The sequence below is a fragment of the Choloepus didactylus genome, chromosome 7, assembly GCF_015220235.1.
Source record: "Choloepus didactylus isolate mChoDid1 chromosome 7, mChoDid1.pri, whole genome shotgun sequence".
Taxonomy (NCBI): domain Eukaryota; kingdom Metazoa; phylum Chordata; class Mammalia; order Pilosa; family Megalonychidae; genus Choloepus; species Choloepus didactylus.
This window is the reverse complement of record NC_051313.1, coordinates 33,354,169-33,426,257: the sequence shown is the minus strand read 5'-3', so window position 1 is coordinate 33,426,257 and position 72,089 is coordinate 33,354,169. Positions and strand designations below refer to the sequence as shown.

The following is a 72,089-nucleotide window of genomic DNA, read 5'->3' as shown; positions in this document are numbered from 1 at the left end:
CCCCTTCTTGAGATTAATGGAGACGAAACAGAAATAAAATTTTTTTTTTTGCCTCTTCAATCATGAAAAATAATCATTAAACTGAAAGGGAAAAATGAACTTTGCAGTGTTAACTGAAAACTAAAATAGGTGAAAAACTAGTAAGAAAAAACCCCTAGCTCTCTAAAGTTTAGCTTCTCTTGACTAGAAAATTTACATCTCAGAAAGGAGTATTTACATATAAGCACAAAGGGAAATGAACACTAAAAGACTGGAGATGGACAAATGGAGTTGCAGTTTTCAAACAAGAAGCTTGATTGCTGATAAAAATGCAAGGGACTTTTCACAGACACTGAGCAAAATTAATAAACCTATTACCAAAGTACCATCTGTGAGCACTTAGAAAAGGAAAAAGTGACCCAGTAAAGTTAACAAGAATTCATTATGTAGTTATATTCTTTTCTGACAATAATGTTACACCGGTACAGCAAGGAAATTTAATACACAAAGCACATCTGCTGTTTGGAATTCAATCTGAGCAGAAGGGATCGCTTTTTCCTAATACCTTACTGGAACAGGGATGGGGTATCTTTTTCTAATTCTTACAAATGTGCCATGCACACTAGCTGCTGCCCTGAGACAAGGAAACAAAATATGACTAGGTAACATGTGGGTCATGCAGGGCTGAGAATATTCACCAACAGCATGCTAATTCAGTGTCAACCTGCAGTGGGAGTCACCTGAGAATGAGTACTTGAATGACGACGGGGCATACAGGCTGGATTTGTAGAGGACATGAAATTGGGAGGTAGATTTACCCTTTGAAAGTAGCCAATTATACACAGCATGTCAAAAAGCTGAAAGAGGCCTAATTTGACAAATACAATTAAATAGAACCATATGTTAAGTGCTGAAAATCTGCAATGAGTATAGGTTGGGGAGGTATGCTGTAGCAGCAGTTGTGAAAAAGACTATAATACTTCAGGGTTTTAGTAGATTCTACTATAGGAGTAAATAGGGTAATATGGCTACCCCCAAAGCTCCCAGGATATTCTTTGTGAAATGCAGTAGTTACAACAAAGGCATTAAAAATCTTTCTACTCTGTGCTATTTGGATGAAACCTGGAAAGGTAATGCATTCAATTCTTGAGATTGTATTTTGAGAGGAACACTGGAAAAATGAATCACCTTCCAAGAGCTTCCAAAGTGGATGAGGAAAAGTTGACAATGTTAGTATTTACTCAGACAAATTGCAGCACTCTCCCGTGGAATCAAGGCTAGATGCATCATCTAAGACTGCAGCGGTCAGACTGCATATGTGTCCAGACCTACTGTATGAGGGGCCCTCAGTAATCCAGAGGGTGATTTCGAGGACAATTAAGGCAAAACTGAGGTTAAGGGATGAAGCTAACCGTGGGTACTGCCTTTTCTGAAGAATTCTCAACCCTGGTTGCACATTAGGTTTCCCTGGGAGGTGATTCTAAAGTGCTGATGCCTGGCCCCTAATCCGAGAGATTGTGACTTTTATCTGACGGGTGTGCGGCCCCCTGGCAAAAAGTATTTTGTCAAAGCTCCCCATCTGATTCAACTCTTGCAGCTAAGTTGGAGAATCACTGGTCTAGATGACAAATGGTTGGGATGTTGAAGAAATTAAACCAGACGTTTTCACTAAGATCTCTTCCAAATTTGAGAAGATAAATGGATACTAACACTATGGATTACATACTACAGCTAAGCACTTTTACAATTTATCCTCTTTAATAATGGAATTAATACATGTAAATCCCTTAGCACAGTGCCTGGTGGGTTGTAAGCTCTCTATAAACATCATTTATTGTTATTGTAGCCCTGCTATAATGGGTCAGTGGAGATGTTAACCCTATGTTATAGATGAGGAAACCGAAACTGAAGTTGTTAGTTTTCCAAGGCCCCTGGTAGTAAACTATAAAATAAATCAGATTTAAAGCTAGTTCTAAATTCTAGAGGGCCCCGCATTCCCTGCTTTCCTCCACAGGCCACCTCTAAGACATCTGGAAGTTTATATAAATCAGTGGTTTATCTGAGTGACATTTAAAATTTTTGATTTAACAAAATCAGTTTCTCCTGTCCTGTTCATAAGGAATCTCTGTCAAGTGCAATTTTTTTATAAGAGCAGTTTAAGTTTATAGAAAAATCATGCAGAAAGTACAGAATTCCATTTACCCCCATCACACACAGTTTTCTCTATAACATTTTACATTAGTTTGATAGCTTTGTTACAATTGATGAAAAAATATTACTATAATTATACTATTAACTAGAGCCCATAGTTTACATTAGGGTTCCCTCTTTGTATTTTACAGTTCTACGCTCTCCCCCGTCCCCCAGTAACTTAAATACAACCAAAAATTTCCCATTTTATCTACTTTTAAATACACCATTCAACTGTGTTAATTACATTAATAAAGTTGTGCCTCCTTCACCATCATATATTGCCAAACCTTTTCCATCACCCCAAACAGAAACTCTATACCAATTAAGCATTTACTACCCATTCCTTACCCCCAACCTGGCCCTAGTAACCTGAATTCTAGTTTCTGACTCTATGAATGTTTATTCTAATTATTTCCTATCAGTGAGATTATACAGTATTTGTCCTTTTGTGTCTGGTTTATTTCACTCAAAATGAAGTCTTCAGGGTTCATCTATGTTGTAGCATGCATCAGAACTTCATTCCTTTTTACAGCGGAATATCCCATTGTATGTTTGTACCACATTTTGTTTATCCATTCATCTACTGATGGACACTTGGCGTTTCTTCCACCTTGTGGCAATTGTGTTAAATACAATTCCTGAAAAACAGAAGCCGAAAAGTAGACAGCCACCTTGTTTCCTAATGTGGCCTGATGGAAACCCTTTTGTAGGTTTCCTAAATCTCCAAGAGCTGGGGAAATGGATCCACACGTCCCTTCCGAACACAAACACAACACTTGAAGCAAATATGGAGGAAAGCACCTCCCATGGGTAAGTAAGGAGCACATCTGTCACGTCTGTACAGTCTATTTCTGGTAGATTAATTACAGATTAACACCCTAAGCGTTGTTCTTGGACATATCTGGTATCACCCCTGGGCCAGGTTGGGCCGTTTGTGTGCAGTGGCTGGTTAAAGAGAATGGAGAAAACTTCTCCAATGGCTGTGACTGCTGAGGTTACAAACGCTCATAGTAGACCTCCTTGGATGGATGAGGGGCCCTAATTTCTTTCTCTCTCTCTCTCTCTCTCTCTCTCTCTCTCTCTCTCACACACACACACACACACACACACACTCATGCTCATGAAATAAGGTTAATTAAAATTTCCTCTTGCGGGCCACATACTTCGAATGCTCTGTTCCTGACCCCCTTAGTAAGCTCTTATGCTTAAAATCTGTTCAGTCTGCCGTGTCCAGTGCTTTTGAATTTAGCGTATTTCTTTACCACAGTTGAGGCCAGAACTGCTTCTGAATAGGTGAGTCTTTTCCTCCTTCTCTTTGAGAAGAGAGTGAAACCTAAAGCGCGATAAAGGAGAGTACCTATTTCGGAGAAGGAGGAGGGGAGTGGGTACCACACCACGTCCCGTCCCCGGTAGTAAGGTTCTCCAAGTTCTCTCTTTCCTCTCCCCGGGCGGTACCGAGACATCAGCTCCGCCCCTTGGGCCTCCAAAAGTATCTTTCGGTTGGGGGCGATTCCAGAGTTTAAGCCGAAGCGCATGGGTCATTTGAAACTAGAGCTCGCTGGAGCCGAAGAGGCCTGGCAGGGGCGGGGTGCCTGGGGCCGGGACCCCAACTGCAGGGAAGGCCCAGCACAGCTGGGAGCCGCGCGCGAGTCAGGGGAGGGACGGCCGAGAGAAAGCGGGGCGGGCCCGAGGTCGGGGTTCGGCAGGGAGAAGGGGTCCTGGTTCCCCCTCCCCATCGTCGCCTCCGGGGCTCTGGTGACGTTGCGGTTTCCTCCGCCCTCCAGCGGAGCCTCGGCGCCCGCCGCGGCCCGCCCTCCGCCCCTTTCCGCCCCTCTCCCCCACACCCGCCCGCGCCGGCCGGGCTCGCAGTCACGCCGCCCGAGGCTGCAGCTGCGCGTCCTGGGGCGCGGCGCCCAGGGCACCCAGGCGCGGCAGGCGCGCTAAGGGTTCCGTGCCGGGGACCCTGGCGCCCTGGATTGAGGGGGGCGGGGAAGGGGCTCGAGAGCGGAGCCCGCGGCTGGGGCGGCAACGCCGGAGAGGACGGAGGCGCGGCGGGGAGCGGTAAGCGGAGGGGCGCGCGAAGGGCGGGAAGGGGTGCGCACCGGGGCGCATCTTTCTGCCGGAGCCTGGGGCGGGTGGCCGGCCGGGTTGGCCCGGCGCCGGCTGGAGGCGGAGAGCCACGTCCCCCACCCGGCGCCTAGCGCCGTGGCTGCGCGCCCGGGCCGGCTCGGCGGGGCTCCTTGGAGGGCGCACGAAGCGAGAAGCCGCAGGCGTGGGTTTCCACGGCGATGGGGCTGCCTTGGGGGCAGCTTTTCCTCCCCTCCCGCCCCTGAAAGGCCTTCGCAGAGACCGGTGCACGGCAGGAACCGGGAGATCGCTGTCGGGGAAGTGGGGTCCTGGGAAACCTGCGGGGTTCGGCTTCGCCCTGCCCTGTTGGGTGGCACAGCCTCGCACTCCCCGTTTCCCCACTTACCGGGTTAGTGGGCTGGGAGTTTGTGGCTGTGGAAGCCCAGGAAGCACGTCCCGAGCCTCCCCCAGACGCTGGATTCCAGCGCCGCTTGGCTTCATCGACATTGGGAGAAATTGTTGGTAAACCTCACTCCTGGGACGCCGCGCGGGCTGCGATCCCGGAGTGTTGGTGGGGTGGGGATGGGGGACTTGACTCACGGGCTGGGAAGCTCTGTAAGCGATGCCACATGGGCTAAGGCATCAGTCGGGCCGGCATCTGTGCTATGTTTGTGACCCGAGAAGTTTTCGTTTTCATCTCGCGTTTAAGGCAGCAGCCTTCGCTTGTGCCGGCCGGCATTAAGTTTGAAACGGAATCCATTGCTTAAAAACATGAGGTGAACCTCATTTACCTGGCATTCCTTAAGTCAGGAAATGGCACTTTCAGTTTCTAGGGATCTTCGTGTAATACTATCCTTTTTAAGTTTTCGTTAATCATAGTTGAGAAAAAAATCTCGTTAATACTACATTAAATTTGAGAATGGACTTTCTCACCTAGAAATAGTTTCAAAAGAATCCCCCACCTTAATGCTTTATTTTTCAAATTATGACTCAGTGTTTTCAACTTCAGTTTTTAGATTTCTCAATATATGAAAATCTCTACGGAATGAAATGCTGATGTGCAATATTTCATAGTATATTCATACTATATCTAAATGGAATCACAGAAATTTTGGAAACTTGCATAAAAGAAATAAAATACAAGATTGTCTATCTGGTTGTATTGTCTATCATGTGGTAATTTTTTTTTAAGGTCACCATACAGGTATAAGTCCTTTTATGAAGTAAGTAGATAAAACGTGTTCTAGTAAAAATGGAGAAGAGCTTGAATTTGATGACTGTTATCTAGCGACTCCTCTGTGTGGGTTCAGTAAAAAAGTGCAACTCAGTGCTGGTTATTTAGGAGAGACACAGAGGTATATAAGAAACAGCCCTAACTCTCTTGGAGCTGCTAATCTAGAAAGGGAGAAAATACAAATAAAGCACAGCTGAGAGTTTGATCTTGGGAGGTTATTTTTAATCAACTCTTGTTATATGATGTTTAATTTTCAGTTTCTTCAAGTTTTAGTTAATTGAATAAAAACAGTGGCCTACAAAGTACATTTGGACGTTCATGTTAAAAAATATTTATAGTACAGTCATAAAGTAAAAGAAGTTTTCAAAAAACGAGGAAGACCTTTGACAGAGAAGGAAATTTGCCTTGATGGGTAATGGTTCAGTTCCTGGTTCTGCTGGGCACAGGCTGTGTCAAGTTCTTCCTTCTTGGTGGCCTGGTTGTGGGAAACTGAAGTTTGCCACCTGAGGTCAGGACCTACACAGTGACTGACATTTGCCTGTATATTGACCTCAATATTTATAAAATTGGTTCACAAATCAGCCGTTACAGTTCTTTTGAATGAGCTTTGTGGACCATCTAAGCGCAATATCTGGCAGTGCTGCCTTGAGGTGAAATTGTTAACTTCACAGTTGTTGCTCAGCCTTTCCCAATGTCTCATTATCATGACTGGGTTTTTTAATCTTTGAAAAAGTGTTTTTAAAATAATAGGTGAATATGCATTCTGCAATTAAACAATAAAATATTTGCTAATACATTTCTTAATGTTATTTATTTTGTTCTATTTATTTTATTTCTGCTTGCCTTGGATCACATTGTGTTGCATGAAAAAAATTTTTTCTCAATATTATGGTTTCAACAAATGTTTGAGAGGTAAAAAGGAAGACAAGATAAATTTGGGATTTAATATATCAGCAATGTCTGTTTCCAAAGGGACAAAGAAACGGTTAAGAAAAAAAACCTAGCACTTTGTAGTTGTTGCATATATTAAAGAGTATATGACCATTAGCATGTCTGAGTCCTAGATATAGTAAATATTCTTATCCTTTTTCACCAATATCATTCCCTCCTACCCATCGCCATAAAAAAGAGAGAAATATGGTTATTGTCCCAGAATGTGTTTTTAGCAGGCCTTGGAAGAGAATCCATGGTAGAGGAAACTTTATCATGGTGGATACCATTATTCCATTTGCTGAGAAGGGCTTGATCTTTGTCATAGCTTGAAGGGCTGGGTAGAGCGCCTGCTGAGATCCGAGATCAGCAACCCTCCTGAAATAATATGCCCAAGCAGAGGATAGGAAGATTCTTAATACTATAATAAATATCTTAGGATTTTCTTGTTTTGGAATTGCATTATCTTCCATTATTTGTAGTATAAAGCTCTGGGGAAGGAAGGACCATCAAATTACCAGCAGATATTTAGATGACACAGCAAAGTTCTCTGGACCTCAAGTCAGTGCCCAACATGAGAATCAGGCAAGTGTGTAACCACAGAGTACTGAAAGGGGAAATTATTTTCCCTTGAAATTCATATGGTGAATTGGTGGCAGAATGGGAAGTAAAGATTAAAACCCAGACTCCCAAGGAACTGATCCATGCTTCCATTTGATGATAGCATTAATTAGAGATGGGTGAGTTTCAAGAAGTCTTGCCAACTTTAATGCCCAATTCCAATAGAAAATTCCCTATTAAAAATTAAACTTTGCATAAAGTGGATAATGTCTTTAATTGAAATAATCTTTAAAGAAAATCTATATATGTAGTAAATAATATATAAATAAAAATATAGTCCAAGTTCTGGCCCATCTAACTTTATAGTTAGGCATAGAAGAGCATTTTTATTAGGTGATGGTGGAGAATTGCAGAAAAGAATCAAACTAGAAAGAGAAATAGATGGATGGGATAAAGAGGGACAATTGGGATTAATAAAGTTGTCCTACATGTATAGATGCATTTAGACAGCTGAAGGAAAAGAAAAGTACCTGTTAGGTAATACGGCTACGCCAGTATTTGTATTTAGAAATAATCTAGTATCTTTTACCTTTTTTTGAAGTATTCTAATATCACATTTTAGCCAAGTGGAAATGGAGAAAGATGTAGAGCAGGTGTTTTAATTCATTTTAGGGGTGTGGAAATAGAAATACTGGGAAGGTAAGAGACTTGTCTATTCATTTTACAAGTAGTTAGTGGCATACTTTAAATATGAGAGTAACCTAAATTACTGCTTAATTCTACCTTTCTCCTTTACAACTCCAAATTCATATTATTACAGACTCTTAAATTGCATTTTCCTACAGACCTACTTTATTATCCCTTTTACTACTCACTGCTGACCATGCACTGTCAGCTCCCCAGAATGCTTATGTGCTGCACAGGCTTTGGTAACTGGCTATTTGACTCTCCTTTCTGCAGACCCCTTCCTCCTCCACTCCTCTGTATCTCTTCTGTGGCCATGTAAGGATTCCATTGTGAGGCCTCTTCTAACTCCTGCAGAGCCCTAGGCTGATTGCACAGTTCTCATTTGCTGGCTTCAGGTCTTTTACTATTGGGTGGCTTTTCCAACTAGATTTCTTACTTCTGAGGTATCTAGGCAAGCTCGAACCTGTTAAGGGTGTGGATTTCATATCCTCTTTCAGCTGCCCAGAAGAGCACAGACCTGCTGGAGGCAGGGTGTTCACAGAACCTGTTGGAGATCACAAAGAAGAAAAGGGAATGGTTTTAATTTGGAAAAAGAAGAAAAGATTGTTGAGGCCATCTGTTTATTTCCTGAATCGAGTAGTTTGTTCAATCCTTAATTCAGTATAGCACTATGAATTTTAATGTGCATTAAGATTACCATTGGATTTCCTTCTACTTGTTTCAGTATATTGGAATATTCCTTAAACATTATCTTGGTGAGTATTGTCATCAGATGAGCGAGCAGCAATTCATGAAAGAATAGAAATTGCCTCTTTAGTAATATGTAGATGCTATAAACAATACACCTGAAGCATAGCTTGCTTTGGCATTTTACATTTAAGAATTGTTATTACCATTAGGTAAGTGCAGTCCTTTTTAAAAATATTAAAAAGAATATTCACATTCAGTTCTCAATTATGAATAAATGACATGTCCTTTGTGGATTATTTATTTCCATCTGCTTTGTCCTAGACAAGGTCAAAAATAATTTCCAACCAAATACATGTAACTGCATGTCCCCCCCTCATATTTTTTGTATTATTTATAGAATTAATAGTGCCTCTTTTCTCCCCAATTGGTGTGAGAAACAGCAACATACTCGGTAAATTCTGTGTTTAAATTAGCATATGTGCCTTTAATAGAAATGGAATAGGTCCACAAGCAGTTTAAAAAGCAGTCATTTAGGTCTTTCCATTTGAAACATTGATTGCATACATAGATGCAAAGAAGTTGTGATAATTTATTGATTAAAATCAAGGCTTTTGCAAAAATTTTGACATTTTTCTCAGGGGTATAAACTTAGCTACTAAGCAATAAGCATTTAAATGCATGTGGATGCTACACCACAACAGTTGAATCAGCATTTCATAACTCGAAAAAGGAATCTGTCAAGGAAATGGGCTCACCAAGCATGTGGGTTTATAATATTTTTATTGGTGAAGTACTGCTGGAGTCAAATGATTATTGCCAGAAAAATGAGGATACTTGTTAGCAATTTCTGTAGTGGGAGGTGGCAATGGTAGTGTGAAAATTTCAGTGTGAAGTGTAGTAATCTGCAGTTTCTCTGCCCTGATTTATAAATTTCAGATTATACCATGAATCCAGTATAGATTATGCATCTAAAGATGTAACTGACCAGAAATCAACACTTTAGTTCACAACGTAGTACTTTAGATTGGGGTATTGAAAGAGTTACTATGTTTCTAAAGTTATCTTACATCCAGAAAGTTGCTCTAATGAGAAGAAACTCAAGAATCACATTCAGGAGGCTGTTTAACCATGTTCATGCCGAGGTGCTCTCAACACCCCGAAACCCAGGGAGGAGCGGTGCTGAAGCTCAAGAAGTCCCAGCTGCAGGCCAGCTCTGCTCACCTCCACACCTCTGACTGTAGCTTTTCTTTCTGAAGCTGTGCTATTTTTGTTCTTTGAATATATCTGCAGACAGCCTGTAAGTGTTGGATTTCTAGAATTCCACAAATTCTGGTAAAGAACTCTTCTTGGGGCCTTTGCAGTTTAATGATACCATTCCAGGAGGTACGGATGGAGCCAGCTCACCAACCTCGTGGGATAATCAGGCCTGGGCCAGCTGGATTTTGGAATCACCTGCAGTGTTTCTACTTGGGGGGGATGGGCAGGGCTGGCAGCAAGGAAAAAGCAGCCTGAAAGGGAATGTTGAACAGCTGTTTTCCATCTTCCCTGCAGAAAAAGAAGAGGAAATACGCTTAAAGCAAGCATCATGAGAGATTTATGCTAAGTACGAGGATGTTTTTCTGAATATTTTTATCCTTTAGGATGGATTTCTGAAGGAGGCCTTTGAATTCTTCTCTGTTTAGAAAGGTTTAAGTGGGATTGTCTTGAAGGGACATTAGACTTTGACTTCTGGGGTTCTATTCTTAGGACTTCTGCTCTCATCTGGATTTGAAAATCTTAGAAATTAAAAATGATTTAATTATATGGAATGATATGGAATGTGGAAGAAATGTCAGATTTTGTGTTTGAAATACCAGTTTCTACTTAGCATTTTTATTGTGTTAAACGAAAGCATTTATTGACTGGTTAATATTGATCATATAAGATTCCTTCAACCTTTCCTTCAGGTAGACAGTATAATATCTGAAAACTCTCCTCTTCTTTATGTTTTCTGAAATGTTTTCTCCTCAAAACAGGCCACTTTTCTCCACATTTCTTTTTTATTTTAGAAAACTTCAAAAAAATGGTCTTAGCATCTTGTATTCCATTTGAACTTTCATTAATATCTTCTCTGCTTCTCTGCTCTGGTTTCTATAGTGAATCCAGACTGACAGCAGGAGGGAAGGAATCTCAGTGGTCTGAACGTATGAGGCATTTGTCAGTCACGTGGTCAAAATCCAGCCGTTGCCCATGTCAGATGGAATCTGGAAACTGCTCTCATATACCCTACTACTTGCAGTGGCAGTATTTATCATTAAAAATGATAATGGTATTCCTAGAAACAATGTGAACTTTGTTTCATTTTGTTTAGGAAGGTGATTTCAAGCCATTGGTTCTGCTCAGGCAGTACTTAAGATGTAATTATTTTAAAAGCAGATTCATTTTGATGCAAGAAAAGGTGTTGGAAAATGCAATCTCAGCTGACAGTGAGCTTAGTGGATGCCAAGAAAATGGAGCCCAACAAAATCAGTGTCTTTCGCAGTTTGTTTTAAAGAAGTTTCAGATGTTTTTTACAGTTATTTTCTCAAACGACACTGATTCTTGGAAGCACTGAAAAACCTGCAAGATTATCGTGGATAAGAGTGACTGTTGTTGGCCCCTTTTGTTGCAGGGTCATTTTTCTTTGTTCTTGTTCTTTAAGTCATCCATAAGTTAGACCCTGTTGGTACTAATGAGAACCCAGGAGATGTAAGGAGCAAAATAAAAATTGATCTGTTGCTGTTACATAACACTTTAATTTATCCTTTCTTAAAAGATCCATCTTTTTCTCTAAGGAAATCAACCAGTATTATTCAGTTCGGATTCATTCTGTTATCCATGTACTATGTTAGGGTGCTAAGATTTTCACCATTAAAATTTTTAGATGTAATGTGATTTGCATAGAATTATTTCAGATAAAATTAAAATTTGAGTGTTTGCTATGGAAACTTTAGGTCAATTTCATCTCTACATATTAAATTTCTTCATGCAAGTTTTAGATTACATTGGACCACTAACAAAATCTCTTTTTTGGTGAAGGTATGTGTGGCAGTATTTATACTATTAAATTGCCATAAAATGATAAGCCTATGCCTAAAGAAGCTGACTTGAACTTAAGAGCGTAAGAGTGATTATAATACAGATGGTTCTTTGTGTGCCTATACATTTTTTTCTTGTTGAAGCCACTCAAGTTGTTTCAGTGACTGCAAGTTTTAGAAAGGATAAGTCTGGGTTGCTTGGGAGTGAATAGTTTGACATATAACATTTTACAACATACTTTTGAACCTGGAGAGTGAGATAAAAGAACATTATACTTCAAGGATAGAAATACTGAAAGGATTTAGTCATTCAACAAGTGTTTACCAGCTACTTCTGTGTATGAAGAGAATTCTGGGTGGAGAGAAGAAGGGAGGCATGCAAAATAAATAGGACATGGTCTCCAGCCTTGAGGAGCTATCAAATTTGGCTGGAGAAGGATAAGTGAGTTTGAAACTTCATGAGAACGCCGAATGGAGGCAAACGCATGTGATAGGATTTTAGGAAGGGCAAGATCTGGGAGGGTTTCTTGGCTAAAGAATATTCAACTAGGAGGGAAGAATGAATTGGACCGTGGAGGATTTTATGAGGAAGAGGGAGGGAAGAGAATTGCAAACAGGGCTGCTGGCTGAGCAGAGGCACAGGAAGGGGAATGAGCAGAGAAACGAGCGACTGCCAGGTTGAGGAGAACTTGGAAAAACCCTGGAAGTTCACTTATCTCCTTTTAGAACAGTCTCTTTCCTTTCTTCCTTCCCTCGGTATTTTCATTAATTGTTTTCCACAAACATTCTTTGAAGGCCTGTACTGCATGTAAATCAGTTATGCTTGGCACTATAGGAGAGACAAAGAAATCTGAGATCCACCCCACTCCCAGTAGCTTTTTGCCCAATAAGGGAGATCTACCTCAGATCCCTTTTAGATCCAGAGAGGACTGAAATAATAACCGAGAAAGGAAGATAAGATGTACCTTCAAAATGTATGTTGTGTGTGTGTATATATATATACATGTGTATAAATGTATTTTCTATCTGTAACTACTACTAAATGTATAGTAGAGACAGCTAAAGCTATAAGCATTCTTACTGACTCCTTTTTAAGGCCCAATTCAAATACCATCTTCTCTGTTCCCCCCAGCCAGAAGTGTTAACTTGCTTCTGTAAATTTCAGTGTTACTTTGTCATTCATGGAAACTTACTGCCTTTTATTTTAGTAGTTTCTGTAAACATTTTATTTCTTCTACTCTTACAAGATGGTATACACACCTGCATGGCTGGCACCATCCCTGAATTCTCAAAGAATACTGAACAATTCATAGATGGGTTCCTAGGGCGTAGAGGGCCATTTATGTACGGAGTTGTCAGGGAAGACTTCATAAAGAATGTGTTTTTTTGAATGAGAAAGGATGCGAGGTGGGGAGTGGGGCAGGCAGAGAGAAGGAGCCCCATGAGAGAGAGCTCTGAGATTTTCATTATTAAACTGAACCCCAAGTGGAGTAAAGGGCAAATTCAGTTGTGCTCAGTCAAGGACAAGCAGCTCTTTGTGAAGGGAGAAGTTTGTAGGGAGGAAAGAGGATGAGATTGGAAAGGTAGATCAGAACTGGGTTAGAAGGTTAGATTATGTTACAAGGTTGTCTGTCTGTGGGAAATAGACATTCTCGAGTAGGGAGGTGGTGTGATGATGGTGATTTCTTTAATTTGTGAGGAACTTTATGGTTTAAAGATAGTTATTTTGTGGGTAGTATTGGTCAGGCTGCCTGTTTATATCTTGGCTCCTTGACTTTCTCTGTGACCTTGGCAAGTTGCTTAATCAGTGTCTTGCCTCCGTTCCTCGGCTTCCTCATCTATGCAAAGGGGATGATGTTAGTATCTACATCCTGAGGCTATGGGGTGGGTTACTTGAGTTAATCCATGTGAAGCACAATTCCTGGCACTTGACAACTGCCATAAATATTTATTGTTTATAGCAGGCTTTGGAGGAGATAGAATAAGAATTACAATCCCTATTTTAGAAATGTGATAACTGTAGGACTCCAAGTCAGTTCTTTTAAGCATGCCACATTATGGTCATAAGGATATAGGATCATAGAAGAGAGGAGGGATCTCTAAGTTTATTTGGCTCTTCTGTTTCCTGTTTTCCTGGACCTGCACCATTCCCTGGATACTGCAGTGATGGCTGTGTCACAGAGGGCTTTGGGACTTAAGCATGCTCCCCCTCTCCTGAAAGAATCTTCGGCCCTCCTTCTTTCCATCAAGGCACTCTGTGTGACTTATTTCTATTTGAGATTGAAAATAAGGATAAGAAGATAAATTTAGAGACACTGCACTTGCAAAGCATAACTTGTCTTCTCTGTAGGCAAAACTGAAGTACTGATGCTGAAGATTTTATTGAGGAATCAATTGGAGATGAATAAGTGGAAAGGTATGCAGCTGAGAGAAGTTGGGTAATGTGAATTTATAATGGATCAGGCCTGCATTCTACGGCCTGTAGGAGTGGAGACTATGGAGTGTGAGAGTGATCCAGTACTGGGGTACTGGATCAACAAAAGGCCAAAGGGATAAAATTATCTAGAATGTTGGGAAGGATGGGCAGGTAGCACCTAAGGAGGGTAGATTGAGTGTAGTAGGAGAATCGAGTAAGTTTCAAGTATACCATATACCTGAAGGTCTTCGAGAAGGCAGGCAGAGATTAAATCTGGTGAATGTAATGGGCATTGGTAGGGAAGATAGAGAAGGGTCTTATAATATATAAAGGACAGATAGTGATGAATTGGAAATCTGAGAAGAGGCACAGTGGCTTGTGTAGATGACTCCCAGCCTTGGGATACTGTGTTTGGCCACTGTGGTGTGGAGATGGAATTCTGCAGGGTCAAGGAGGAAACGGCACTCACGAGGCAAGGGAGCCCGGAATAACACCAACACTGAGGCCTCCAAGGTTTAGAGCAGGAACTGAGGTAGGACGGACAAACTTGATTGAGGTTCCTGAGTCACTGAGGTAGTTGGAAATACACCAAAAGCAATAGAAGTTATCTGTGAACATTGACAAAACTACACAGACAAATGGTGATTTCAGATGACAGAAAGTGCCAGAAGAGTGATGAACCAAGCGGACTAACCCGGGCCCAGGACTTGAAGAAGAGGCTGGCTCTGTTTGCACTGTTTGCAGAGAATGTGAGGTTAGGGCTCTGTGAGAGAGGACAGCAGGGGATAGGTATCATTGAAAGAGTTAAAGTTACTTCCTGAAATCCTAAATTTGGAAAGATCCTAAGCAACATATTGCCCCCACCCCCCTCTGATTCAGTAGTTAACTGACAGGACATTGTCTAGTCTCTCTGCAGCTGTTTAGGACAAGAAATGAGAAGAAAGGTTGAAACATAACATCAGTACAAAAGGAGGTTTTTCCCATTGTGGGAGAAGAGGAATTCCATTAGGTTTGACCAAAAGAAGTAGCTAAGTAGCATCTGGCTGCCAGCAGCGGTGGGGTGATAATTTGGGTAGAGAGGTATACAGGTGAGAGGTTGGGGAAGTGCAAAGAATGGGCCTAACACTGCCAGAGTGGGATGCTCAAGACAGAATGAAACAGACAATTGAATCTCCAAGACAGGAATAAAGACATTAAGTTAACATTCATGGCCTTGTACATACAATACACACATGCATAAAATATCTGGCCACATTTCAAGCTCTGAGTTAGAGTATTTCTGCAGGAACAGGTTTTTTTACTGTGTGTATCAGTGGCCGTCAGTTCAGAAATTATCCTCCTGCTCCTCATAGTGTGAATTGTTTCCCGACTATTCATAGTTTATAGATAGATCTAGAAATATTCAACATGATAAGTTTCTTAGGCACAGAATAACATGAATGATGTAAGTATAGAAGAAATAATTCACTAGAGAGCATCTTTATTGTTTTGAATTTTCTGTAAGCGGTATAGATTGATATAACTAATGAAGAAAGATTTTTCTAAATTTGCAAATAATAACACTAATGTAGCCCTTACACCAAATCATTAATATTGCTAATAATCCTTGGGAATATGGGTAAAAGTGAAGGCACAAAGGGAATCATTTTAAATGTCAAAACAGGGCAACCTAAATAAAAAACTTTAGTGCTAGAATAGTTATCCTGCAGAAAGAAAGGCCTGGCTGGTCTGTATAATACCATGCAAAATGGACTGAAGTTTTGAGGTGGCATTTCGAAGTCCCATGAATGCCCTCCGTGGAATGTCTGGGAATAGCCGGGGGCACTTGGGGAATGGACTGCCATCAGAGTCAGGTGTGGCGAGGTTGAGAGTGAAAGCAGGTGCTACCAGTGGCTTGGGGAAGCCCCCGTGAGAGCCTTGTGCCTAAAGAAGGGTTGGAGGGCGCTGGGGATCTGAGCAACCTTGTAAGGGTCTGACGCTGTAGCACATTTTACTTTTGAAATGGTTTATCCTGGCACACAAAGGTTTTTATTGCTTTTATTCGTGCAGTTACATTTATGTAGCTATATGAGTATATGTGTCGCTATCTCTGAGAGTTTAAAGGTTTAACCTTGACACATGAGTTAAAATCATCCATTCAGTACATATTTCCTGAGTGTTTGCTTAGTATTGCGGATATAGCAGGAAGCAAAGTCCCTCATCGAGCTTCCATCTTCCATTCTCGAGGCGGGAGCGGGGGAGGCAGGCAAAGAAAGGACATAAATTGTATAATAGATTAGAAGGCGCCGGGTGCCGTGAAGAAAAATAAAACCCAGATCCCTGTGGCCAGCTGGGCGGGAGCCTTCTAGGCAGACGCCACAGCCACTGCGCAGGCACCGGGAGGGCGCCAACCCCCCCGCCCCGCGGTGCGCAGGGAATGCTGGGATGGATGAGAGGCAGGGAGGGTAGGACGCCAAGGCCCGTGCCGGCCCTGCGGGGCCTGTGAGCAGCTAGGGCTCTCCCTGTGGATGCGCTGGGAAGCCACTGGATCTCCCTCTGGATCTCCCTCTGGATGCCTTGGGAAGCCACTGGGGTTTTTAAAACAGAGCATTGACATAATCCGAATTAAGATGGAGCAGTATCACTTGGGCGCCTGTGTTGAGCGTGACCTTGGGGAGTGAAGGGCGGAGGCAGCGAGAACCCACCATCGAGGGGTCCCATCTTCAGAGGCCGCTGCAGTAACTCGGGAAGCCGAGATGAGGCTTAGGCCGTCCTTGGGGGCGAAAGTGGCCGGATTCTGGGTGTCTGTTGAGGGTAGAGCCGGCAGAATTGGCTGATGACTTGGATACGGAGGAAGGGAGAAGGACGGAGGGAGGGAGTTTGGGCCTGAACCATGACGGGGTTGGTGGCCGGTAACTGAGTTGGGGAAGTCAGAGAAGGCAGTGCCTGCATCTTTGGGTTAATTAATATTTATGTATCATTGATTTACAAACCGAGTCTGTGGTATTCTGAGTTTTATTACGATTCATAAGAGGAAATTTGGAAAGTACTTCAGGGATTTCAATGCCAAAGGACTATGATCTGTGAGACAAAAAATGAGAGTAAGAAAAGGACATGTAAAAACGTTCAAGGGTATGAAAGGCATCAAACAAGTAAATTTTATCATTGGTATTTGAAGACTGAGAAAAATGGAGGAATGTTTGCGTATATGTAAGGAATGAAAAAGGGCTTCTTCATGTACAGTGATAAAAGCATCACCAGATTGCTCATCCAATAAATAAAATGTTCATTTTGGTCAAATGAACTGAAATTGTAACTATACTGCCAGCAAAATACCTTCCCATGAAGTTCTGTTAAGCCTTTGGCTTAACATTTATGTATTTCGTTTTTAGATATTATCGAAAGCTTATAAATGATTTGTGGGTCCAGTGCATTCTTCTGTGTCCTTTGGTTTGACAGCAACATTCAGGGACAGAACCTTTTTTCCTAGGTGAAAGTCAAAAAAAAATATGAAAAGTGGAGTAAAGAGAAAGATTTGGTGAAAACTATTAGAAGATTGTATTAAGGTTCTCTGGGAAAACAGAACCAACAGAACATATCTGCAAATATTATGAGATTTTTAAGTATTGTCTTACATGACTCTGGGGATGGGCAAGTTCAAATTCCATGGGGCAGGCCACAAGCTGGAAACTCTGATGAAAGTTTTTGATGAATTCCTCAGGAAAAACTGGGTGGCTGAAGTTGAGATGAAAGTCTCTTTTCTTCCAGGTTTTGTTGGTTTCAGCTTCTTGCTTCCATGACTTTGTTCTCTTTCTCTTTGTCTGAATTTCATACTCTTATAAAGGACTCCAGCAACAGGGTTAAGACCCATCCTGATTGAGCTGGGCCACACCTTAACTGAAGGAGCCTTATCAAAAGGTTCTACTTACAATTGGTCCACACCCACAGGAATGGATTAAATCTAAGAATGTGTTTCTCTGGGGTACATACAGCTTCAAACCACCACGTAAGTATTATTTTCTTTCCTACTGGAACAAAGTATTATGACAAGCCTATCACAATTCTAACATGAAGTTAGATGATTGGTCTTAAAAGAAGAGAAAGGGCATGTCTAATCCTTTCTAGAATCATTATTGTTAGTAAACTTATAGGATCTGCTCCTGGAGGCAATGATGTTATAAAGACAGACCTAAAATAATGCATAGTTTCAAAAGGGATTGGCTAAATTAATAAATGAGTGAACCAGAGTAGGTTACATAGGGATGCTAAATATGTTTGGTGGTCCTATTCGAAAAATCTGTAATTGATGTTATGATTCACCCCACAGAAGCTAGAGGAACAGAGTGGCTGACCTGCGGGTGTGTGTGTGGTACTGTTTGGAGTCAGGAAAATGGTCCAAAGGAAAAATCATAGCCTGAAAGTTGATATTGAATCCTAGAATGAAGCAGTGACATCCTAGTCTTGGTCAGGAATCTGTTTTAAAAATGCAGAGTAAAGAATGTCATCTAGAGGGAAAACACCAACAACATATCTTTGGTGAAAAAACTGGATGTGGAAGACAAAGGATAGGAAGGAATTGGAGATGACTGCCAGATGATCAGCTTGGAAAAATACTGTTTCTATGAACAGTGAGGAGGAGGTTAAGAAAGTTTTGAATGAAAGATGATGTAGTTGTAGATGTATTTAAAGTGTGCCTGGTGTTTATACAAGCTTCTCAATCAGATGAGCACCTTGGGCAGCAAGTTATAAAGAAGGGGTGGGGAGTGGGAAAGCACAGGACATACATCGTCAGAACTGTTTCACGTCCAACTCTGCAACCATATCCTCGTCGTGAGAGGTCCCATGATTGAGGTATTGGAGGCTGCTCACTGGGAGAGAAAGTGAGGCATAGTGATCACAATTTTGACTCATGTCAGACATACCTGGAGTCAGAAACAACCTGACTACTCACTGAATGACACTGGGTAAGTTATTAACCATTCTAAACATCACTTTCCTCATCAGTTTAAGTCAAAACAAAACTACCTTACAAAATGATTGTGAGGATTAAATATGATAGTGAAACAAGTGTGCTTTGCACAGTATAAGTAGTAGGTATCTTTGAAACCAAGAAATTAAGAAGTAAATAATTATGATTACTGAATCATTATGTAGATGCTCTTCTTACTTTAGTATGTTAGAATAGCCTGAAGGAAGTACCTGAAATTGCTCAACTGTAACCCAACTGCCTCCATCTTTGATAATGATTGTATAACTGTATAATCTTTATCTTATGATTGTAAAAATCTCATGACTGGCCCCACTTGTATCCTCATATTCTGTTTTTCAACTTAAGAGTCTTAAGATCACAAAAGATAGCCCCTGGTGTTTATTAATGAAGAATTGAATCAGCCCAGAACTAACCACTCCAATGCCTAAACTACCTTATTAGACAAAGCTGGATCTAACCAAAACTGGCCCACCTGACATGCACAGTAGCTTAAATTCTAACCTATGAATGACCTGTACCTTATTATAATACTAAAAATCATGGCCATCATCATATTAAGGCCACCACTTTCTTACATACATTCTGTGACTAAGCATGTAATCAATCTGTACATGCTCAATGTTCTAGTTTGCTAATGCTGCCAGAATGCAAAACACCAGAAATGGATTGGCTTTGATAAAAGGGGGTTTATTTGGTTACACAGTTACAGTCTTAAGGCCATAAAGTGTCCAAGGTAACACATCAGCAGTCGGGTACCTTCACTGGAGGATGGCCAGTGGTGTCCAGAAAACCTGTGTTAGCTGGGAAGGCACGTGGCTGGCTTCTGCTCCAAAGTTCTGGTTTCAGAATGGCTTTCTCCCAGGACATTCCTCTCTAGGCTGCAGTTCCTCACAAATGTCACTCTTAGTTGCACTTGGAATATTTGTACTCTCTCAGCTTCTCTGGAGCAAGAGTCTGCTTTCAATGGCCGTCTTCAAACTGTCTGTCATCTGCAGCTCCCGTGCTTTCTTCAGTGTCCCTCTTGGCTGTAGCTCCTCTTCAGAATGTCACTCAACAGCTGCATTGAGTTCCCTCTGCTTGTCAGCTCATTTACATGGCTCCAGTGACTCAACTTAGACCCACCCTAATGGGTGGAGCAACACCTCCATGGAAATTATCCAGAGTTATCACCCACAGCTGGGTGGGGCATGGGCCAAAAAAACACTCAAAGAAATCTAATCAACACTGATAACGTCTGCCCATGCAGGATTACATCAAAGATAATGGCGTTTGGGGGACACAATACATTCAAACTGGCACACTCAATAATTAGGTTATCTCTAACTTCATCATCTCGAGCCATTGTACTCATTATCCTAAAACCTACCCATGTTTTGATACTATAAAATGAACAGTTAACTGCAGTTCAGGGAGACGGATTTATAGGCTGATAGGCCGTCTGATCTCCTGCTTCGTGTTTAGCAATAAACTCTCTCTTTGAAACCCTGGTGTCTCAGGAATGGGTCGTTTGAGTGCGTCGGGCAGAGAAACCCCCACTTTTGATCTGTATCATCTAAGAAGGAAGCAAAAGAAGGATTTGCAAGAGAAGTATTAGGAGAAGCAGGAAAATATGGTATTGGTGAAACCGAGTCCCCAGAGTATCAGAGGAGAGAGAAAATGCTGTGTAATATAGGCAGTGCAACCTGGAGAGTAAGCTCCAGGACAGGATCCCTGCGTTCCTACAAGGGGACTCAGAAGGAGACCTTGGGCCTGACTACTTTAATTGATTGATTAGAAGATAAGTCACTTACTTGAAAACCAAGGTGGGGGTGGGGGGTGAGTTGGTGATAGTGAATTAAAAATAGTTTTATCAATGTTGGACACAAAAGAACAAATATTGTATGATCTCATTAATATGAACTAATTATAATATGTAAACTCATAGATATGAAATATAGAATATAGGTTACCAGGATATAGAATGAGGCTAAAGAACGGGGAGTTGTTGCTTAGTATGTGCAGAATGTTTAACTAGGTCAAACTTAGACATTTGGAAATGGATAGAGGGAATGGTAGTACATTATTGTGAGAGAAATTAACAGTACTGAATTGTATGTGAATGTGGTAGAAAGGGGAAGGTCAGAGCCATGTATGTTACCAGAAGGAAAGCTGGAGGTTAAAACATGGGAATGTATAACACAGTGAAACTTGCAGGGACATTGATTGTGATTAACTGTATAAATATTAAAAAGTTCTTTCATGAACTAGAACAAATGTACATCACTATTACAAGGAGTTACTAATAGAGGGGTATATGGTAAAAATGTACCTATTGCAAACTATAGACTATAGTTATCAGTAATATCTTAATCATCTTTCATCAGCAGTAACAAATGTACCCCACCAATACTGTGGGCCAGTAATGGGGAGGGAGAATAAAGAAATATGGGAGGATTTGTGTTTTCTTTTTTCTTTTTATTTCTTTTCTGGAGTAATGAAAATGTTCTGTAATTGATCATAGTGATGTATGTACAACTATGTGATGATACTGTAAGCCATAGATTGTATACTTCAGATGGTTTGTATGGTTTGTGAATATATCTTAATAAAGTTACATCAAAGAAAAAAATAGTTTTAGCCACAAATTCAAGGAGTTAATGTATGTTGGCATTTGTGGGAAATGGAAAAAAGTATTTTGATCAGATGATAGCTTTTTAAAAATTATATTTAAATTCAGAAATAATTTTTTTCATTGTTTAAATTTTCTCAGGACTGATGTTTCCGTATTTGGAATATTTTTCTGACTGTGTAGCATATATGTATATCAGTGTGCTGTTTCAATAAGTTTTATCTATGTATACAAACTTCAAGGTTCTGAGGAAGAAATAGTATTAAATTTAAAGACTTCTTTTCCCCTGAGATGAGTTCACTTACTTGGAGTATGTAGATTGAAAATTATAAATGTGCAGTGAAGCAGGAAGAAGGAGAAAGCTCTTGGCATCAGATACTTCATATTTGTTAAAATAGTTGATATTTTTAGGCTCTTGGGGTATCCAAACTTACGAATAAATAGCATGTTGTACCTATTTTAAAAATAACTTTTCTATGAGTGATAGTTTTGTGAGTGCATCCTCCTGGTGTCCTGGGGCACTTCCTCCAAGTTGGGCTGACTTTGCAGTTCTCATTGAGAAGATAACTGCAAGCATTCATCAAGCACTGTCTAAATCCTAGGAAGTGTACTGGCTAATTTAATCTCAGCACCCCTATGAGGAAGGTACTATTATTTTTTACAATTTTACAGAGGAAACAGGGACATAGCTAAGGATGTGGTGGCACTGATCGTCAACCCAGGAAGTCTGGCTCCAGCTTGGCTCTCAACCTCTAACACTGTTCTGACATGAAGAATGATAACCAGATTTTTTTTTTTTTGAACACCAACTTTAAAGCGCTATGTGTTTTATCTCATTTAATGTCCCAGCTAGCCCAAATACTATGTTTATCTTCCTTTTAAATGAGGAAATAGGTTTAGGTAATTGGCTTGTCCAGAGTCTTACAGTGCTGAAACAAGCTACTCCAACCCGGATGTCAGCCCTTAATCGCCTCACCGATCTGCCTCATGAATCCTTTGCAGGAAGATAATTTTTTTTTTTGGTTTTCATGAGCACTTCATGGTTTAGTTTAACAGTTATTTAAAACTGTATGAAGTTGGAATTTAGCTTATGGCTTCCTTATGTTTATTCATCTTCTTTTCTGTGCTTTTTTTAGCCAGTGATGCCACAGAAGTGTGTTTTCATGCTTAAAGGTACAGTTGAGAAAGCTGAAGCTGGTCCTTCAGACCTTTGCAGAAAACCTGGGTTACTTACTGTTTGGAGAAATTTTAATGAAAGATTGCTAATTTTCTTCTGGGGTCAGGCACAATAGGCTAAAGAAATTGCTTTTGACTGAGGGAGGATGCTGTTAATCTTTATTGTCAAGCATTGTGGTACAAATTCTATGAAATATCAGAGTATAAACTAAATTTATAATGAAGTTAAAAGAAGAAAACCTTAACCAAAATCTTAAAATAACACTAGTTTCTTTGATGTTTATCTTGTAGTAATTTACAGCAGAATTCGGTTTTACTTATTCACTTTGTATTGAATTAATAGCTGTCAGTAAGTAGTTGAATTAATTCATTGATTTTTAATTCTTATCCCCAGCATGTTTAGGGTATTGATATTCCAATTCTGGATAACAATGCACTGCAAAACATGATGTGCATAAATTACTACTTTTCAAACATTCAGAATACAAAAAATATACTGAATTATTCTGATAATATCAGAATAAAAGTATTCTGAAAATACTTTAGATTTTATTCTAAGTCCATTCTTAAGAAAATTGAATTAAAATTTTCATAAATACCAACCAGAAGATGCCCAATTGTTAGACCACAGAATAAACTAGAATTTACTCATAGCTTACCTTAGAAGGTATAATCATTTTATTTCCTCTTTTAGCCTTCCCAACATCAAGTTCCCTAGTAGTCTCATCAGTGCCTTTGTAGCTCACCACCTCCACACCTTACTTTCTCCTTGTTTCCATGAAAATAGTACAGATTTTACTTTTCTCCATTCCAAATGACAACCCCTCTCTTAAAAGCTGGATCTTAATGGTTCTTTGCTTTGTAGTAACATGCACCAGAAAAAACCCTACTACTGAAATATGCATTCAATTTGAGACCCACTAAATTCCCCTTTCAGATGGTCTCTGGTGACTCAAAGATGGAATCTTCCAGATTTGACATCAGAAAATAGCTGTGGGCATTGTGAATGTAACTTTGATTGTTCTTCTCACGGAAGGAAGCTGTGCAATTATTATTGTTGGTGTCAGAAAGAAAGTGGGGTTCAGATTGCTTCAGATTTCTCATTATTAATGAGAAAATTTGGAATCTTCCCAAAATATTTCCAGGGGACAGTGATAGGAATGTTCTTTAGTGCACAGAGCTGAGCTTAATTTACAAACCTAACTGAAAATTTCTCTAATGTTGTATGTGAATATGGTGAATACCATTATTATACACAGTGTGGTTTTGCTGTGTGGGCTCAGGGTTATAATTACTCCCTTAGTACTGTGTGTAAATTCTTGGGGGTTCCATATGCTATCATTTAGCATCATGGATTTTTGTTTGAAAATGACTTTTATGGAGGTATTTTTCATTTCGCTCTTAAATAAGGAAACAATAAACCCTCAGGAAAAGCAACTTTCATTTTGATTAAGAGCTCTTGGTTTTAAGCATTTGTACTTTTGGCTTGAAACCACAGGCTTATGCATCGGGGAGTATAATTTTAAGATAATGATAGTATAGTACCTAAACCATATTTTTATCAGATAATTAGTTTAATATTTTTTTTCATTGAAGGAAAACTTCCCCAAAATACTTGAAAAATTTCTAGGGTCATATGGTTTCTTTTCCAGTGAGTAATGGCTGATGGTGCTTGAAGAGTCAGGAGCATTCAAGTTCAGCTGCTTCTCTAAACAAGCCCTTATCAGTTAACCTCTTTGGTTCTCTTTCTTTTGCCTATAAAGTGTGAAGATATAGCTTCTTTAAAATAAAATATTGTATGGATTATGGACAGGTGAACATAACATTGCATGTCTGATGCTTCTTCCCTTTTATTAAAAATAACATTGAGCTCTTACTTCTTGACAGGTTAAAGGCCTTATAAGTGCATCACACATATTTAATCACCCTATGAAGTAGGTACATTTTAAGTCTGAGAGAATGGAGGCTTTGAGAGCATAAGTCATTTGATCAAAGCTGGTGGACAGCAGAGCTGGGATTTACACTTAGGTCCAATTCCAAGCCCCATATTGTTAATCATTATGCTGTGCTTCTTAGATTTGACACATATTACAAGAGTGTTTTTAATCCATCTTAATTTGGGGCATGTTTAACTTTCTATGGGGTGATTTCTCTCTTCCATCCGTATACTTTTCTATATTTCTAAAGCCTGAGGAATTGAAAGAACTTTTGTTCTACCGTATGTTTCATTCTATAAACAGTCCCAGACCATTTGGAAACCCACATCATTTTTGAAGCGAGCACTAGTTTTCAGATCCTTTCCTTCTCAGCACATTCTGTGCTCTCTTTGTGTAAGGATGGCAAAAATGGAAGACTTAATGGTGTTGAACGTTGTAGCCCAGTTTTGTTAAAGGGAAGAAGGTTGGTTTAGGGTTTAGGAGATTGGGGTTCTAGTTCTGCCTCTGAGGCTGATTCTCATATGGAGCAAATTACTAATTGTTTTGCCACTTTGTTATTGTACAGTAAAAACTTAAATATGCAAAAAGCATTTAGGGTGATAGAAACAAAGTGTCTCTGTGTCAGCAATTGTAATAGCTGCAAGTGGTTATTGGAACTAGACTTAAAGCAAAATAATTTGGGGCTTAGTGTTGCTTTATGAGGGCCGATTTAAAAAAATCAGAATTCAGGCAGCTTGTTAAATGCTTTTAATATCATTAGGCTTCACCTTAGCATAATGCTAGCTAGACTCAGGGCACTGCAGCTAGATATGGGGCTTGCTGCAGGGAAATGATCAAATTACTATCAGACTTATTTTGTGGTAACAGTGATTCTCAAATGCCTGTACTGTATCTATCAATTAAGTCAAACTATAGGAATGTTACCTCCTCTGAGCTGTGTAGAAGGAGACAAAGTAGGGGAGGAAAATTGGGTTTGTGAAAATTAGTGTACTACAGTGGAAGAGAAGAGGAATGAAAGAATTTCATGGGAAGTGAGGCTCAGTAAGGTCATGCAAAAATCCTGAGAGTTTCATTATGAATAAGGTATGTATTAGTAGAGTCAGCTGCTGAGGGTATTCTGTGAATTAACCAAATTGAGAATGCCATGTTCTTGAACTGGGCCAAGTGCAATGTAAAGATTTAAGGCAGCTGGCACTGCCCTGCTCTGTCTGGAACACAGTGAGCTAGGGGGAGAATGGCTTGAGAGATTATCTGCAAACATCTGGAAGTATAGATTTATTTCTCCAAGGTGTGTAGGTGTGTGTCTGTGTGTGTGTGCATGCGCGTGCGGGTGTGTGTGTTTCATGGTGGGGGAGAGGAAGGTTTGGGGTTGGGGGTTCTGGTAAACTCATAGCCTTTAACAGTTATTATTTCACTCTGCATTTTCAGCATTTCTCAAACTGTAATCATTCACACGATGCCTTCAGGAATTTTTGCCATATCTATTTATCATCTTTATGTTTTTTAAACTTACTTTTAAATTTCCATGAATTTAAAACAGGAGCTTTATATATCTTTTGAAATCTCAGGTTTGATGTGCTAGTTATAGTTTTTCCTAATGCAAATTGAAATAAGTACATAAAATTAACATAAAAGCTCACCACCTAAAATTATTTAAAGAAATACACTTTTTATCTAATTTTAACTCCTCTCCTTACAGAGTGGGAAGACACAATGCCAAAGATGAATGGTTGAGGGAAAATTCCAAAGACTGGAAATAGGGGTTTATCGGTGGAATTTTCTGGACAGGGTTAAGATGATGGATGGGAATTAGGTCTCCCTTTAGATTGTCAGCCGAAAGCAAATTCAGTTAGTCGTCAGTTTAGTTCAATTTCCTTCCTTCCTCCCTCCCTCTCTCCCTCCCTCCCTCCCTCCCCCTCCCTCTTTCTCTCTTTCTTTCAACTATTGAATATTTTTTAAGTTATGTAAGTTTCTAGACTTTGTGAATGTTTTCGTCCATTAGTTTCCTAGAAAATTTTTTACTGGAAAATCCCAAACTTGTCTCGGCTTCCAATAAGGGGGAACAAAGTTTCTCCTTGCTCAATTGAGTGATGAGATCTACTTTACCAGTTCCTAAGCCTAAGAGTGTAGTTCAGTTTAAACAGCATTGATGAACCCCCTTTTATTTGCCAGGCACTGTGATGGAAAAATGAAGCTATGGTTTACGCCTTCTCTGAGGCATGTATTATACATCACTGAAACTGTCTAATGTTATACAGCTGTGTGGCATATACAGGAGACATCAACTCTCTGGGTGTTTCAACAAAGGTTTTAGTAGCTGGGAGAGCAGTGGAAGGCTGGGCACATTGAATGGAACCTAAGGAAGGCAACAGGCAATTTGTGCCCCCGGAGGAGCTGTGGCCCTTTCTCTCAGGCAGTCTTCACAGGTGATTCTTCAGCAGAATTTCCTTGGGTTCTGCAATGGCCATTATGACATTCCAACAAGAATTGTTTTAAATGTGTGATTAACTCACAGCAATAAAAGGGAACCATCAAGAATAGTTGGCACTGTCAGATGGCATCATTCCCAAAACAACAAGTTAATGAGGTTCTGTGCTTTGGGATCCCCTCTTCTGTTTAAATATACTCAGACCCAACCTACATAACTGGAAGCAATGGGGCAGAAGTGGCCGGGATCACAGTATGAGTTCTGTTGGTGTAGGCATGTAGACCCTGTGGTGTGAGGGCCTCTCTGGAGCAGCTCTGACTATGTCAGTGACTCAGTCCTGGGTAGGAGGGGAGGTATGCACAGGGCAATGAGAAAGAGAATTAAAAACCTCAGGCTTAGCAACCCTTAGGAAATGTGGGAACAGAATCTGAGATGGAGAAATTCCAGTCTCCACACATCCTCTCATCCATCCTCCCAAGGCCATCCCGCTACCTACCCATGACTTGCACTCCTTGCACATTCAGAAACCAGTAGTTGAGAGAAGATGTCTTCAGTCCCATGCATGTGTTGGTCAGTTGAAGGAGAAACTTCGAACCTTATTCTGGGTGCCGAAAACCCTAACAATGCTAATGCTAATTACACTGATAAAGACTGCACCCAATCTTGGACTTCTGGGGATTTATTTTACTTACCCACACAACACACACACACAGACACAGACACACACACACAAACACACACACGTTTTTTTAAACAACACACATTATTAGCAGTATTGTTCTCTGAAAAAGGGAAGAGAAAGAACCCCTGGGGAAACTGAGTATTACTTCAGTCCCAGCCACATCCCGGTTGCCAGAGCCCACACCCCTCCTCAGGCGTAACCACAGAAGACTATTTCTTTTGGCTGGGTCTCTGACCTTGAAGGATCCAGCCAGTCGCCTTGAAGCTTTGGGTGCTAGACAAAATACCAGCCGAATCCAAGAGTGATTTCTGTTTTACAGGTTTTATTTAGCATGGCTAAATTAAAAAATTTTTTTAACCCGTCACAAGTTATGCTCTTGAAATAAGTTAAAAACACTTCACAAAACCACTGTCATGGTGTTTTCTTATATCTAGTCTAAAGCACATTTAGAAATATAAAGAATACCAGAATTTAAGGGAGCATCCCGCCTTTCTCTTGAAAATGCAGCAAGGTAAGAAGGTGGCTTGAGCTGTGTATGTATTAAATTCTTAGTTTTCTCCCTTCTGAATGTGACAAGGTGGTTCTTCCTTGGGAAAATAGTTTGCGTTCATCTTGGGAGGTTGATTCTTCTCCATCATTTTCTCCCTTTAATAACCCAAAACTACTGTTCGTTATTTACATAAAACTGTCTTTTTCTGGTCTGTTTCCTGTAACCTTTCCCCTCTTAAGAATTTTAAGAATTTCCTGATTTTCCTCTGGGAGATTTTATGCCCGCTTTATCCCAGATGTAGGACATAGACTAGGTTGAGGTTTTTCCCCCACTAATGTTCTTACATTTGAAAGACATTCCTTTAACCTTTGAGCAAATCTACCACTGAAAAGAGGTTTTTAGGAAAATCAAGTAGTTAAGAAAATATGTGAGTTTGGCTTAAGTTTCTGACTTGCTGAAAGACACCAGAATCCATATGCAAAATGAAAAAGTAGACAGTAGTATCAGATAATAAGGGGAAAATGTACACGTGTTATTTTAGCTTTTTACTTGTGTGATTTTATTTTCTGAATGAGGATGTGTCAAACTGTTTGGTCCTGTGACCCCATGTCTCGTCTTTGCACATATGCTGTCCGCCCAGGGTGAGCGTGGGTGTGGCAGGTGTTTACCTGGCCTTTGTCTTCACAGCCTTCACCTTCGGCCCCTGCAAAGGAGACACTTAATTGTATGCATAATATTTTATCTGCTTATATTCTTATAGATGTGTTACTTCTAATTCCTTTTACAGAATGGGGAATGTTAGGAAGGTGGGAGGAGTTAGGGTGAAAGAGTCCACATTAAGAAATACAGGATTTTCCATTTTTTTTTTCCATAATGTCCATTTAGATTCCCGAGACATTTCACCACATGCTTTTGGTTATTGTGGTCTACGTTTTAACGTCTAAAAAAATATAAAATCTAAACTTTTTTGCATGACAAAATGTGAGGAGAATGCCAAGGAGAGTTTTTGTCCCTGACTTGAACAAATATTACATTGATTCCAGAAATCTAAGGTTCTGTTTCCCACAAATGAATGTATCTGATGTACATTACTTAGTTTTATAAAATCAGAACTTATTAAGTTTACTAAGTTTTCTCAAGTGCTCTTTCTTCCTAGATCAAGTTTTGGTCACATTCAGAATACCTAAATTCATTAGCTTTATTTTTCAATATTGAGTCCTTTTCCAGTAGTGTCAGTTTTGTAAAAACTAGGTCCCTGCCTACTCTATGTTTCCTACTATGCTATGCTCCGTTGACTGACGTGTCCTTTTTTCTCTCTCCTATAGGATCTTCCAAAGATGGTTTGGCTTCCTTGGAGATTTGGAGATCTGATGCCACGATGAGGACTCACACACGGGGGGCTCCCAGTGTGTTTTTCATATATCTCTTTTGCTTTGTGTCAGCATACATCACCAAGGAGAACCCAGAAGTCATGATTCCCTTCACCAATGCCAACTACGACAGCCACCCAATGCTGTACTTCTCCAGGGCTGAGGTGGCGGAGCTACAGCTCCGTGCAGCCAGCACACATGAGCACATCGCCGCCCTCCTCACCGAGGCTGTGCACACCATGCTCTCCAGCCCCTTGGAGTATCTTCCTCCCTGGGATCCCAAAGAGTACAGCGCCCGCTGGAACGAAATCTATGGAAACAACCTGGGTGCTTTGGCAATGTTCTGTGTGCTGTATCCTGAGAACATTGAAGCCCGAGACATGGCTAAAGACTACATGGAGAGGATGGCAGCGCAGCCTAGTTGGTAGATTTTTGTCTTTTTCTTCTTACTGTATTAACTCTGCAAGTTCAAGAAATGAAACCATATTCAGATGAAATCTCAGAGGGCACATTTTTCACATACTTGTTTCTATGGGGAGTTGGAGGGAAGGTTACTTGTTTCAATTGCCAGTGGCTTGTGAGTGGTCCAGAGTTTCAGAAGACCTGGTTATGTCCATGTTTAAAGTTAGAAGGAAAATATTTAGAAACACCCTAACCAAGGAAAAAAATAATTTGCTGAATTTAGTAAACAGCATCCTCTGGATTGTTGAGCATTCTTTCCCCCTTGTTGAATAAGCATATGTTGTCATCATCTAGAGTTAGGGTTTGTTTGACCCCAAAGTAGCTGAAACATTTTGCCAGCAACAGATTTCAGCCAGTTAGGACATATTTGCATTTTATGACGTTGAGGAGCTATAAGTCAGCCTTGGGGGATTGACTGGCATTTTATAAATAAGATTCTATCCATTAGCCAGCAAATTGCCCAAACTTGTGGAAAAACCAATGGTGTAGAGTAATTGTATGAGGAATCCTCATTATGTAACCGTTTACTGCCAGAAGTTCAAGATTTGAGAACAAATTTCCTGTCCTTTTTTGATTACCTTAAGTTTACTTTATTTGTTTATGATTATGCCCCCAACTGCTTCCAAAACAGATATGGAATGAATTTGCTAAACTATGGGTGCTTTCACTTAAAATGTGTTCTAATACACATTCATAGTTCACTTACACTAAAAAAAAAAATTGCAAACTATATGATAATGAAAAAAATGTGACTTAAAGGGCTGGAGAGAGCTCATTCTTTAATGCTTAGATAATCAGTGTATGCATTTAGTGCTGTGATGAATTATGTCTTGTAGCTGTCACAAGGGTGAAGAGTGGTGGCAGGCAAGTTTCCCAGTAAATTTCTACCAGTATGGTTAAGAATACTGTGTGCTTCTAGAGTTTGAAAGACTTTCTGGAATTTCTTAATGAAAAAGAATTGAAAGGAACTGAAAAGTGTGGGACAAATTGCCATTAAATCCATATCATAGGTGATTTTTTAAGGCTTATTATTTGTTAGGTATACATAGTAACTTTGAACGTTATGATATTTTAGGTTGAAAAGAACCTTTTTATTTTGGTTTGTTTCCATGATTAGCTATATAGGCAGCCGTTTCTGACTTTGACTCTGACTTTTGACTAACTGATTGTATTCTGTCCCTGGCACCAAGAAAGAAAATAAAAGATATAAGGAAATTTATTTGATATTTGAACTACGAGTTCAAGTATTATAGTAACTCACTTGATATTATAGAATCAATTAGGTAAAAATGGCAACCATGTTTACATTATTTAGAAAAAATCCTTTGCTGTCTATAAGGACTTTTTTAAGGGTTCCTGTTGTTTTAAATAAATTTGGGGATTTTGGCAGATTAAGATATTGATGAAAATGTTCTAGAGAGATAGTTATTGCTAAGTCATCTATTTCATCTCATAGAAGAGTAACCAACTATGAAGGAGTACCATTTTGATGATATTTTAATATAAATACAATAATGGTAAGAGACTTGCAATTTTATGCAGGACTTATGCAATTCTATTATTATAGTGTAAAGCATTCAGAAATATAAATACCAACTAGAATGCCTGCTGTCCTTAGAGAGGAGTAGACCCCTTCCATGTAAAAGAAGGAAAATAACTTCAAATTAAAATGATAATTTTGACATGGTTACTACAAGTTCAGATTTACTGATTATTGGAAACATGTAGAAATTTATTAGAGGACTAGTACTTTATTCATGACAGTATTGATAACAATAGGAATAACTCTATGCCATTAATCAGTGACCCAAAAAGCCAATCTGTGACTTAATAGAGCTAAGCACTTAACTTCTTTCTTTCAACCTCCAGGAAGCTGAAAGTCAGAAATTGAGGATTTACCTTTACATCCAGTTCCTAGTTCCAGAGGTGATATTGACATAAAAAGCATAAAAAGTTGAGCTACCTGAACATTTTGTCTTGATACTGTTGTTAGGTAATTCTTTTTAATGATTTTATAGAAATTTTAACTTAGATTTAACAATCCCTAGACTTTTAAATTTTCACTTAGATTTGTGGTTGAACATAATTCCTTTTATCTTTTAATTTTTATTCTAGTAACATATGTATAACCTAGAATTTCCCCTTTTAACCACATTCACTTATATAATTCAGAGCTGTTAATTATATTCATAATGTTGTGCTGCCATCACTACCACCTATTACCAAAACTTTACAGTCAACTCAAATAGAAATTCTGTGCAATTTAAGCATTAACTCCCCATTCCTACCCCCAACGCAGCCCCTGGTTGCTTGTATTCTAGATTCTGACTCTATGAATTTCCTTATTCTGATTATTTCAAATCAGTGAGCTCATGCAATATTTATCCTTTTGTGTCTGACTTATTTCACTCAACATGATGTCTTCAAGGTTCATCCATTTTGTTGCATTAATCAGAATTTCATTAAAAATTTTTTTTTTCTTTATTAGAGAAGTTGTGCAATCATACATAAAATACAGGATTCCCATACACCACCCCACCACCAGTACCTTGCATAGGTGTGGAACATTGGGTACAATTGATGATAGCACATTTTTATAACTACTCTTAATTAAAGCCCATGGTTTAACTTAGGGAGAATTTCATTCTTTTTAATGCTGAATAATGTTCCATTGTATGTATATACCACATTTTGTTTATCCATTCATCAGTTGGTTTATCCATTCATTGGTTGATGGACACTTGGGCTGCTTCCATCTTTTGGCAATTATGAATAATGCTGCTGTGAACACTGGTGTGTAAATATCTGTTTAAGTCCCTGCTTTCAATTTTTTGGGGTATATATCTTATAGTGGGATTGAAACATATTTACTTTCTGGCAACTTAAAAGGCTGTTAAATGTTTTTGCATATCATCTCCTCTGTTTAACTTGCTCAACTAGATCATATCCGTACTATATGCAAGGAAGAATATTGTAGGTGTTGTCATTGTCTTAGGATATAATTCACTTATAATTGATTTCAGAAAATAAAAGGCTAGTTCTTGTTTACAAAATTGATCAACAATTGGTATTGAGAGATTTTTTAAAACTTCCCAAAATGGCTTTCTCAGACTGAATACATTTGCCATTTTTCTTAATGAGCATTTCTACTCTTTTGGAAAACCAGTAACTAAATTGTATTCTTTCGTTTTTTCACTCAATCGAGGCATTGTTGAGTATCTGCCGTATGTTATGCACTGTGCTGGGGTGCTGGGGATTCAAAGATGAAGAAACATCCCAGTACTTTTATAATTTGCAAGCAGGGTAAGGAGTGCAAACATTGGGTATTTGAAACGTAGTTAGGGGTATCTCCTCTGCTTAGAATTGAGTGTAAGGATCATTTAAAAAGAGGCCTCATTAGTTTTTGCTCATGACTTCCTTGAAGGTTTGTATCATGCTGTCCTCTAGTGGTAAAAAACAAAACAAAACAAACAAACAAACAGGCAAAAAAAAAAACAAAAAAAACCCACACTGACTCTGGATTCATACTGCCTGGGTGTGAATCCCTACTCTCCATCTCCGCTATGTTACTCCAGACAAATTTACTTAATTTGTCTGATCCTTAGTGTCCTCATTTGTAAAATGTCAATAATAAAAGTATGTGCTTCATAGGATTGTTATGAGGATTAAATGAGATACTTAGTGTGAATTACTTATCACAGTTCCTGTCACATAGTAAACCCTAAATAAATAATAGTAATACTTATTATTGTTATTTTTATTTCACTTAGCACTTAGATCCTGTTCAGTTCATTATTTGGTATTTGGGGGCTCTAAGGAGTTAGTATTTGCTTACAGTTTATTTGGGGATTTTACTCATCTCTGTTCAAACTGCTGTCAAAACTAGAACATCTGTTTATCTCATAAAATTTTCTTTTTGGCTTTCTTCCATTAAAACATTCAGTGATGGGCCCTTTCTTTATGCATACAGGAATGTAATTGTAACAATAGTTAAGGAAGCTTGGGGAAAAGTAACAATGATGTTTCTTTTGTCTGGTATTTTAAAACAAGGACATATGAAATATACAAGCATGCAGATTTATTAATATTATTCATTTTATTTGAGTAGTAAATAAAGAGCTCAAATGTTATATTTATTCAAGAATCTTGAGCCATTGTAAAAGAAAAGTTAAATGGGAAATATCTAATCATACTGATCTTGTTATATGTCCATCTGATATAATGTACTACAAATTAGAAAGGGAACTGATAGATTGATGATGATGATGGTAGTGGTGATTAAAAAATAGCACCATGAGAAACTTCTTTCTTCTTTTAGCACTGTAATTTTGTGTCTGAGTACCCAGACGAATGGGCATCCCAGAAAGATGAGACATGTTGATGTGCTGGGTCAGCCCTTGCAGAACTACCCACATCCTCCCTAGAGGCTCTCTCCTTTTTTCTTCTCCCTTCTGCTAATGCTCATATATTCTCTATAAGATAACAATATTAAAGAGTAATTTAGGTTTACTTAAAAGTTAGTTCTAAAAATAAAATTTAAAAAGATTATTTTAACCTAATATAATGATACATTATTTTCATCATCTCCAATAATGTCTTTTGTTTTTAACCTTTGAATTAAAAATTTTTTCCTTATAGATTATATCTTCCAAATGAGAGCTAGAATTGGGTTGTAGTTGGACCTGTGTTGTATAAAAAGCTTGATTAGAACTTAATATAAACCATTTTCAGATGTTTTACTGAAGTGAGATCGTAAATGCAAAGCTGGTAATAAAAGAAAATGCATTTTATAGCACTTAAAGTAAATTCCATTTTGAGTTATCAGCTAAGATGTTCATTCACTCAGGCAAGTTTTGTGTAGCCAGTTGGCACATGGGGTATCATTTATAAGTGGTGGCTTTCTGCATTCAATCCCAACACACTTTAAAAAAAAAAAGAACTGGACTCCAAATAACTAAAATCCTCCATTGTTTTTTTTTTCTCCTCTAGAGCTTGCTTGAACTTTAAGATAGGAAAATTACAAAAACAGTGCTTGATCGAGACTTAAAACTTTTCTTTTTCTAAAAAAATCCACTTTCAGGGTGAGTTTTCGGAGTCAGCACATATTATACTACCTTCCTAAAATTTTCATAATATGCATGTGTATTTTTATTTACACATTTGTACTTCTAACAATACCTTTTCCCCCAAAAGATTAAGGAAGCATAAAATACAATGTTCTTATTAGGATTAGCTGGGAAGGAAAAGGGGGAGGGAAGAGTGGGGCATAGATTGGATTAGTAATAAAACAGTTGCTGAGAGGTATCTTCCATACCATGAGTGGGCCACAAATCTGGCCCTGAATTTTCTACTAACAAAGAAAGTAAGCTTGGTCAGCTTTTGAAACTTAGGGCCATGAGATTAAAAACAGTTCAGTTACACAATAGAAAAACTGCTCTTGACCCAAGGATCTAAAAGAAATTTCTCTTGGGACTTGCCCAAAGAACCCACACCACATTCTCCTTACAGTGCATTTGTGATGAGTTGCACGGCACTGCTCTTCACCCCACGCTAGTCTGACAGCAGGACCACGTCCGTTTCGCTCACGCGTGTATCTCCCACCAGCACTTAGCATGGCTTTGGCATCCAGTCAATTTATGCCGAGTGAATGAATGAATATTACAGCATCTCTTGAGGGAGGTTCACTAAAGCCTGGATCAACTAGGTGGGAGGGGATGAGTACAGTTCAGTCACAGGTCACTTTTTTTGTTTGTTTTGTTTTTGTTGTTTGTTTTTGTTTGTTTTGTGTGTGTGTGTGTTTGTGTTTTTTTTTTTGTTTTTTTTTTTTGGCCTTTTTCTGTTCTTGCTTACTCCTACAGTGGAATTTTGTGTTTGTAGAAAAATGAAATGACTGCCTCTCCATCAGTCTCCCCATTGTGGGTCTCAGCTGAGCTCTTGGCATGCCTCAGCAAGTTCTTGCAGAGATCTGCTGTAGCTGGAAATGAACAAAACCAACAAACAAACCGAGAAAACACATTCAGATAATTATTGGAAAACACTACAGGCCCTGAATCACTTGAGAAAATGCTGTTACGTTTACCATATTTGACTTACTAATATGGGGAGATGAATGCATTTAAAAAGGATTATAACAGAAAGGATTTGTGGTTTAAACTCCAGTTAGTGAGATACAGTTATTTATTGTAATTTCCAAGCAGCAGTCTTTTCAAGGCTTTCCTCTAGGTTGTAAACCCCAGGGAATGGGCCTGGCATAGTGGTTTTTGGAGTCAGATCTGCACTGCATCTTGCCTTTGCCATTTTATTAGCCACACATACTTTTCCAGGTTCCTTGAACTCTAAATACCTTAGTTTCTTCGTCTATAAAATGTGGTAATTCCTCCCAGGTAAGGTTGTTCTAAGGATTAAAGGAAATAATGCATGTAAAGTTAGTTCTTAGCGTTACGCACTTGGCACATAGCCTTGCTAAAAAGTTTGGTTTTCCGACACAAAAATGGGAGTGAATACTCAGCTTTATTCTTGCTAAGTTTCTTGATATGCAATACTTGGTTTTACCTACTCTCTGTCTCTCTGGAGTTGTGTTTTTGAGAAGTATTTGTTGTGAATCATTTTGCCCCCCTTTCTTTATAGTATTTTTTGCTTACTTATCCCCAGACAGAAAATAAATCACAGAGGAAAGAAATTACTTCACTCTTGTGCTAGAGCCAGTCAGCTACAGGAAATCAGGAGAACTGAGTGAAACAAAGAAAGTTGAACTTTTGGGACAGAGGCTTAATTATATTTTTATTTGCAACAGACTGAGTATTAAATCCTTGCCGATGGATTGCAAACTTATGGATAATGACATCTGGGGGTGTATTTGCAGTCATAAAATAAGATAAAATTTAAAAATAAACAAATTTTGAAAAGAAAGTAAAAGGAAAAAAGAAAGGAAAATCTCTGGCATGATGAGATGAAACACTCAGATTCAGTACTGTACATTCCAAAATGAAGAATGACTGCCTTTTCCAGCTATTGCCTGCTGGGCTCTAAATGCCATTCTTACAGCTGTTTCACAGGCTTTTTACTTTCTAAATTGCAAGTTAAAAGCTGGGAACCCAAGGGGGAGGTCGCACATGGGCTCCACCACGTGGAGCTGCAGCCCTGTGAGTAAAACGATCAGGTTTTCCTCTCATGACATTGCAGTGACGAAGACTGGGAGGGCCGGCCCAGAATGCACCTGGAATCTATCAATGTGGGCTCCGTAAAACAAATGTGGGCTGTCAGAAAACCCAGGCCCCAGTTCCCCTCGGCTTACTCTCATTCATGCTTTTCCCTTCTCTTACTCTTTCCCCTCACTCTCTTTTTCTCTGTTCTTTTCATTCTGTGACCCAAGGAAATTTACCCCCTACCACCATCCCTCAGATCCATGGAAACAGAAGGCTAAAGTCACCGATGACTACAAGGCTTTTTACCATGGTCAGATTTTCTAGAATGTATAGAAACACGTGTTAGGAACCTGGCCCTTGGGGTTTCTCTTCTTGAAAGCATTTAATAGGCAGGTTGTTGCCAATGTCATCACAATTGGTGAGGACCCAAGAGGCCTCGGATGGAGGTCAGGTGGAAGTCCCCGAGGAGGAACCAAGTCAGAGGAGAAGGCAGGTGACCTGTGTTCTGTACTAACAGGCAAACTGTTCCTTTCCATTGGAAAACAGATGAGGGTTAAAGTACTTCTCATGCTTCTTTCTAATGAGAAGCTTAAGATATTTTATAACAACCATAATCATGTACAATTGAAAAGGAATCCACAGTTAACTTTGTGGGATCTGTGCCCTTCCTTGCCTTTTTCTTTTCCTTTTTCAGAAACTTTGTATTAGAAGTTGAAGTAATACAGGAAGAAAAATTATTTTTGGACATCAGATAAAAGGAAGTTTGGTTTAAAAGTTTCAGCATAATGTCAAATTATGCCCTAAGTTATAAAACAAGTTTTAGGACTTTTGAAGGCAGGGAGCAGAAAGGTGAGGTTTTGGTTAGAGAAGATAGGGAATGGGAATGCTGACCAGTTCCTGGGCAAGGAAGATTGGGAAGTGGGGGCTTCCTGCAGATTCCTCCTAGGGCTGGCTCTCAGGTCTCCGATGAAGATTAAAAGAAGTCAACTCTTTCTCCCTAGTTCCTCAAGGATTTGGCCTTTTGCAGCTTAAGCTAAATCTTTTCTTAAGAGGTAGAGGGCTACCTGATAACGTGGGGGACTTGGTGAAGAAATACTACTCGTTGAGTGAATCCATAATTGATCTGGTAAAACACAGCTCTCCAGTCTCATTTCTTGACATTCCCTGTTCTGTTTATAATTGCACATTTGTTTTTTCTTCTAGACAAAGTTCTTTGAGGGTGGGTCCATGATGGCTCTTAGCACAATGCCTTATCCAAAACCACATCACTCTTCCTGAATTCTAAGACCTTGGAAAGTTATCGATAAGGCTCTGCATTAGCCTCTCCTTCTGAGGGAGGTGCTACAATAGCTACATTTTATGGCTTCGGGTGTCAAATCTTGTTGTTCGTCGTACCAGCTTTCTTAGGCATCTTGACGCCAAAAAGGAGCCGAGTGGGTGTACAAGTACCGGGTCCTGCCATGAGCTGCCTTGCCCTGCAGCGGAGCCGCAGCATCCCCACCTGGGGAAGCTCCCCTTCCTTGCCTTTTTAAATGCAGGGTTTTCAGGGTTGCCTGAGGGAGCTGTGCTCAATGCCAGAGGAACCCTTTTCTCCCTTTCGATAGCACTCGAAGTCAATGGCCCCCAGCGCCGTGTGTACACACCAAGGAGACACAATATGGTAAGATCCATGCAGTCTTTACATCTGACTCTTAAATTTTTCTGATGTAAAAATTAGCAAGCATAAAGTTTAAATTTTGCATAGTCATTGTCCCACGTCCCAAGGGAAGATGTAAATTTGACAACTGTTGTGTATCTGTGTTCTATTTCAATGATGCTTCCCAATCATTTCTTAAAAGATGGCTTTATCTATTGGGTAAAATAACCATTCAATTTCCAACACCACTTAAGATGGAGGGTCTTGCCAACTTTAATTTCTTGCTAATACTGTATAGATATTTATAACTAGAGAAGAATAGTGGCACAGAAATGCTTACGGAATCTTTTACTAAGCCTACTACTTTAGGTTACCTTTTCTATCTTCAGAGCAGGCTTTTGCATCTTCGTCTCGTTCTGCCAGATCCTTTAAGGGAGCAGGTTTTAGCCATGCTTAACCAGCTTCTCTCCTTTATCTTTCCTTTTACTTTTCCATGGCAAACATGCTGGCTTAGGCAGGAGGGAGGACACACTGGCCAGAACCTTGCTTGTCCCACAGAAGCATTGGGGAGTCTTGGGGTTTACAGAGCTTTGTATGTAGGATGTTTGCAGAGGAGGAATCAGGCAGAGATACTGGTTAGAAGCTTGTAATATTACTCTCGGAGGGAAATGAAGATCACAATTAAATCAGTGGGAATGGGGGAAGAAGGAATGAATTTAAGAAACTTTCAGGACATGGAAACTACAAGGAGATTGAGTGGTTATAGGGCAATGTTTCTCAAAGTGTGATCCCATCATCAGAATCATATAGGGTCTCCCTAAAAAGACAGATTCTGGGCCCCACCCAGACTCACTGAATTAGGGTTTCATAGCGTAGGCCAAAGGACCTGCACTTTTAACAAGTTCCCCTATGATTCTGAGGCACACAAACATTTAATAGTAAGGGAGACTGTGTGTGTGTATATGTGTCAAGGGGTAAGGGGTTGGGACGGGGGTATATATGGAAACTTTGTACTTCCTGTATGATTTCTCTGAAAACCTAAAATTGCTCTACAAAAATTAAAAATTAAAAAAAAAATAGTAAGGGAGAGGGAGGTATGGATGGCCCTTGGTTTCTGTCCTGGGTGCCTGGTTAGATAGTGATGCCCAGATGACATACAGAGTATAAGAGGGGGAGTGGGTGTGGGAGAAAAGAGATGGTTCACTCTTTTACGTGTCTTTTTATGCCACTGTCTATTTCTGTCATCCCCTTTATAATCTCACTTTATAGGTCTACTGTCTATTAACATCACCAACTGTGTGGAGAGATGACTTCCAAAGACCTCTGCGCCTGTTGTCAATACAGGGGCTCATAGATTCCCTTAACAAACATCTTGATATATATTTATTAGTACAGCTTTTAGGACCTTCTGGCTGTATCTGCTAATTGTTATAAGTTCACCATCTTGCACTTGGACCTATGCTGTGGTGTTTGCACTGCTGCTTTCATACTCTTTACCTCTAGTCATTTTTCTCCTCCCTCCCATTTATTCTTCATTCTTGCTACTCTGAGGAATGCATTTTACTGTTGTTTGTGCCACTGTTTGAATGTGGATTGAGTCTTTCAAGAAAAGGTATGTTTAGTTGCGAAAAAGATCAGCCTGTTGTCACTGGTTGCCATAAAACATGGACCCATCCAGAGCTTACAGATTTTTTTAAAAGTATTTTTCCTAGAAATTTGTGATTTTATTATTTGAAAGCTTCTCACCTACAGAATCAATGTGCCGTCTCCCCAGTGGTCCACTGGGACAATGGGGACTGGCATTTTCAACTCTCCCCTGAGCCTGGGCCGTAATAAGTTTATAGTCCAGCCCTGAGCTGGCCTTTCTGCCTGCAGTGGTCCCAAACTCACCCTTCCTTTTCCTCTTTCTCTCCAACCTGACCCAAAATTCATGGTGCAAGTTAATTTCGCCTTCCTCCATGTTTTCTCTAGTCCCTCATCCCTCTCAGTTCTTACAGTTATCATTTTTCATGCAGCACATTTGTTTGCAATAGTAAATGTGTTGCTTACTGGGTTCTTGGAGCTGGAGTATAAGTCTTCAAGTTGCAGCCCAAGTGACAGTTCTTTCTAGAAACTACCTGATACTCCACCTTCTATCCCTTCCCTGGCCAATGTGAGTCAGATGCCCCAAGGACCTCATGGAGAGCTCTTTTGGAATATTTCGCCTGCACCAAAATTCTTGGTTGGTTGGTTTGCCTCCCACCAGTGGCATGTAAACTTATTGAGGGCAGCACCATCATCATGTTATACGTTTGAGTCCTGAGGGCCTAAAATAGTATCCCTGGCACAAAGAAAATAATAAATTATATTGAATGAATGAATGAATGGATGATCTCATTTTATCTGTGACCTAAGCTTGCCAGGTGCAGGAGTTGTGGGTTTATACGCCTCTTTGAATCTTACTTGGTACCCTGTGCACTATGGATGCTCATATTTATCTGGCCTCACTTTCACTCTGAAGATCTGCCTGCTGTCAGCCTTTATCTCCCAGCCTGTAACCACAGCGGTATTGTACCTTTGACCCACTTGGACGCTGGCAGGAGGAATGTCAGGATTTGACTTCTCAGGGAGGAGCTCAGCAGTACATCTCAGATTACCTGCTCTTTGAAGTGCTTCTCCTGCACCTGGTATTCTGGCCTCCCTAATCCCTTGATTTTGTTTTGTTTTGTTTTGTTTTAAATGCAATTTTTTTGAGATAAATTCACACACCATATAATCTATCCAAAGTATACAATCAGTAGCTCACAGTATCATCATATATTGCCACATATCATGCATTTATTGCCACAATCAATTTTAGAATGTTTTCATAACTACAAAATAAAGAAAAAAATAAAGAACCCCAAAACTTCCCATACCCCTTATGCCCCCTATTATTTATATATGTTTTTGTCTTTATTTTATTACTCATCTTCCCATACACTGGATAAAGAGAGTGTCAATCACAAGGTTTTCACAGTCTCACAGTCACATGATAAAACTATATAGTTATACAGTCATCATCAAGAATCAAGTCTACTAGCAATCCCTTGAATTTTGGTGTCCATCATCTTCCATGCATTCACAGTGTCTGTTTGGGCTCTCTGTCACTTAACACAGTAGAGTCTTGTTTTTATTCACCATTAAAGCCACCTCCTTCAGTCTTTGAAATGAATATTTTTAGCAGTGTCAGCAGCAGGAGGTGGTATTTTATTGAATTAAGAGCAAGGACTCTGGAACCAGACAACTGTGTTCTAATTCCACTTACAAGCTATGTGACCTTGAACATGTTACTTAGTTTCTCCATGGCTCATTTAACTCACCTGTAAATTGGGGATTAATACTTACCACATAGAGTTGTTAGTGAAACAATGCCTGGCACATGGTGTTAGCTATTATTGTTATTTTTAACTGTTATTTTGCTTATATTTTGTGTTCATATAAATTGATGCCAACCAAACTAACTTTCATTTATAAATAAATGCATGCATATATTCATTTGTTTTACATATATTTATTGTGTGCCCACTCTGTTGTAGGCATTGTGGTAGGTATTGGGGGTAAAAAGTTTGAGGGCAGGTTATGCGTCTGTCTTGCCTAGAGTTATTGATTTATGGAAGATATGAATTAATAGACAATCTTAAAGCAGGTTATAAATACTGCGATTGGGGAAGTACAGTGTCTAATGGGAAGATATAAGAGTACTTTATTCAACACCGGAGCCTGGGGAAGACTAGCCAGCTGGGACCTGAAGGACAAATAGGATTCAGCCAAGTGAAGGAGGAAGAGAGCTGAGTTTGACTGTTCCAATCAAAAGTAACTGATGCACAAAGCCCCAGAGACCTAAGAAAGGGGAGCGCCTTTGGGGAACTGAAAATCTGACGGGCAGGGAGGACACCAGCAAGTGTTCAAGCTTTGAGAGGAGAGCCTGCCATGGGAAGGAACTTGGACTTTATCTTAAAAGCATCTGAGGCCATTGAAGCAGGGCAGGGGGTGACAAGATCAGATTTGTGTTTTAGGAGGAATCTCTGACTACATGTGGAGAGTAGATTGCAGAGATTAAATCAGAGGACAAACCAGACCATTTGCATTGATTCAGATGGGAGAAAAGGGTGGTGCAGCCTTGAGAAGCAGGAATGGAAAGAAGTGATGGATTCCAGAGAGGTTTAAGAGTTAGCATTTATAGGACTTGGCAATTGTATTTGGGGATCCAAAGAGGGCAAAGAACTTTGTGGATGCTGAGGGGACGATGGGACTTTTCAGTGAGCTTGTTAACACTTAGAGCTGTTTGGGAATGCTAATAAAGAGTTTGGTTTTGGATATCCCAAATTTGAGGTGCCTGTGGACCCAAGAGGAGTAGATGTTCAGTTCACATCCCAAGCTTTATTTTCAGCTCCTTCCATTTTGCCAGTGGTGTATTACTGTTGTCACCAGAACAAAAAGAACTTAACCAATATAAAATATATTTTTATGTGCAATATACATGGTTCCTGTTAATGATAGAAAAATGTAGAAGGAAAGTTCAAAGAAGGCCGGATTTAATTAAAGTAGTGCTGCCACAATACAAAAACCAGTAACAGCTGGAAGAAGGAGAAGAGAAGGCAAGGTGCTAACAGAGCATCCACATGGGTGTCTTCAAATCACTTTCTGTAGTTGAAGCCAAAATGAAACCTCGTCAGTGGGGTTCCAGGAGGAGACCATCAGCTTGAGTGAATTGTACTATTTCTTCTGAAGTTAAAAAGGAAACAGAAAAAAGATCTTGATGACGCATGGATAGCAATTTGGGCTTCTAACAGTTTTCGAGCAATTTCTAGTCCATTTCTGTTTCTCATTTTCAGTGAATTCACTACTCCAAAAAAAAAAAAAAAAATTCGGGAAAGTGAGAGATGAAAATAAATAAAATCTATACATGTTGCTAAAACTTTATATTAACAACAGTATATTCCTGCCCTAAAATTTGGGCCATAATTTATGAAAACCATGTGGAATTCAGAGATTCTTTTGGAGAGCTTAACTGTTGACATGGGTAGGATTTTCAGTTATTATTGAATCCAGATTTAATCTTTTGCTCCCTGGTTTTCTACCATGGTCTGTCGCTTGATCAGAGAAGATGGAGAGAGTGTGGCTTTTTAGCATTTGGGGTGACTTTATATCTTCAATATGTACAGATAATCAGAATTTAAATTTGGAAAAGTGTTTAATGCCCATGGCCTACTGAAAATAGCTCACAAGCTTAGCTCATAATTTAATTCAAATTTAGCTTATTCATTAATTCTGTTTTTTTGGCCATATATAACACATCCCACAAAAATTTTTTTATGATTCACAAAGAAAGTCCTGAACTGCCTTTTTCCACTCTGCTACCAAATGACTTTTTAAGAAGTGCACCTTGAAACTGTGTCCCCAGGACACAGAATATAGTGACCATTATTGGTATAGGATACTGTCATAGTCATTATTTCATTCTCATTTGAACCTAAAGGGATTCAAATCCTCACCAAGTTGTTTGGTGGGGAGAGTGTTTTCTTGTTTTCCCACACAGTGATAAACTACTTATTTTTCCTTCCTGAATTGACTGCCGGAGCCCATTTGGTGTCTTTCTTTCTGTCTCCATCCTGCAGCACCTTCCACCCTCTCTTGGAACACCAGAACTTCTCTGGTTTCCTGGGTTCTTTCCGTGATGATCTCATGGTGGGATTTTTCCTCAGTGCTGATTCCAGCTCCTCTCTGCCTGGAGGATGCATCTGACAGCCACTGGTATCATGTTTACCCACCAAGACAGTTTTGACTGTGGCCCCCAGTAAGAAACAAATTTTATGTTCCCACCCAATACACACAGACCTTTACACATAGTAAAGTCCTTGCATCTAAATCATGTTTTGCACTCAGCTGTTTTCTATTCCATTCCATTCCAATAAATGCCATTAAAAATACTGGTTACAAGTGCTGAAAGGTGTGTGAATGTGGTGGAAAGGGTAAGCTCAGAGTCACATATATCACCAGAAGGAAAGTTGGAGGTTAAAAGATGGGAATGTATAAAATAGTGAATCTTATGGTGGACAGTGTCTGTGATTAACTATACAAATATTAGAAAACTCTCTCATGAACTAGAACAAATGTATGCCACTCTAACTAGAAGTTAATAATAGAGAGGCATATAGGAAAGAAATATATACCTATTTCAAACTATATACTACAGTTAGTAGTATTTTAACATTCTTTCATCAACAGTAACAAATGTACTATACCAAAACTATGAATCAATAATGGAGGGGGGCGGGGAGTGGTTAGAGGTACGGGAGGATTTGAGTCTCCTTTTTTTGTCTTTATTTCTTTTCTGGAGTAATGAAAGTGTCCTAAAAGTGAAAAAAAAATTATTTGTGTTGATGGATGCACAGCTATATGATGGGATCATGGGCATAAATGATTGTACACTTTGGATCTTTGGTAGTTGTATGGTATGTTATGTGAACAATCTCAATAAAATATATATATATAAATGCTGGTTACAACCCATTATATTGATTTAACAGTCTATTATTTCTTACGATCTCCATTTGAGGACCCTATCTAACATCCTGACAAGTGATTCCTTCTCTGAGAATCCCTTCTTAATGGTTCTCTTCTTGAATATTCCCAGTGAGGGACTTCTCCACTCTTAGAGGTGGCCTCTTTACTGCAATTCTAGTTTTTAGAGTACTTGTTCCTAAAAAAAATATTAAGAAACATCTTTTTTTCATTAAGAAGCAGTGCAGGTCTGTGATTAATGATTTTATTTCAGAGTTCCAGGACTAAGTGGAATAAACCCTGCAACACATTATTTCTTATTGGCACCCAGCATAAAATCAGCCACAGTTCATTCACTGCTTTAAAAAAATCCCTGGAGGTTTTATTAAGTTGTACATACAACTTCAGCAAAAACTTGAAACTTGTATCACAGAAGAGAAAATTTTTGATAAAGCATTAAAAAATAAGATTAATTGGGTAAATATTGACTTTAGTGAGGAGGCTGCAAGTGAAAGTAAAATATCATTTCATGTATCTTGGGACTTTAAGATCTGCCTTACTTTGGTTTTGATATTTTCCTACCATCAGGGCAGCAAGATTTAGCAATTTGACTACAGTGTTTGTTGTTGTTAAAGTGCCCCTCAAATTTTTAAACTTTATATCTCAGGTAAAATCTTTACAGCTCAGGATATATCTCTCTTTACCCTTTTGCGTGGTGGTGTCTGAATGTTAGGGGATTATTTTTAAAAATAAACCATGGAGAAACTAGGTGTTCAGGCAGCAGCTGGAAGATGGTGCCTGTAAGACGGCAGCCGTGTGGCACGTCAGATTCCTTAAAGTCGAAGAATATAATCTGGACCTTAGAATTATAATTTAAAGGAATTAATAAATGCATTTATTTTCCCTTGTATAACATATAACTACTAGGAATCTAGATCAATTATAAAACCAGCTATACTACTAATCTTATTTTCCTCAAGGCAAAAAATAAGGCACAAGAAAGCTCATATTTCTTTAGTACTTACTATGTGCCAAGCCTGTTTTTCATTTATTTTGTTATTTTGTTTAAATTTCCTGGGCATTTTGTTAATTACCCACTTTGCAGATAATGAAACTGAGCCTGAGGGAGGTTATGGAACTTGCCTGTGGGTGCGTCACAGGTACAAGGAACAAAATGGGAATTGAGTTTACATCTTTTTTAATCCAAATCATCTGATTTTTTTTTACTGACATTGCTCTCCCTGCATAGCTAATGTCAGCACTTTACCCTCTGTTTGAAAGGCACTTGGTTAATTACTAAGCATAAAGCACTCCCTTCCCTTTTGTAGATGTGGATTTCTAGAAAAGTTCGTGGTAAAATAGTTTATAATCCCAAAGAAAACCCCAATTTATGATTTATTCCTTGACAGCTCATAGGATAGAATGGATGGTAGTTGGCTGAGTAATTGAGATATTGTCAAAAGAGGCATTATCCCCACATGTATAGTGATTTAAAAGCTGAAGATATTTATGAGAAGAGGTGTTAATAGGAGTTTTAGGGACTTTCAACAGTCCTAGCACTGTGTGGGATTATCACTATTGATACTAAAATCACTATAAATGAATAGAGTGACTGTGTCCTTCATTAATAAGGTTTAAGGTAGACTTCTGATTCCATATGGGTTTTCTTAAAAAAATTTTTGGGGGTGGCAAATTTTTAAAAATGGGTTTGTCTTGTCATATAGAAAAGAAGAATTCAGTACTTGAAAAAACCAACTTTGTTCAATCAGTAAATCTCTGGCAAAGTGTAGAATAACTCCATTTGTAGAGGACTTACTATATGCTATGCACTGTTAAGTGCTTTGCATAATATTTAATCCTCATGGCAAGTTTGAACTATTACTGTTCCCATTTTGAAGTTCAGAGAGGCTAAGCAAATACCCAAGGAAGTGGAGGAGTCAGGATTTAACTATACTAAAATGATTGTGGCCTTTTGGAATCATTTAGACTTGTTTTATGGCCTGGCATTAGTTCTATTTGGTGACTGTTCCATGTGCCCTTAAAAGAATGTGTAGACTGTTGTTGGATATACTATTTTATAAAGGTCAGTTAAAACATAGTTTATTGAAATAGTGTTATTCAGATCTTTTATAACCTTATAGGCTTTTTGTCTTCTTGTTCTATTAATTTCTAAGGGAAGTGTATATTAAAATCTGCAATCACAATTGTGGATCTGTCTTTTCTTTTAGTTCTGTCAATTTTTGCTTTATTTAGTTTGGAGCTCAATTGGTAGGGTGCAAACACATTAAGGACTGCTAACATTTTCTTAATGAATTGACACATTTTCATTTTGAAATGTCCCTTTTTATTTCTGATAATATCCCTTGTCTTGACGCCTATTTGATAGTAATGTAGCCACTCCAGAATTTTTATTTTTAGTGTTCGCATGGTATATCTTTTTTCATCCTTTACTGAAAACCTGTTTGTGGCTATATGTGTAAAATATGTCTTTGTAAACATATTTACATCTTGCTTTTTTATCCAGTCTGGTAATCTGTTTACATAGAGGGTTTGTCCATTTACACTTAGTATAATTATTTATATGATTGTATTTAAATGTACTATCTTGGTATTTGTTTTCTCTTTGTCCCTCCTATTTATTGTTCCTCTGTTTTTCCCTCCTGCCCTCCTTTGGGGATACTTAGTCAAGTATTTTTTATTTCATTCTATTGTCTCTAATGACTTTTAGCTACATCTCTTTGTGTTACTTATTTAGTGGTTCATAGGGACTACAGAACTTACAATATATAAATGACATTATACTACTTCAGAAAAAATGTAGAATCCTTACAACAGCATAATATCATTTACCTGTCCTTGATTTTTTTTTTGCTCTTGTCACATATTATACTTCTTATAATATCCTTATTATAAGGATATTTTTATATGGACCTCATAATACATTGTTATTATTTTTGCTTAAATAGGCAATAATTTTTTTAAAAAATTTGGGATGAATGAATACCCACACATACAGAAATACAAATATTAGGGGAAAGTGCCATTTATGTTTAACGTTTTAACCTTTTTGGTATTCTTGATTTCCTTTCTACAGATCCTGGTTTCCATTTGTTATCATTTTCATCAGCCTGAAGGGCTTCTTTGAGCATTTGCTGTAGTTGTGGTTTGTCAGTAACATATTTTCTTAGCTTTCATTTATCTGAAAATTAATGTTTTCATTTCACATTCATTTTCAAAGGATATTTTTCTGGCTATAGAATTCTAGTTTGACAGTTTTTACTTGTTTTTAATGAGAAGTTAATCATCATTCTTATCATTATTTCACTTTATGTAATCTATATTTCTTTTTCCTCTGGCTGCTATCGAGATTTTCTCTTTAAGGTGGCTGTGAAAATACCCACACAGATATCTGCTATGGGGAGTATGATTGACTGATGGTCCCAGCTGATGCCCCTCTAGATCCATCACTGTGTGCAAGCCAAGGCCACCCTTCCTGTGGGCTGCTCACAGCTGATTACTGAGCATGGTGAGGCTACTAATTCCCACCCCACACCCCAGGCACCTTTGTTTGAGGATTCCCCGTTGACCTGGCCAAACCTCTATTGGAGCAGCATTTTCAAAGACTGTTTCTGCCCAATCCTCCTCCTTTCTTTCTCTCCTTCACAATAGCATTTCCTCATATGTCTTGATCCTGACTTGGCTTTTCAGAGGACTCAAACTTACACACTCATTCTTTGTTTTCATCAGGTTGGCAGTGATATAAATAGGGTATTTTTCTTTGTATGTATGCTTCATGGAGTTCACTGAACTTTTCATTTGTGAGTTGCTGTTTTGTTCAAATTCAGAAAAATTTCAGCCAACACTTCTTCAATTTTTTTTTTTTTTTTTTTGCCTCATTTTCTATTTCCCTTCTGGCACTCCAGTTGCTTATATGTTAATCCATGATACTGTCCTACAGATCATTAAGGCTCTATTCACTTTTAAAATCTTTTCTTCCTCTCTGTATTTCAGTTTGATATTTTATAATGACCTGCCTTTTAAGGTTCTGGTCCTTTATTCTGTTGTGTGTAATCTGCTGTCAATCCCCAAAGTGAGTTTTTTATCTCAGAAATTTTATTTCTTTTTCTTAAATTATTATTCTCTTAGCCACTGAAACCTTATTTTGTTGCCCTTCTTTTCCCTCTTTTGGTCAAAAAGGCATTCTAAACCCCTCAGTGCCAGGGTCAGGCTTATTCCCAGAATCTGTGTCCCACATTGCCAGGGAGACTCATTCACCTGGGGGATCCTGTCCCACCTTGGGGGAAGGTAATGAATTTATTTGCAGAGTTGGGGTTAGAGAGAGAAAGTCCACATTTGAGCAACAAAAGAGGCTCTCTGGAGGTGACTCCTAGGCATAATTATAGGTGGGCTTAGCCTCCCCTTTACAACCATAAGTTTCACCAGAGCAAGCCTGAAGATCGAGGGCTTGATTTACAAAGTCCAGGGGGTTCCTAATTTCACATAGCATATGTTATGTCCACAATAATCCATCCATATCGCACATTACCATCACTTAGTTATACAATCCTCATCACTCTCCATTTTAAATAATTCTCATGACCCAAAACACCCCATAGCTCTTTTCAGCCCTTAATTATTTGTCCCTAGTGTTTGCATGGTACTAGTAAGGTATTCCTATTAATTTTAGTCCCTAGTATGCAGTAAGTAGATTTTTCCCATATACCATTCTATTGTCAACTCTCTGAACTAGTGTCATACCTTAGAAGTATATCATGCAAGCACCTATCTATATTTGTAGTGCTGATCTGTGGGGTATATACTTTTAAACAACCCCTTTCAATTCTATTCACCTTCAATACAGCTCTGATACTTATAATCCCATTAACTAACAGTCATCACCCCTGTCCATTCCTATACTTTTGAATTCACCCCCATTAACATGTCTGAACATATTAGATTATCATTCCCCCTCCACTAGCTTCTATTACTAGGTGCCCAATATTGTACATTATAAGACATTGCTTTTACATTGTTCAGGGAGTTCATAGTAGTAGTAACATACAGTATCTTTCATTTTGTGTCTGAGTTCTTTCACTCATTATATCTTCAAGGTTCATCCATGTTGCCATATGTTTTAAGACTTTGTTCTTTCTTACTGCTGCATAGTACTCCATGTTATGTATATACCACATTTTGTTTATCCACTTGTCTGTTGAAGGACACTTGGATTGTTTCCATCTCTTGGCAATTGTGAACAATGCCACTGTGAACATCGGTGTCCAAATGTCTGTTTGTGTTACTTTCAGATCTTCTGGGTATATACTGAGAAGTAGAATTGCCAGATCATAGGGTATCTAGTTTTCTGAGAAACCGCCAAACTGTCTTCCACAGCGGCTGTACCATTATACATTCCCCCCCATGAATAAGAGTTCCAATTTCTCCACATCCTCTCCAGCATTTATTTTTCCTGTTTGTTTAATGACAGCCATTCTTGTTGGTGTGATATGGTATCTCATTGTGGTTTTGATTTGCATTTCTCAGTTCTAGGAGTTCAATTTTGCTCTTTCTTACAGCTTCCAAATATCTCCTAGAATTTCTCTTCATTTGTTATATCTAACATTACTGTGTATTCTTTAATATATTTATCATAGTTGTTTTAAAGTCCAGCAAATAATTTCAACATTTGAGTTGTTTGGTCTGTTTCTATTGACTATTCTTCTTTGGGGGGGTCTCATAATTTTTATTGTAAACTGTTGGGTTTGTGTGTGTGTGTTTCTGTGTGTGTGTTTAAGATTTAGATTTGTTTACATGGGTCTTTGCTGGCTTTAAGAAAAGTATGATTTGGGAGGAGGGATGTGACTACTGAGGATTTCTTATTGTTTCAGCAGAAGTAAAGGGTTTTCATATCCCGCTACATCCTAACCAGAAGTAGAATTTTTCTCTCCTCTCCTCTTGTATTATTTGGAATCAAACCCAAAATACATAATTTCATTTCATTATGTATTTCTGACTTGTTTTTAATTTTTTAATAATTGAAATATTTATTTATACCAAATATTTCCAAATGTATCATGTCAGAAGCATATTATAAATAAGGCCACAAGGAATAACCTTGTTTTATGTGGTTTTGAATTTTTAGAGGTATATTTTCAGGGTAGATTACTAGAAGTGATATTAATGGGTCAAAGGGTAAATGTTGATACAATTTTGTTAGCTATTGCCAAACTGTAGCCCATAGGATTTGTTCCATTTTGTACTTGTAAAAGCATTTTAAGATTGTGCCTGTTTTTCCACAGCCTTTTAAAGAGTGTTTTGTCATATTTTGAGATCTTTGCCAATCAGAATGTTACCTCATTTTAGATTTAATTTGCATTTAGTTCATTTTAAGTGGAGATAAGCATTTTGAGAGACTATTTACCTCTTTTTAAAACTGTTCACTGTTTGCCTTTTATTATTTTTCTAATAAGCTTTTAATCCGTCTTAAATTTTAGGACCCTTATGTATGTTAGCATAGGTATGATTTTATCCAAGATACAGGATGCATATATTTTTCCTTGGTTTGTCATTTGTGTTTGACGTTGCTTATGGTGTTTTTTCCCCATACATAAGTTGTTTTAAAACTTTTATATGGCCAAAATGATCAGTCTTCTCCTCCATTGCTTTTTGTTTTTGAGTCATAGTTAGAAAGGCTTCTCTCTCTGTTACAAAGGAATTCATCCCTGTTTTCTTTTAGTACCTGTGCAATTCCGCTTTTTATGTTTAGATCCCAAATTCATTTAGAAAGTATTTACTGTGTTCTTTGAGGTTTGGATACAGTTTTCTCTTTTTTTTAAATGACTGTCTAGTTGTTCCAATGCTACTTGTTAAAAATAACTTCTTTTCCCTAGTGATTTGAGATGCTACCTCTGTCATATACCAGCTTGCCATATGTTTTGCATCTATTTTTTGGACTTTCTGCTTTGTTCGGTTTGTGTGTCCGTCTGTTCCAATACCAGCACCACACTGTTTTGATCAGTGAGGTTTTCTCTGGTAGGGTTAGCCATCCTCCGTCATTACTCTTCTTTTAAATAACTACTCTGGCTATATTGCTTATTTCATTTTTTCTTACAATCAAACCAGCTACTTCTAGGCATGGTTTTCACAGGATCACTGGATGCTTGAATATTCATTGGCTGAAGTGGTGACATCAATAAGTTGTCCAACTAAACTTTGAAAACATATTTAACATTTTACACATACAAATGTCAAGCACATTAAACGTAAAATTCCAAGCTATATTATTTAACAGGCAAAGTCATTTGGTTACATCTTTGTGAACACTAAACACAAATATGGATTATTTACTCCTAACATCTATCCAAGTGTCATCATTTGTGCATTACAGTAGATTTTTTCATAATTAGTAGAATGTGATATGTCAGCTTGTTTTTAACCCTAGTCTTTTGAATTCTGCTATTGCAAAAAAAAAGAGGTCTTGCTATCGAGTTTGAATTATTTTATTTGTCATATTTAGCCCTATTGCCTTTTCAGTCTGGACACTAGCTCAAAGAACACTTGGTTAGCTAAAAGGGATTACAGTGATAAATGCTGTTTGGTTCCATTTAAACAGATTATACTTGGATAGCATATCTGGATACTTGGATCATAAGGCTTCATGTCAGTAAATTACACATTGGAATAATGACATGGTAATGCCTTTTCCCTTTTAACAACACTACTCCACATTTTATTCTCATTAGCTTGGTATATTTTGACATTCAGGTTAATTCATTTTATTCACAAATTGTCTAGAATACTTTTCTTCCAAGTGAAAAAAGAATGTTCCTTTTAGTTGATGCTTTTACATAATTGAGCCCTCACTATTCTGCTTGTGTGGGGCCAAGCTGACCTGAATTTGAATATTTCAGAATTTAATACTTAGGAAACAGAATTCACAGCTTTAAAATGAAATTAAGTAGAAATGTTCTGTTAGGTTGCATCCAGTGATTTAATGAATATAGAAATATAGATTGTGAGAGGAGCTGGTCTTTTAAATTTTAGAGGTGATAACATGATTTTCCCTGACTAGGTCTTAAAATGCAGTCAAGTCTCATTCTATTATAGTTATCCTTCAAGCAGTTGTTCCCAAAGAGGCAACAAAGTAAATGTTGACCAAGGAAGGCTCATTGTCCATCCTGTGTACCCTACCCTTAAGGGGTCACCTGTTCTGAGCATACAACCTCAGGCCATCAGTCCCTGGGCCAACTTTACCTGAAGTAGCACCCTAGAAGGCCCAGGCTCATAGAGGTCTGTAGGAGGAGAGTTGCTTCAGGAACTCGCCGTAGTTGGTATCTGCCGTGCCTTGGGTGGGCCCTGAGCAGCCAATGTTGGCCACTTTCCCCGATTCTCATGGGGGTCTTGGTGTTGTGAAAATGGCAAGGCTTGGAACCATGTTCTTTATTCCACCACATGTGCTCTCCTACCTAGCTCTTGGTAGGTCTGCTAACTCTATCACTTCCGTCTTGTTCTTACGGCAAACTCAGTGACTTTTTCTAGAAGCACAGTGCTTGCCCTCACCAGGAAAAGGAACATTCATTTGAGAATCAGGTAAGTCCTGGATTCACTCCCTTGGCTCCACCATTTCAACGTGATCAGTTTGTCTCCTGGACTGACTGCTCTTCTGGCAACGTTAGGCCTCATGGGTTAGAAATCCACCTCCATTTGGCTAAATTTTGTAGACATTACTCACAAACTTTAACATACTACTGACTTTTAACATTCACAGTTAGTTTTCACATTTAACTCACCAGAAGGGAAAAAAGATGACTCACTACTGCATTAGGCATGTTTTTAAAAAGAGAGATAATGAACTCTCCTGGCTTATTGGAGGTTGAGGCCAAGCACATGAAGGCACTTGGTTGCAAGTTGAATGACTTTCTATCAGGTTACTGTCTCTAGGACTCTTTTACAATGAATTGGCTAATTTACATTTTGAATGATAGAACTGATCTCATTTCAGCATATTTTGGTGGTGCAGAGGTGTGGCTTATGTATAGCAGACACAGCTGCTGTGAAGCTGGCTCTAACCTAAGTTTACACCTAGGACTTGATAAAGAGTTCATTGCTGTGCTCTGAATTTAAATTAAGTGCATTTTAAGTGGGAATAAAGGTTCGTAATTCTTTTAAAAATTGTTTTATTTTCTCTTTAATTTGTATTTACATAAATATCTAGAGTCTAAAATAAGCCAGACTTTTAAACACAGATCTTCTTCTTGATGAATATACTACGTGTAAAGATTTTATCAGTTTATAAAATTATACTTTGTGCTATTCTGAAATTGAGGAAAACAAGATGGATTTTTTTTTTTAGTGCTGCTGCTTTGTTTGGAAGGTTTAACAAACAGTAGAGCCTCATTTAAACGTACTTTAAAAAATACATGGATTTGTAAACCCTGGGTCAAATTATGACCTTGAAAATATGAAAAAGTCTTGTATAAAATTGTTAGGCTATTCAAAAGTGTTGGAAAACAGGACAAATAACCATAATATAAAGGGAGTTATGAATTGTCCCATTGTTTCTAGTTTTTTTTCTTGTTTACGCTGGATTCATTTAAGTAAACATTCTGTAGAGAGTCAGGGATCTCTTGGCATCGCTTGGGTTTTAAATACCTAACTTCTTTTATTATTCTAAGTATTTATTTTGACAGTGTTTGTGTAAATGAAACAGATAATATAAAAAATGAAAGCATGCAAAAAGTATTCTGTGAACTGTGCAATATTAATCTTTTCACATATAATTATTTTCTACAGACTATCTATTAAAACTGAAAAAATTTTAAGTGGCATAATTTGGTCATTTTAAATTCAAATCTATACAAATGGAAATAGATTTCAACATTGTTACTAGACTTCTTTGTACTAGTTATTTAATCAAGTAAGCAGTTAAATTTTAAGTAATACAGGTTTCTTAACATTACCTTCTGTTGTACATGTGCCTAATAGGTAGTTCAGAATGCTTGCATGATAATGAAAACAATTTGTATAAATTGTAAAAATTAGAGTTAACTAAAGTGCTAAATTTGGGGAAGACTTTTATGTCTCTTTTCTTCCTTTTAACAGTCATAAGGTTGAGTCATGGAAACAGCACATCAAAACAAATTCTGATTTCCCCACCAAAATTCCCCACTCTCCCCAAACCCAATTATCATATCTTTTCTGTGTTCAAATAATTTTGTTTCCTCTGTTGTGTAAATTCACCTTTGAAAATATTTGAAGCAGCAGTTTTCAAACTTTTTTGGGCTTAGGACCTTTAAAAATGTATTGAGGACATCAAAGAGCTTTATGTGAGCTATATTTATTGATATTTAACATATTAGTAATTCAGATACCAATTTTAAAAATATTTACTAATTCATTTAAAAATAATAATAACCCATTTCATGTCAACTTAATAACATATTTTTAAAATAACTATCTTTGAAAACAAAAAATATTTCACGAGAGTAATGGCACAGTTTTCCATTTTTTGCTAAACTTTTGCATCTGCTTCTGCATACAGTCTGTTGCAATGTGTTGTATTGGTTGAATTAGTTGAAGAAAGTCCAGTCTCACACACAGCTATGTGACTGAAAAGAGGAGTATTTTAAGAGCATTTCCAGATAATTATAGCTATTCTTCTTGGATACTACACTAAAATTTAACAAATGGTTGTTTCATAAAGGTCACACGCAGTGTAGAATCTGAAACTATATTAACAAGCTCCTTTTACATTAAAATCCATTGGTCTGTTTTGCACTGAGAATGGATCTTTTATCCATTTGTGAGATTTTATAACATCACGGCTGCCATTTTGAATTTGTTCACTGAGTTATTTCAGTCTTCCAAATGTTGACACTTTAGTTATGCAGTATTTAAAAAAATCATGTTTGTTAACATTGTCACTAATCTCATCAGAGAAGTCCTCAAGTATTGATAAGCTATCAAGCTTACATTAGCAGATTTGAATTCCTAAAATTCTTATATTTGCTCTGAAAGCTCAAATTCTGTCATTGTCTTTAAATACTGTCAATTTTCCTTTAATTGGCAGGCTTCCTTGTTCATTTTCTGGAAATAATCTTCTAAATACCCAATTCTAAATAACATAATTTGTCATTTGGTTGGTCTTTCAAATAAAAATGGTATTTCATGAAAAGAGGCTAGTTCAGCTCTCATCTCAAAACAATTGCACAAGTACTTTTCCTCTGGCAGTCATTGTGCTTTAGAATGCAGCTATATACTTTTACATACTTCCCAAACAAACATTTGGAATATTAAAAAGACCTCTACTCACAGGTTGAGATTTTTTAAAACTAATAATTTTATTGCTTCATCAAGGACATTCTGAAGTGAAACCAGTTTGTGTTTTTGTCTTTTTCTTACTATGAGTGCAGAATACGAGAATTACTAGTACAGTTTGGTGCCCCTGCCTGGATTCCTCCTAAGGTGACAGCATTTTTACCTGCTATTTCTTTTGCACCATCAGTGCAAATATCAACATACCTTTATATTGTTATGAAAATAGTGCTTATGATGGAGCCCCTGAAAGAGTCTTAGAAACCCCAGGGCCTGTGGACCTTAACTTTGAGAACAGCTGCTCCAGGGAGATAGTGTAGCCTACAAGAGAAATACAGAAAGTTTCCCTAACCACCCTCCTCAGTTAAGTCATTTTCTTAACTGACTTGCCAGTAAAATCCATCTCCATTCCTGGTTTGACGTGGTGGCTGCTCTCACATCTTGCTGGACATTGCGACTGATTGGCTGCCCTTTAAGATCCCCATTCATTTCTGCTCCTACCAGGACAGTTATGCATATAGCAAGTGTCCGTTGCATTTATTCTCAACCACATTAAGCCAGTTTCACTAATACCTATAATTTCATGATTTAATAATATGTAAATAGAGGAGGTATGTGTTTAAAAAGGAAAAGAAGTACTGTTTCTTTCTAAAACCAACTTAAATGCTTTAGATAGTCTTTGGAAAGACATTGTAAAAAGTTGCTGTCATAGTTTAGTGTGGATGAGGTTTATAAAAGATTAGGGGAAAACTTATAAAAATCTTGAAGGATACTACAGTCCCTCACTAGTATCTTTAATTTCTTTGAATATTTTAAAGAAATCAAAACTAGAAATGGTAATGATGTGCTATGTTTGTCTTCCTTGCAGGAAAGACAATGAAACTCAAATTAGTAGACCCACCTTCAAAGAAAAGGCTTTGCCTCTCCTTCAAAAAATTGGTGAATGTATATATATACAGATATTTTGAGTTGAAATAAAATTCCTCTGTTATATTTTATGATTCTCCACTTAACCAGCTTTTCCAGTGAATTGATTAACCACTGGTCAGGATCACATTGAATTTGATAATTTCTCTGTAGCCATCCATGAGCTAGGAACAAATTTCTTTTGGTTTCCATGACAGTAAAATATTCTGTCTTCCATTCATTGCACTTTATCTTTGTAAGTGCTGAGGTTGAATTTGGAAAGGATTTAGATAATCTTTTAGAAATATAGCTATTACAGGTCAGATTTCATAATGATATAGCAATAGATCTGAAGGAACAATAAACATTTTTTTAAATTGGTGTGCTAATATTTTGTTGGACTGGAAGCTATTTGAAGCAAGCAAACTGTATGTTAGGGCTTGGACATTTTTACAGAAGTTTTCATTGTACTATTTCCTGAAGGACAAGAATTATAATAAATATAAAAATAAGCTCATGGGCTAATCAGATATTGAGTGAGGGTTTGGTAGACGGTAGCAGTTCATTGTGTTTGGCTCGGTATGTATGTTGTCATTTTAGTTGCATCATGTCAGGGTGCAAAGACACAGGGCTAGGAAACAAATGACTTGGATTGTCTGCCTAGACCAGTAACTGTGAATCAGTAAAGATTCTGTTCCTAACTCCCTGGCAGCAGTGAGACTGCAATAAGAGTTGGTTTTTTTTTCTAGAAGTAGGGAATTAATTCACTCTCTCACAGTCTGTTTATAACCAGTACATACATTGGCAGGCTGACAGGCTACAGCAAGGTGACTTTGTGGCTAAATAGTGAAGAAATCCATCAACATTAATCTTTTTAGCCTGAGGCTGAATCATTAGCTTGGCCAACCAAACTCAAAATTATTAGTAAATACATAGGGACCCCTCCAAATTCTTGATTACATATTCATGGCCTAGTTTTATAGGCTCATTTCCTTCATTTTTTCTTTCCAAATATACTTACTGAGAGTCTACCATGTGCTACTTACTGTTCTGGAACTGGGGATCCACTAGTGAAACAGCAGAAAAAAGTATTCCTGTCTGTGTAGAAATACCCCCACTAGAATTTGTCTGTATTTATATGGTAAAATAGTGCTAAGTTACGAGAATGGAAGGGAGTGAAATATTTTTGGTTGAAAGAAATGTTGAAATTCCAATAGGGCGACCAGGAAAAACCTCAACCAAGAAAATTACTTCTTTAGTACATAGTGAAGGAAGGTCACAGTCTGGAAGAGGTAGTCTCTCAGAACATTTTAAAGGTTCTTAACCCGGGATCCACAGACTCCTTTATTTTCACAAGTCTAACTGAAATTTAGCATTTCTTTCAATCCTGAATGTAGACAACCAGCTATCATAGTATTGGAAGAACCTGTACTGTCATAAATAGATGACACAGATAAGAAAATGTAATGAGATGTTGTTAACATCTCCAAGCCCTTACTGAGGGCTTTCTTCCACCTCCCACAGGTACAATGCACTCTGCATTTGTTTCCCCCTGGTAGTGAGCTCTCAGCTACATCCTGAACAAATGACATGGAATTCTGATTGTGGAGGAGCATTTTTAGCTTCCTATTTCACACAGGCCACACACTATTAAAATACTTGCAGAATAATGTAGCAAGTCAAGCAAAATTTCACTTCCTAGAAAATGACAGTTTTTAACACTTCACAGATCAGCTTTTAGACTTTTCCAAAAGACATTTGAAGGACCTTAAAGGCACTGCAGCTCATCTTATGGGAAATAATGGTATGCCGAAATCATGAGTTAGAGTCAGCTCATCTCACTTGATTGCACCAGCCTTCCAGTCACCCTCCCCATCATGGTGTTGACCATCTTGGCCTCTCCAGATTGAGCAGCGACAACCCATAGGCCATAATGCCTTCACCTTGTTCAGCCTATGGGAAATAAGGTGGTATATACATCTTTGACTGCTTTTGCAAGACAGCCATAAGCAAAAAACTGAGAACCTCTTAGGTAAAAAGGGAGAGGTGAGCACCTGCTGAATGAGTACTCCAGAGAATTTTGCCCTGCCACTACATGTTCTTTGCTCTACATCCCTTTGAATGTTTTCTACTGTCTTTCATCAAGAATAAAAAATTAAAATTAAAAATTTTCTACATCTCCTTATCACCAGTAGCCTAAGAGAGAATTATCAACTCTGTAATTTTCACATTTGACAAACTTTATGCTTATGGGACTAAAATGCAGGGACATCAATTCCGTGTTGTTAAACCTCTTGGATTATATCTTCAACTGTGTTTTTAAATTCTTTGAGAAATATACACTTAAAAAGTATGATGAAAGCTGTGAGGCTTTTTGTACTCATTTTCATTGTGCATTTTCCCTTACAGGTTGGTAAAAGATGCTCCTTGGGATGAAGTCCCGCTTGCTCACTCCCTAGTTGGTTTTGCCACCGCCTATGACTTTTTGTACAACTACCTGAGCAAGATGCAACAGGAGAAGTTTCTTGAAGTGATTGCCAATGCCTCGGGATATATGTATGAAACGTCATACAGGAGAGGTTGGGGGTTTCAGTACCTGCACAATCATCAGCCCACCAACTGCATGGCTTTGCTCACAGGCAGCCTAGTTCTGATGAATCAAGGTGCGTGTGGACACAGCCAAGGGGGTGCCCGCGCGGACATCAGCCGTAGTTGCCATGTTACGAGCAATGCGTGTTTTGTAAATATTCTTAGGTAACATGTTCATACTTGGATCCTAACTGAGCCCTTGAGATGAAGTAATAACTGGGGTATCGCTTAGCTAGTTGAGAGATATCTCTTTACTAATTTTTGTTAGTTATATTAGCCTGCAGGGTTTTTAAATTTTTTTTTTGTTGTGGTAAAATACATACAATACAAAATTTGTTATTTGAACCACTCTCATGTGTACGATCAGTGATACTAATTACATTCATGATATTGTGCGACCGTTGTCAACATCCATTACCAAAACTTTGTCTTAACTCAGAACAGAAACTCTACACCCATTAAGCAATAATTCCCCATTCTCTCCCCACTCCCCCAGCCCCTGGCAATGTGTAATCTACATTCTGTCTTTCTGAGTTTGCTTACTCTAGATATTTCACTTAAGTGAAGTCATATTTAACTGTGGTCTCTGATTGTCCGAGACCATGTGCTTACAGCACATTTAGTGGCAAATTTCATTTTTCCAGTGAATTTTGATGGTGAAGACAGCCAGCCTAGATAAACCACGTTTTGCTTTTATAAATTCCATTTATCATTTGGAACAAATGTCCTAGGACACAGGTTTATCATAACACCACTATTCCTTTTTCTCTAAAGACTCAAAACAATCAACCTAGATCATTTAGGTCAAGATTGGAAGCAACTTTTGCAGAATGTATGGCTACTTTGCCTTAACACATTACGTAATTACTCATATTTCATTTTCTTTGTTCATATAATTCTGACTTAATCATAAGTCCTGTGGAGGTCTAAATGATTGAGTAGATTGTATTTAAGAAAAGCAATGTGAAAACCCACCATCAAACCATTTAATAAATCCCAAGGCCCATGAAAAGGTATCATCATGAAATGGTGGAAAGAATGCTGGAGTGAACTGGATCTCAGTCTGGGGTCTCCAGTTTTAATCTAGTGTAGTTTCATTTTATTAAAGAGATGTTAAATTCTTTAAGAGCAGGGATAGAACTTATTTATTCATTGTTCATGGGAGCTAAAATTCTTCTAAATAAATAAACAGGTGCCTAAAATACTAATTTGGATTGGGTTAAATATGTAGTTCTCCCAGGCTGGAGTTTTCATGTGCATTTATTTTCTGCTGAAAGTGATGGGTTGCTTTGAGATACACTCTTCTGGGGCCCCCATGTAAGCAATACATACATTTATAAGAAGATTGGGTGGCAGCAGGAAATAAATCTCTGGTCCTGCATCATCTCAGTGAATAACCAGACTTGTGGCCCTGCTTTTCATGGCACATTCACTCTAACTTCAGTAGCAATCCTGGCCAGGCTTCAGTAATTCCATGTTCTCCAGGCCAGACCATGTGGATAGCAACTGGAGTAGCTTAGAGTGCACCTGAAGCTTCCATTAGACTCATATAAAATCTCAGAAGTTGGAGAATTAGAATTGTCCCCCTCTGTTAACCCTATCTAAGACTTACTGCACAGGAGCCACAAGCATTATATGTAAGGAGTTTGCAAATCAGTTGAAAAAAGGAGAGATATGAAATGTTATTGTCCAATAGTTTTAACAGTACCAGGGAATGAAACAAGAGGCACCATGAAGAGACTTACAGTTAAATATCAAATAAGTGTACTATGTTTGAATTCAGGAGAACTCTTTTCTTGTAGATGATTGTGGGCAGGTTCATGATACTCTGAAGGATGGGTGGGGTTTGGAGAAGCTAGTAATAAAGAACATTCCAGGCAAGGGGTATAGATGGTGGAGAAACACAGGGCATAGCCTCAACAGCAACAATAGCAGTACCTTGTATTGACAGAGGATTTGCAGTTTGAAAAGTGTGTTGGTAAACATTGCCTCATATCTCCTGAACAGGGTTGTTCATCATAAAGAAATAAGGAAAATCAGGTCATGTGATATTCAGGGAACACTTGAGTAGCCAGCCTGATTTTAAGCATCACTGATATTAGTGTCTGGTTAGATATGGAGAACACATGAGAGAAAAATGAGGGTGATTGGAATTTTAAACCTGATCCATTGGAGAAAAGAAATTGAAAAGTAGCCAGAAGACTGGTTTGTCAGATGTGGAGCTGTGTAGACGAGCCAAGAGGTAGAGCCGGATCTGGGCCTGGGACCTTGGATTTAGACCCAGAATGGGTGGTGCCTGGGTCCCTGGAAGCCCCTTCTCCATCACACTGAGTAGGCTTTCTAGAGTGTTCAGTGCTCATAATGACACACCTGTCTGTGGGAGTGAGGCAGGAAGGCTCCACCCATGTTTGGAGGCAGTGAGCTTAATTTTACCCCCAGGGGCTCTGTGTTTTTTAAAACAAATCTGAAATCCAAAGATCTAGGTCCAGGTCAGAGTTCTGTTCATTTTTAATCATGTGCCAGAGATCTTGTTCAACATTTCTCATCCTCGATTTCTCATCTATAAAAATTGGGCAATAATGCCTAATCAGGTTGTTAAAAGGATTAAGTAAAATATGTTCGGTACTGAGTAAGTTATAAATGTTACAGAAATGGGAGGAGTTATTATTTTTACCTAAAACTCTAGTCTCATGAGAATTATAGAAAGCTAGCATGTCTGAGTCAAGATAATTTTATAAAATGTTTTAGACCTTTTATTTCCCATTGGGGAGACTAAAAAATGTGACAAGTTTGAAGAAGTGCTTGGACAGAATCCTGCAGCTCCTTGGTGGCACATTCAAGACTTGCAGCTGATTTTTCCATGCTTAGATTCTTCCCATTCTCTTGGTCTCTCCACTCTGCTGTGCCACCTCCTCAGATCCCACAGAATCTAAAAGCACATAAGTGATAACAGGTTGTCTTCTAAGGACAGTACAAATCGAAGACTCTTTGTTTAGCCTTTATAGTACCTGCAGCTTATTATGAATCTTGTAAAATAATGGTGAAAGTTATGTAAAGAGATACACTTTAAAAATATCTTCAACTAGTGTTTTTTAGGAAAATTGAATAAAAGTCGTAATATGCCAATCCTTTCTGGCAGATATAAAATGATGTGCAATTTGTGATCTTAGATGAGATATCCTTTCCATTTATTAAAGATCAGAAAATGACTGATACTCATTGAAAGGTTTATCTTCAGTTCATTAATAGACAATTTGTGTTCAGGAACTTCTTAACTGACATTATGAACCCATCACAAACCTGGATTAACAGGATGGTATTTACAGCAATGACAAGTGAGAGTTCAGCACAATGCAATTGGTTACAAAAACTAGTCCGATAACTCAGAGGGTTTTATTTGGCCATATTTTTGTTTTTGCTGTGCTAAGGCCTTTGCCATTGTTTCCCTGTGCTTTCATCCCTCAGGGTACCTTCAAGAGGCCTACTTGTGGACCAAGCAGGTTCTGAGCATCATGGAGAAATCTCTCGTCTTGCTCCGAGAGGTGACGGACGGCTCCCTCTATGAAGGAGTCGCGTACGGCAGCTACACCACTAGATCACTCTTCCAGTATATGTTTCTCGTTCAGAGGCACTTTGGCATCAACCACTTTGGTCATCCGTGGCTTAAACAACACTTTGCATTTATGTATAGAACCATCCTGCCAGGTTAGTGAGGAGTCAGAAGTGGGAAAACACAGAGCTGTTGTAATTCTTTCTGATTATGAAATGGGCTGGACTGAGAAAAGTTTTGAATGATATTGAGATTAAAGATATTAAAAAAATAATTGGAAGAAGAATTCAAGAGTTGCATATAGCTAGAACATTTGTGGAAGCTAACATGAGAATTTGTAATTTAGATATTGTAAAGCTTGTATTGTAAAGCATAGGGGATGAATATAATTTCTAGCCCCTCAGTACTTGTACTTTTGTACACATATAAACTTGGGTACATACACAAACTTATTTTCATGAAGCTAAACAAAATATAAACATTTATGCTTATATGGCAGTTTTCTTTTATGTGTGATCCCCAATCAATTCTATTTCATTTCTTGGTTTTTGGTTTCTTCTTCCAAATGGTACATACATAATTCAGAAAGAAAGATTACACCTGCCTATTTAAATCTGAACCTATTTAGACTGGAACTTTTCGTTATTTGGTTGAAATAGATAGTTTACAGAATGTATAGAAAAGTAACCAAAAAACCAACTGCTACAGAACTTCCAGTTCCTTGTTGCTTGCTGTGTAACTTAGCGAAAAAAAAAAAAAAGAAATATGTGATTTATGAGTTTATTCATTTCTATGAGAGTTTTATAACTTTACTTATTTCCAAAACAGGATCTAAGAGGTTAGTAAGAATTCAGGAGATAAACTTTTCAACAAAACGGCTCTGCCCCTCCCCGCAATGAAATGAAATTTTTAGATTGTGATTCTAGACCTGTAACAAAGAACCCAGTGTTTAAGTCTTTTTGCTCAGGTTGTATATACATAAACTGGATAGAATCCCCTTTATTGGATTAGTTATCGAAAAAAAATACTGCCAGGAAAAGATCCATCTTAAGATTTAGTTTAGGCTTACATTCAGAAACCTATTGCTTTACTGTTTTAGACATGCCAGAGAGGTCTGATTTGCAGTTCTCATCTTGGAAAACAAGGGCCATGTAAAAGAGGGATCTTTAAAAAATAGTCTCAGTGCTTTGTAATTTGAGCTGAGGCCTAATGGCTTGTATCTGTTGTGAACTGTGAATGTGACTACTTCCTAAGCTGGAAAAGACAATAAACACCTCTAAAAGGAAGAGTTATATAGTGTGTCAATTAATTTAACACACCTCTATTGCACGCCTATATGCCAGACACTGCACCAGGTAGGGCATTCAAAGATGAATGAAACTCATCCTCTGCTTGCCAAGGAATGACACATTAGTAGAGGATTATGAAAATTATGTTATAATATTTACTTGGAAGAGCATTTACTAAAGTGTTAGAAACAAAATCATTAGCTGTAAATTACATGATTGCAGTCAAAGATTGTATTTTAAAAAAGGATTCCATGTTAAGGAGGTCTGTTCTCAAATACTATTTCTCTTTTTTTCTCTACAGTTGATATTCTAGTAATGATTATTCCTCTCTGGCCCATTCTTCTCTTGTTCATAGTCAATGCTAACTGCTTTTATTTTCCTTCCCTCTTCCGGTGATGATACTTGGCTTTTGATCCTCACACATTCTCTCTTTTCTTTAATGTATAGCAGTATCAACTGGCAGGATCTTCTTTGAGAATTGTTAACTTTTGTTCCTATGGAAACTCAGTTTCCCCTCAGAACCTTACATACAACGTAACTTCTATTTGATGAAATGCCAAATTGAGGCACCTTATGTTACTAACTTGGCCTAGGATGCAGGGCCAGTTGGTGGGAGAGTTAGCACCCGTTCCAGGTTCGTGAACTCCCCATGCAGAAGAGGGTAGCTCGTGTAAATATGTAAATGTGCTGTATGTAAAGACGTAAGAAGCATGGACATTGGCAAATGAGGAAGTGGGCAATACACATAAGCATTTATAGGTGCGACACTTTTCACTACCAATGGCAAGCTGCCACATACAAAATACAATCTTGCACACAAGAATCCCGAACACCTTCACGGGGATTCTGATTAATCCGTCTGAGGGAGAACATGGGCATCTAGTTTTTATTTCTTTTTATCTAAGGCACACAGTGGATTCTAATTTGCAACCAGTTTTACAAATCATTGTTTAAACATTGATAGGGGTATGCAGTGGAAACTTCTCAATTCTTTCAAACGTTCCTCCCCAGGGTTTCAAAGAACGGTGGCCATTGCAGACTCAAATTACAACTGGTTTTATGGTCCAGAAAGCCAATTAGTGTTCCTGGATAAATTTGTCATGCGTAACGGCAGTGGTAACTGGCTGGCTGACCGAATCAGGAGGAACCGCGTGATGGAAGGTCCAGGGACGCCATCCAAAGGGCAGCGCTGGTGCACTCTTCACACGGAATTTCTCTGGTAGGACCCAGTGGGCTAGCGTTCAAGCGTGTGGTCTGCAGGCGGCACCGTTCGTGCCATGTGCTAGTTTTTTGGCATTAAAAAATAACTGATCTAAAGTACACTTCTACCCCTTCTCCATGTCATCTAAGGACTTGCAGCTTGAATTCAATTCATATCACATACAGTGTTTGAAACTCTGTTAGAAACATTTCCTTATATTAAAGATACAATTACTGTTCGTAGTTTTTGTTCTCTTGTATTAGAGATTTCCTAGGCTCACACTGTGGTAAGCGTGTTTTGATTTACATCCTTTTTGAAATCATATGAAGGAAAACCACAAAAGTTAGACTGGCTTATTCTGATTATCGCACCAAGAAAAAAAAAAAAAAAAGCTTTGTTTTGATAAATGGAGCATTTATAATCTTCCAATTGCAAAACTGTTGATAAATTTTCAAAACTGTTTAAAAGTGTTTGACAACATACAACAGCTTCACTTTGATAATAAAAGAACCGTATAATTTTTTTGCCTTAATCTCTTAAGCCCAGAAGGAGAAGCTTGTCTCCTTTTTAAGTGCTGCCAAATATGTTGTTGGCATCCAATAAGATAAAATCAAAATTACAGGGACTGGTTAATCATTAATCCTTGATGACTTTTCAAGCTATTGGAATTTTCATTCAACTCCAAATTAAGCTTTCTATGGTTTGACTCCTTTTTTCAAAATTGAAGGAATCAAGAAGAGAAAAAAACACTTCTGTTAAAGTGGTGACTATAATTTAACCAATGTTTCTGAACTATTTTCAGAGATGAACTAAATGTATTGGTATGCAACCATTCCTGAGTTCTTTTAGGGATGTGGAATAATTCATAGTGCTCAATTTACCTATAAATAAGCAACCAAAAGTTTTACAACACTGACTCTAGGAGTCAGGTTAATGCTGACTCTAACTTGGTTCAACATCTTCCTTTACAGGAATATGCAAACTGACCGAAAACTAAGGGGAAAATGACCAATTCAGTTTGGGTCTGGATTTTTAGAAATCATAATAATTAAGCCAACATTATGCTAGACAAAAGTCGAGACACAATTTCTGATGTCCTGAAACTGAGACTAATACAATAGATGAAACAGCCAAAATCAAGCACCAATAAAATTAACTCTACTATAGGTAATATATTCACTTTAGAAAAAAGTATATAAGAGATAATAGTACCTTTATTTGCCTTTCTTCCCCTGAGCCGCAAATGATATCAACCTGTCAAGTCATAAAAATAATCATCTCTGTTGTTAATTTTGGAGCATTTCTGATTTAAAAACCTATGTTCTTGATCACTGGAAATGTGGCATTCATTATGATATCACTTTGATAATAAACATAAATAATTTTGATAATAAAATAAAAATTTTTAGGGGAAAAATATGCTATACCCCAATTTCAGTATTAGTTACTACAGAACAATACTTCATTACAACTCAAGGCTCATTAGAGTCCAGGTCCTAACATGGGGTTCCCTAAAATAGGAGCCCCTTAACTCGAATTTTGGATGAAGTGCTTAAATCTATGAATGCCAGCAGTTTGGGTGGCAGCTCTGAAATTGGACCTTCTTTACTTGTGGTGATTAGAAGCAGAAACCATTTCAGGCTCAAACCCAAGGCTCACAGGTCATAAAGATAATACTCCTTTCCCTGGCATCAAGTGTTTCCCCCTAAGCATGCTGATTATCTGCGGGTGTTTTCAGAACGGTCCCTAATACAATCTGTACTGCCATTGGTCTGGGGGGCATTTGTATATAGTTTCTTCCAGCCATATTGCCATGTGGCATCATTTTTCTATTTTTGATGAGTTATTTTCACATCTGTCAGAAAACCATTTAATTTTTTTAAATTATTCCATTCAGGTATGATGCAAGCTTGAAATCTGTTCCTCCTCCGGATTTTGGCACCCCTACATTGCATTATTTTGAAGACTGGGGTGTTGTGACTTATGGAAGTGCACTACCTGCAGAGATCAATAGGTCTTTCCTTTCCTTCAAGTCAGGAAAACTTGGGGGACGTGCAATATATGACATTGTCCACAGAAACAAATACAAAGACTGGATCAAAGGCTGGAGAAATTTTAATGCAGGGCATGAACATCCTGATCAAAACTCATTTACCTTTGCTCCCAATGGTGTGCCTTTCATTACTGAGGCTCTTTACGGGCCCAAGTATACCTTCTTCAACAACGTTTTGATGTTTTCCCCAGCTGTGTCCAAGAGCTGCTTTTCTCCCTGGGAGGGTCAGGTCACAGAAGACTGCTCATCAAAATGGTCTAAATACAAGCATGACCTGGCAGCTAGTTGTCAAGGCAGAGTGGTTGCAGCGCTGGAAAAAAACGGAGTGGTTTTCATCCGAGGAGAAGGTGTGGGAGCTTATAACCCCCAGCTCAATCTCAAGAACGTTCAGAGGAATCTGATCCTCCTGCATCCACAGCTTCTTCTCCTTGTGGACCAAATACATGTGGGAGAGGAAAGCCCCCTGGAGACAGCCGCAAGCTTCTTCCACAATGTGGATGTTCCTTTTGAGGAGACAGTGGTAGATGGAGTCCATGGAGCTTTCATCAGGCAGCAAGATGGTCTCTATAAAATGTACTGGATGGATGATACTGGCTACAGTGAGAAAGCAACCTTTGCTTCAGTGACATACCCTCGGGGCTATCCCTACAATGGGACAAACTATGTGAATGTCACCATGCACCTCCGAAGTCCCATCACCAGGGCAGCTTACCTTTTCATAGGGCCATCTGTAGATGTTCAGAGCTTCAGTATCCATGGAGACTCTCAGCAACTGGATGTGTTTGTAGCCACCAGTGAACATGCCTATGCAACCTACCTTTGGACAGGTGAGATCACAGGACAGTCTGCTTTTGCACAGGTCATTGCAGATCGTCAGAAAATTCTGTTTGACCAGAGCTCAGCTATCAAGAGCACCACTATCCCTGAGGTGAAGAATTATGCTGCAATTGTGGAACAGAACCTGCAGCGTTTTAAGCCAGTGTTCCAGCTGCTGGAGAAGCAGATCCTGTCCCGAGTCCGCAACACAGCCAGCTTTAGGAAGACTGCTGAGCGCCTGCTGCGATTTTCAGATAAGAGACAGACTGAGGAGGCCATCGACAGGATTTTTGCCATATCCCAGCAGCAGCAGCAAAGCAAGTCAAAAAAGAACCGGAGGGCAGGCAAACGGTATAAATTTGTGGATGCTGTTCCTGATATTTTTGCACAGATTGAAGTCAATGAGAAAAAGATTCGACAGAAAGCTCAGATTTTGGCACAGAATGAACTGCCCATAGATGAAGATGAAGAAATGAAAGACCTTTTAGATTTTGCAGATATAACATATGAGAAACACAAAAATGGTGGCTTGGTGAAAAGCCAGTTTGGACAGGCACAGATGGTGATAACTACTCGCAGCAGAGCCCCCTCACTATCTGCTTCGTATACCAGGCTGTTCCTGATTCTGAACATTGCTATTTTCTTTGTCATGTTGGCAATGCAATTGACTTATTTCCAGAGGGCCCAGAGCTTACATGGCCAAAGATGTCTTTATGCAGTCCTGCTAATAGATAGCTGTATTTTATTGTGGTTGTACTCGTCTTGTTCCCAGTCACAGTGTTAGCACTGATGCTCTATGTTGCTTATCATTTTGTGATCACAAGAGTCTATGCAAAAAAAAAAAAATTTTTTTTTCCTTTGCCCTAAGTTGTTTCTGGGTTTTTTTCCCCCTCAAATTCGTTTTAACAAGTTAAGGGGAAGATGTTTTCAGACAAGGAAGCAGGGACATGGTGAAGTCATGTTTGGAGCAGGCAAAGAATTTATCAAAGGATTAAGAGTTCGTTCAGTTGTTCCATGGTGTTTCTGGAAGTGTTTTGCTTTGCTATTTTAACAGTCTGTGTAATACTACTTGTAGAAGAAACGAAAAGTCTGGCATTAAGTAATATTTTTTTCTTAAGAGAAACAAAGATTTACATGGAATTGAGTTTGGTTAATATTAATTTAATGCTACTTAGTAATTTTCAGATACTATTTTATGAAAAAGACTAAAGCACACAATCTGAGAAATACAATTATTTTTTAATGTCATAGTCATGTTGAAAACTAATGGTTGATAAGTCCTGATTATGGTGGAATCCGCTTCCTTGGAAAAGCAGTGCTTTAAAAGTGAACAGCAGGGTCAGATTATTGACTTGCTGTTCAGATAACATAATAAAAATAATGGCAAAAGACCATTAAAAACTTAAAATATTTTTCCAGTAGAAAACAGTTATTTAGGAATGAATATTTCCTTGATTATGGCCATCTCGGCACACCTATGGTTGATTACTTTTATCCATTCATTGGTTGTTCAATAAGTAAAACAACTACAGATAACTTAGTTTTGTATTTTCTTTACATGGAAAACTGTTGTAGACCCATTGACTAAACAATAAACAATAAAATATTTTGTATCCTGAAGGTGGGTTGCAATACCAAAGAAGATGAGGAAGCTAAAATTTGGAAATGATTTTTATATTTTTTTATTAAAAAAAAACTTTCTTCAAGTTTATTTTGCTAAATAAACTGATCCTACTTGTGATTTTTCTAGAGTGTTTTCTCCTTTGTTACATGACATTCAAAGTGTATTTTACTTTTTCCGAACCCTTTGAAGAGATGTTTATTTGGATATGTACTAATCAAATTTATAAAGCAGTGTTTGAAACAAAACAAGTAATTTCTCTGCTTACTTTGCCTTTTTCTTGTTTGAACATATTTTAGACATTTAAAACAAAAACAGACTTTTGATATTTACGTAACATCAAACTTAAAAACATAGCATTTCCATAGTTATTTTCAATCAAGTCCTCAGGAGGTAACGGTGTATTCCACAGTTTATTCTTCAGCATAAGAAACTCATACACTTAAAAGGAACAAAAGAGTAAATAATCTTACACTGAGCATATTTGAATCTTCTATATATTTCTCCCTTGAAAAGAGAAAATATGTTCAGCTCAAGTTTTGAAAGTAAGGATATATTTACTAATTTATAGGTCTAAAGTAATAATGATGGTCTTCCCGTCTTTTTTTGTTCTTAGAAATAATCGCATGTAACAAAGACCACAAACACAAAGAAGCCATTATGGGCACTTTTTGCAGTTCCAGTTTTGAACCTTCTTACATAAAGAAAACCTAAGTTTGACTTTTAATTGTGCTTCACTCATTATACTTGGAATCTAGAAAATGACTTCTGAGGAAGTATTTTTTTTTTCTTTCATGTAAAAAAGTCTCTAGGGAGGATGTCATTACACACTGTTTAAAAGAATAATGTTTTCAAAAGAATAATGCTTCCGTTTGTCCTGCATGGAAGCTCTTAGTGGGATTTAAACTTGCTTTATGTGACAGATTCTCCGTTTACTTAACCTCATTCGACATTCCTCTCTTCTCTTTCTCATTCAAAAGGGTGAATTGTCTGCAATGATCAAAGGAAATGTTGAAAAAAAGAGAAAATTGCTCTTTGAGGCTACTAAGTAAACCTAGTCTTAGATCCAAAACTTTCTAACAGAGATGAAAAGTGCAAGTGAGTGCCAAATCGGGTGTTCCTTTTGTTTTCATTCAGTTAGGGCAAAGCAATATATTAAGCAGCACAGCATGATCAAGTGTAACACATTTGCTCATTTTTAAAGTGAGTAAAATATATTGTAATCATATATCTTTTAAAAAAATGAATTACAACTTCATGTGCATGTTTTTTTCCCTTCTCATGGGCTCGGTATTTGTTTCACTTAAAAAGAAATTTCTGCAGGCATTGATTTCAGTGGTTCAGAAAAACACTGCTGAGACAAGTCACAGCTCTTCATAATGAGACATGTTTTATATCAGCAATAGCTCATATGTGAGCAAAACTAAGGAACTCTTTGTATCTTCAGGATAGCCAAGCAATGTTAAATCTCCCTTGAAACTGAGTAACCAATGATGGAATCTGTTCCAGTGCT

At 38.3% G+C, this 72,089-nt stretch overlaps 1 protein-coding gene across 5 annotated transcripts; it reads left to right on the top strand.

Annotated features, from left to right (window-relative positions):
* Positions 1-21,041: 21,041 nt before the first annotated feature.
* On the top strand, positions 21,042-70,701 carry DSE (dermatan sulfate epimerase). Of its 5 annotated transcripts, none has more exons than XM_037842158.1 (6): positions 21,042-28,827; positions 29,429-29,897; positions 59,867-60,120; positions 63,512-63,751; positions 65,897-66,104; positions 67,984-70,701. In XM_037842158.1, exons 2-6 carry the CDS (start codon positions 29,482-29,484, stop codon positions 69,737-69,739), a joined length of 2,874 nt encoding a protein of 957 aa, XP_037698086.1. In that variant the 5' UTR covers positions 21,042-28,827; positions 29,429-29,481; the 3' UTR covers positions 69,740-70,701. The 5 variants fall into 5 exon arrangements, with proteins under 5 accessions (XP_037698086.1, XP_037698084.1, XP_037698087.1 ...); XM_037842159.1 differs by lacking the exon at positions 21,042-28,827 and adding an exon at positions 31,805-31,928 and having other exon boundaries at positions 29,762-29,897; XM_037842160.1 differs by lacking the exon at positions 21,042-28,827 and adding an exon at positions 31,805-31,928 and having other exon boundaries at positions 29,792-29,893.
* The last annotated feature ends 1,388 nt before the right edge of the window (positions 70,702-72,089 follow it).

Bases quoted from the DNA above. Each gene is read 5' to 3' on its own strand.
- DSE (XM_037842158.1), top strand. From the start codon at position 29,482: ATGAGGACTCACACACGGGGGGCTCCCAGTGTGTTTTTCATATATCTC. The intron at 60,121-63,511 runs GTGCGTGTGGAC...TTCATCCCTCAG, and splicing joins CCTAGTTCTGATGAATCAAG to GGTACCTTCAAGAGGCCTAC. The intron at 66,105-67,983 runs GTAGGACCCAGT...TATTCCATTCAG, and splicing joins CTTCACACGGAATTTCTCTG to GTATGATGCAAGCTTGAAAT.